The sequence below is a fragment of the Xenopus laevis genome, chromosome 4L, assembly GCF_017654675.1.
Source record: "Xenopus laevis strain J_2021 chromosome 4L, Xenopus_laevis_v10.1, whole genome shotgun sequence".
NCBI lineage: Eukaryota > Metazoa > Chordata > Amphibia > Anura > Pipidae > Xenopus > Xenopus laevis.
In genome coordinates this window covers 6,606,694-6,678,782 of record NC_054377.1, presented here as the reverse complement: position 1 = coordinate 6,678,782, position 72,089 = coordinate 6,606,694, and the positions used below count along the sequence as shown (strand labels likewise).

Sequence of the window (72,089 nt, the reverse complement as noted above, 5' to 3'; positions counted from 1 at the left end):
AAAACAATTTATCTGGGGCTCTGGAGCATGTACAAACGCGCAGGCTTTTTTATTTTCTGCCTCGAAATGAGAACGCGGATTGTGCTCAAATGAGGTAATAGTCAGAATTGCTAAGTATCATGGTCCCTTCGCTTACAGTCAAACAGGTGCAATTATTTCCACACCAATAATGTATCTCATTCTGATTACACATATCACTTAGCTGCTCATCGTACAGAAAGATCATTTAGAAATGCATCATGTACGCTTCCCTGACTCCGACATTCAGGCTGCAATATGCAAAGCGCTTTTACACATGAATAAATACACGGGGACAGTTTTTAGGGGCCAGACAGGGCAGTGGAATTTAAGCTTTTAAATAAGAAAAATGGACCAGACAACTGTAAATGATAAGGATATTAGAAGTCACTGAGGGGTTGTTCTGTGACCATATAAAGGCACAAGGCTGCAGGCTGAGTTATACAGGGAACTCTGAGTATCACTCATGTATTATAAGGGATAATGTACCCCCTACTGTAAATGATAAGGATATTAGAAGTCACTGAGGGGTTGTTCTGTGACCATATAAAGGCACAAGGCTGCAGGCTGAGTTATACAGGGAACTCTGAGTATCACTCATGTATTATAAGGGATAATTTACCCCCTACTGTAAATGATAAGGATATTAGAAGTCACTGAGGGGTTGTTCTGTGACCATATAAAGGCACAAGGCTGCAGGCTGAGTTATACAGGGAACTCTGAGTATCACTCATGTATTATAAGGGATAATGAACCCCCTACTGTAAATGATAAGGATATTAGAAGTCACTGAGGGGTTGTTCTGTGACCATATAAAGGCACAAGGCTGCAGGCTGAGTTATACAGGGAACTCTGAGTATCACTCATGTATTATAAGGGATAATGTACCCCCTACTGTAAATGATAAGGATATTAGAAGTCACTGAGGGGTTGTTCTGTGACCATATAAAGGCACAAGGCTGCAGGCTGAGTTATACAGGGAACTCTGAGTATCACTCATGTATTATAAGGGATAATGTACCCCATATTGTAAATGATAATGATTTCCATTATATAAAAGAAATAGAAATTATATATATATATATATATATATATATATATATATATATATATATATATATATATATATATATATATACAGTACAGCGTTTGGTCCCTTTAAACAAGCAGCACAATGTTTTCCCATTTTTTTCCCCAGAAACACTGTTTTCCGTAGGTTGCGTGGCAGGAATATTACTCACAGCGCTGAATACGCAGTTGCCTAAGTAGTGTTATTATAAACCATAATCCTTTTAATAAAAAAAGAGCACTCTGTGTTGAATACTTAAACAGCTCGGCTTAAGCCTCTTTTATTTACAGCTTTGAAAGAAAAAAACACAATTTAGTTTCTCTGTGGGATTTTGTAATTTGCAGGTTCCTGGCTAAGTATAGATTATATAAGAATATCTTGCACAGCCTCATGTGCCCTTAAAAGTTCCTCCTATGGGATTCCAGGAGGTACAGATTGTCTACTTGCCCTTAGCAGAGGAATGAACCGACAATGAATTGGCATGCCAAGGGTTAATACAGAACTCATTTTCTGGAGTGATCTGGTACATGTGGGGTAAGTCCAATGATCATTATCCTTTTCTATAGTGAATTTACTGCCATGTCTGGGATAATACAGTGCTCCATATTCATTTGTCATAGTAATCTTACTTGCATGTCTGGGGTTAATATAAGTATACATTACTGCTGTGATCTTTTACAGTAGGATTAATGCAATTCTCATTATCCATTTTCTGGCATATCCATTTCTACAGTGAGTATACAGGCATGTCTGGGGTTAACGCACTGCTCATTAGCCTTTTCCCAGAATGATCTTGCTGTCATGTCTGGGTTTAATACATTGCTCAATTCCCATTTCTCCAATGCTTTTACAGGCATGTCTGGGGTTAATGCATTGCTCATTTGCCATTTTGCAGAATGGTTTTGCTGGCATGCCTGGGGTTAATGTAGTGCTCATTTTTCATTTCTACAGTGATTTTACTGGCATGTCTGGGGTAAATGCAGCGCCGATTCGTACCTTAGTGCCGCCTGAGGCGGCTCCTGCAATGCCGCCCCCCCTCGCCGACTTACCTGTCGGGAGGGGAGGCAGGAACACTAATGCGGAGAGCGCAATTGCGCTCTCTCGCATTCGTAAAGCCGAATTTCCGGTTTAAAAACCGGAAATTCGGCTCTTAAAGGTGCAGGAGCGGCTTTTTGCCGCCCCTGGAAACCGCTCCGGCGTTGCCGCCTGAGGCGAGCGTCTCAGCTCGCCTCATTGGCGGCGCGCCCCTGGGTAAATGCACTGCTCATTTGCCATTTTTCAGAATGGTTTTGCTGGCATGTCTGGGATTAATGTAGTGCTCACTATCCATTTCAACAGTGATTTATTGGCATGTCTGGGGTAAATGCACTGCTCATTATCCATTTTCCAGAATGATCTTGCTGGCATGTCTGGAGTTAATGCTGTGCTCACTATACATTTCTACAGTGATTTTACTGGCATGTCTGGGGTTAATGCACTGCTCATTTGCCATTTTTCAGAATGGTTTTCTGGCATGTCTGGGGTTAATGTAGTGCTCATTATCCATTTCTAAAGTGATTATTTTTGGCATGTCTGCAGTTAATGCACTGCTCACTATCTGTTTTCCAGAATGATCTTGCTGGTATGTCTGGCGTTAATGCAGTGCCCACTATCAATTCTACAGTGATTTTCCTGGCATGTCTGAGGGTAATGCACTGCTCATTATCCATTTTCCAGAATGATCTTGCTGGCATGTCTGGAGTTAATGCTGTGCTCACTTTACATTTCTACAGTGATTTTACAGGCATGTCTGGGGTTAATGCACTGCTCATTTGCCATTTCGCAGAATGGTTTTGCTGGCATGTCTTGGGTTAATGTAGTGCTCATTATCCATTTCTATAGTAAATTTTATTGGCATGTCTGCGGTTAATGCACTGCTCATTATCCGTTTTTCAGAATGATCTTGCTGGCATGTCTGGGGTTAATGTAGTGTTCATTATCCATTTCTACAGTAATTTTACTGGCATGTCTGGGGTTAATGCACTGCTCATTATCCATTTTCAGAATGATCTTGCTGGCATGTCTGGAGTTAATGCAGTGCCCACTATACATTTCTACAGTGATTTTACTGGCATGTCTGGGGTTAATGCACTGCTCATTTGCCATTTTTCAGAATGTTTTTTCTGGCATGTCTGGGGTTAATGTAGTGCTCATTATCCATTTCTAAAGTGATTATTTTTGGCATGTCTGGGGTCAATGCACTGCTCACTATCTGTTTTCCAAAATGATCTTGCTGGCATGTCTGGCGTTAATGCAGTGCTCATTATCAATTTCTACAGTGATTTTACTGGCATGTCTGGGGTTAATGCACTGCTCATTTGCCATTTTTCAGAATGGTTTTGCTGGCATGTCTGGGGTTAATGTAGTGCTCACTATCCATTTCAACAGTGATTTTATTGGCATGCCTGGAGTAAATGCACTGCTCATTATCCATTTTCCAGAATGATCTTGCTGACATGTCTGGAGTTAATGTAGTGCTCACTATACATTTCTACAGTGATTTTACTGGCATGTCTGGGGTTAATGCACTGCTCATTTGCCATTTTTCAGAATGGTTTTTCTGGCATGTCTGGAGTTAATGTAGTGTTCATTATCCATTTCTATAGTAAATTTTATTGGCATGTCTGAGGTTAATGCACTGCTCATTATGCATTTTCCAGAATGATCTTGCTGGCATGTCTATGGTTAACACAGCGCTCACTATCCATTTCTACACAATAACCTTACTGGCATATCTGGGGTTGATTAAACGCTCTGAATCTGTTTTCTGAAGCTATTATTACTGTAGAACAAATCAGTTCTTTCCATTGGCTGCTCTATCAATATATATATATATATATAACGACCAGCCGACCTGACAGGCCTGTGATCCCGAATACAGACCACGAATATTCGCAAACATATGTGTGAGCTTCAGAAATCCTGAGACTCTATTGATTATCATCATCTCGTTTGGAGGTTGAAACATTCCTAAAATTATATTAAACCCTTAAAAGCGGCAGCCCTGCCAGCACTGCTTGTTGAAAATGCTTATATATATATATGTATATATATATATATATATATATATATATATATATATATATATATATATATATATACTGTATATATTCTCAGAAACGACTGTGTGGGATCTTCCATGTGGGATTATTCAGCAGTAATAATAGCAGACACTTTCCAATCATTCTGTGGCCAATAAACACAACTGCCGGCTCCTTCCCCTGCTACATCTGTGACTTAGTGCAACTGTCAGATGCCCTGATAACTCTCTCCGTGGGGTTAGAGCACATCTCTCGCTACTGTTTATTCGCTTAAAATCAATTGTTCCTTTGATATAAAAATCACGACGGTCGTTTTTCATGCTCCAATCCCCCGTGCCGCTGAAATTCTTATAAACTTCCGCCGCGGTCTGCGGTTATTCTGCGAATTTCTTGCTTGATTTTTCATAAGACATGTTGCATTTTATGAGCGCTTGATTAAACCAATACCGGAATAAAATTAAAATGTGGGCAGATTTATGCTGGCCGGCAACAGTTAAAGATGTATTTAAAATTGGGGCATAAATACAGGGCAATTTTTTTTTCCAAGGCAGAAATATAAGTGAAAAACGAATGCTTCAGATGAAAATATGCCCTTTATGCTAATTGTCCTTGAAAATAACCTGTGAACGTTTATATTTTACATTTGTATTTATCAAATTGAAAGATTAATAGTTGAATATATAACTATTTGCCTCTTCACCCCCATAACTTCCCCCATAACTTTCTGTTATAGTGTTCCTGATGCAGGATTATATCCTAAATCCTCCGCATACAGTTTGGTGCTGTTTGCTCATTGTCTGTTTTGTGGAGTATTCTTTTTTGGCATGACTGGGGTTAATGCAGTGCTCATTATCCATTCTGTCCAACTAATTGGCATGTCTGGCGCTAACGAAGTGGCAATTAACCATTTTCTGCAGTGATCACATTGGCATATATTGGGTTAATGCAGTGGTAATTAACCATTTTCTGCAGTGATCTTATGTTCATATGTGGGGTTAATGCAATGTTCAATATTCATTTTCTAGAGTAATCTTACTAGCACATATAGAGTTAATGCAGTGCTCATTATCCATTTTCTAGAGTGATCTTACTAGCACATATAGCGTTAATGCAGTGCTCATTATCCATTTTCTAGAGTGATCTTACTAGCACATATAGAGTTAATGCAGTGCTCATTATCCATTTTCTAGAATGATCTTACTAGCACATATAGAGTTAATGCAGTGCTCATTATCCATTTTCTAGAGTGATCTTACTAGCACATATAGAGTTAATGCAGTGGTCATTATCCATTTTCTAGAGTGATCTTACTAGCACATATAGAGTTAATGCAGTGCTCATTATCCATTTTCTAGAGTGATCTTACTAGCACATATAGAGTTAATGCAGTGCTCATTATCCATTTTCTAGAGTGATCTTACTGGCACATATAGCGTTAATGCAGTGCTCATTATCCATTTTCTAGAGTGATCTTACTAGCACATATAGAGTTAATGCAGTGCTCATTATCTATTTTCTAGCGATCTTACTGGCACATATTGGGTTAAAGGACCAGTAAATAATTTAAAAAAAATTTGTTTGTATAGATTGAAAAAAAAAACACCAACACAAATTGAACTTTAAAATCGCAAAGTCTTTATTAAGAAATAACTTACCGATTCTCCGCTTGCGCCCCTCTTCAGAAAGCGATCGGGCGATCCATTGTGCGTCACGCGATGGATCGCCGCCGTGTCGCCTTTTCTGAAGAGGAGCGTGAGCGGAGTTTCGATAAGTTATTTCTTAATAAAGAATTAAAGTTTAATTTGTGTTGGTGTTTTTTTTAAAAAAAAATGATGCTACTGGTCCTTTATTGCAGTGCTCATTATCCATTTTCTAGAGTGATCTTACTGGCACATATGGGGTTAATTCATGAATCCATTTTCTGCAGTGGCTTTACTAGTATGTCTGCATGCACACTATCAATTCTCTGCAGTAATCATTCTGGCTTGTCTGTGGTTTATGCAGTGCAAATTATCAATTTTCTTCAGTGATCTTACTTTAATATGTAGGGTTAATGCAGTGCTCATAACCCATTTTCTGCAGAATATCTACTGGCCTTTTTCATGCAAGGCTCACTATCCATGTTCTGCAGTGATTTTACTGGCATATCAGTGGGTAAGTGCAGTGTTTATGATCCACTTTCTTTTCAGCACATCTGTGGTTAATGTAGTGCTCATTATCCAGTTTCTGCAGTGATCTCGCAGGCATGTCTGGGGTTAATGCAGCATTCAATGTCTATCTTCTGCAGTATGCTTATGGGAATTTCTAGGGTTCAGGTCGTTATTTCCCTCTTCACCCTCCAACCTTTTATTATAGTGTTCCTGGCAGCTTCAGTCCTGTGAAAGTTTCCATTGTTGTTAGGTAGTGATGGACGAATCTTTACCGCAAAATTCACAAAAACGGGGAAAAATCAGTGAAACGCACGGGCGTCCGATTAATTTTGACGCACATCAATTTTTATGTGAGCGACTATTCTGATGCATCAATTTTTTTTTAAACACGGGGGATTTTTCACCAGCGAATTGATGCCGCAGTTTCACGAATTAATTTGCCTGTGCCGAAAAGCGGAAATTCACAGCGAATTCGTGTTTGGCGAATTTATTAACCCATCACTACTGTTAGGCCCTCTATACTTTGTTGCCTACATTATTACATGACAGTTTCCCTGTCTCCGACAGTCAAGTAAAGCTCCGTCCATGTCGCTGTAAATCTGCGGTAAAGACCGTCTCTCGCAGACAAGGTCCCCTGACCGGACGCTCTCGCTTTTTAGCCCGTGCCCATCAGACGAGACCTACAAAACGCTTTATGTAAATCTCTTCTCGCCCAACCCTGACCCAGGCCGAGCCGTGAAAATGGAAATATTTTTTCGTTTTTTGCTGAAGTCTTGAAAAAGACTGAACAAGTCACACCGGCCCCTCGGTGTTAAATATGTATGGCGGCGTTCAACACGAGGTTAACGTATTCCTCTATCTGTCATTCGCTGGACGTCTCTTCTGACCTCCTTCCACCTCTCGCACTGAGCTCGGTGTTGGGAATGAAAATGCGAGAGTCAGACGAGGAACGTTACTCTTTTTACCAGAATATCACAGATAAATACAAATAGATTCACTGAAAACCAATATTGTACCGTAACCTGAAGGGAGGCAAATATTTATTCAATACCAAAGATTCTTGTCTTGTGTTTGTTCCACTTCTCTTGCCCAATGCTGGGCTACATGTGTGTTTACTTATTCACCTTCTTCCCTCCAACTCATTATGCCTATACTAGTCATGGGCGATTGTCCCGTATCGCTTCGCCGAGAAATTCACGAAAATCGGGAAAAAATAACAAAACGCAAAAAATGTGCGCAACTCAAAATGCTTTAAAGTCGATAATTTTGACGTGCGACAATTTTGAAGAGTCGCAGTGAATTTTCCCACAATGAATTATACACGGCAGTTCCGCTAAAACACTCGCTGTCGGCAGAATCCAGAAATTCATTATGCCTATACTAGTGATGGGCGATTCTGTTCCGTATCGCTTCGCCGAGAAAATCACGAAAATCGGGAAAAAATAACGAAACACAAAAAATGTGCGCAACTCAAAATGCATTAAATTCAATGGGCGTTCGGATAATTTTGACCTGCGACAATTTTGAAGAGTCGTAATGAATTTTCACAGCAGTTCCACTAAAACACTCGCTGTCGGCAGAATCCAGAAATTCATTATGCCTATACTAGTGATGGGCGATTCTGTCCCGTATCGCTTCGCCGAGAAATTCATGAAAATCGGGAAAAAATAACGAAATGCAAAAAATTTGCGCAACTCAAAATGCATTAAAGTCAATGGGCATTCGGATAATTTTGACGTGCGAGAATTTTGAAGAGTCGCAGCGAATTTTCCCACAGTGAATTTTCACGGCAGTTCCGCTAAAACACTCGCTGTCGGCAGAATCCAGAAATTCATTATGCCTATACTAGTGATGGGCGATTCTGTCCCGTATCGCTTCGCCGAGAAATTTACGAAAATCGGGAAAAAATAATAAAAACGCAAAAATTTGCACAACTCAAAATGCATTAAATTCAATGGGCGTTCGGATAATTTTGACCTGCGACAATTTTGAAGAGTCGCAGTGAATTTTCCCACAGTGAATTATACACGGCAATTCCGCTAAAACACTCGCTGTCGGCAGAATCCAGAAATTCATTATGCCTATACTAGTGATGGGCGATTCTGTCCCGTATCGCTTCGCCGAGAAATTCCTGAAAATCGGGAAAAAATAACGAAATGCAAAAAATTTGCGCAACTCAAAATGCATTAAAGTCAATGGGCATTCGGATAATTTTGACGTGCGAGAATTTTGAAGAGTCGCAGTGAATTTTCCCACAATGAATTATACACGGCAGTTCCGCTAAAACACTCGCTGTCGGCAGAATCCAGAAATTCATTATGCCTATACTAGTGATGGGCGATTCTGTCCCGTATCGCTTCGCAGAGAAATTCCCGAAAATCTGGAAAAAATATCAAAAGGCTAAAACCTTGCGCAACTCAAAATGCATTAAAGTCAATGGGCGTTCGGATAATTTTGACCTGCGACAATTTTGAAGAGACGCAGTGAACTTTCCCACAGTGAATTTTCACGGCAGTTCTGCTAAAACACTCGCTGTCGGCAGAATCCAGAAATTCATTATGCCTATACTAGTGATGGGCGATTCTGTCCAGTATCGCTTCGCCGAGAAATTCACGAAAATCTGGAAAAAATAACGAAACGCAAAAAATTTGCGCATACTCAAAATGCATTAAGTTCAATCGGCGTTCGGATAATTTTGACGTGCGACAATTTTGAAGAGTCGCAGTGAATTTTCCCACACTGAATTTTCACGGCAGTTCCGCTAAAACACTCGCTGTCGGCAGAATCCAGAAATTCGCAGCGAATCCATGCCTGGCGAATAAATTTGCCCATCACTAGTCTATACCACTTACTTTACTGGACTGGGGATCCAGGGCCCACAAGGGCTTTCACCTTAGGGGCCCCCACATTCTCTCAAGGGCCCCCAAGTAGTAGATGAAGCTGCAATTCTCCTCTCCTTTAACTTCTGGCATTAGCGGCCACAAAGGTGCCTGAAGCATGTTGAGCAAACACCATTTTCGTAAAGGTGCAGGTCTGAGTTGGCGGGTCCCATGAGCACCAGGTCCTGCCAATTTTTTTCCCAGGGAAGTCCTACCCTGCATACATGGGCTGATAAAAGAGCGAGATGGCAACTTATTAAGCTGTGCATGGAGTCAGAGATACACTTGGTCGGCTCCGGTCCCCATTTCTGTGTTTTTTATGTGTTAACAGTTTTGCTAATGAAGATGAATTGCGACAACTTTTCCCCAGCAAACGCGGAAGCGTGGAAATTCGCTGCAAATCTATGCCTGGTGAATTTATTCGCCCTTCACTGATATCTGGACAAGAATGTTTTAAAATCCTACTGGATGAGGAACTCATCGGATCTCCATAGGTCCCACATGATGATCCAATAGTTGGACCTCACCAAACAACCAGATCTGGAGTATGGCCGTAATTATTGTATTTGCTCCACTCACTTTAGAAAAAATGTGAGAAAGGTTTCTAATTTTATTCCTAAGCAGAAGAACATCAGCCTCTTTCTTTCTCCTGACAACTTCCTTGACTACTTGCTGGTCAGACTGGTGGGAAACTGACCAGCAGGTGGCGCTGTTGTAACAAAATTCATTCATATCAACAGTACATGTATCCCTTAATATCTTGGAATAAAAAGAAAATAAATAATAATTTTACATTTCAAAAGTGCTTAGAATACCCCCTCATCAATTTTACATTCACTTATTTTTAAGGTTTACTTATCCTTTAAGGGCAGGGACACACATTGATATTCGGGGAGATTAGTCGCCCAGCGACAAATCTCCTCTTCAGGGCGACTAATCTCCCCAAACTACCTCTCACCGGCTAGAATGTAAATTGCCAGTGGGATGGCAATTGTGCACTTCGTTTTCCAAAGTAGCCTCACGAGAAAACTTCGGGCGACTTTGGAAAACAAAGCGATCCGAGATTCTAGCTGGCGGGAGGCAGTTTGGGGAGATTTGTCGCCCTGAAGAGGAGATTTGTTGCTGGGCGACTAATCTCCCTGAATCTGAGCGCGTGTCTCTGCCCTTACTAGTACAGAACAGTGCCAGGCAAAGAACAGGGGACCAGGCTTGGAAAGATAATTGAAACTGTTGGAATTTGGAATACTCCTCTGTATTAAAAAATAGCTGTTTACTCCATCTCCTCTCTCATTTCTCTGATGCTTTACCAACGTCTCCAGCTGCTCAGAGTCCAGGCCTCCGTGCCAGGCGAGGTTGCTTTAAATACCAGTCTCTGTGCCCTACCAGCCAACGTCGCTTTCATGGGAACTGTGATAATAAACGTTGTTTGTTTGTGCCGAAACTAAAGGGAAAAGGGTAGGGATCAGGCCGACTTCCGAGCGGTGGAAAGTGTTGGGAGGGTGACACAGGGGTGCGGGGAGGGCGGGATTATTGAAACAGCTGCCAGAACTGACAGTTAGAAATACAGGCTAATGGCTCGGAGGGCACTTGTTCTCTAGTTGACATTATCCTCAACTGTCGGAAATCCATCTGGGGAAATGAATATGCTCTGACTTAAAAAAGTTTTATCTGCGGACTGACCTCCCCCCGCCTTATGCAAATCACCTGTATTGCACAGGGGCCCCCAGCTTTGTATAGGACCCCCCCCCCAAAAAAAATCAACCTTTATCTTATTAGATCAAATGCTAAAGCCTTAGACACTGTAACTTCCCAATATACACTTAGGGGGGTCATTTAAGTTCAAGTTGTTTTTTTACCCGAAAAAAAAACGAACATTTTTAGAAATAATAAAAAAAAACCTTGAATTTTTTTTACAGGTATGGGATCTGTTATACAGAATGCTCTGGACCTGGGGTTTTCCGGATAACAGATCTTTCCGTAATTTGGATCTTCATACCTTAAGTCTACTAGAAAATCATATAAACATTAAATAAACCCAATAGGCTGGTTTTGCCTCCAATAAGGATTAATTATATCTTAGTTGGGATCAAGTACAAGTTACTGTTTTATTATTATACAGAAAAAGGAATTTTTTTTTTTTTTAAAAAAAAATTGGATTATTTGGATAAAATTTAGTCTATGGGAGATGGCCTTTCCATAATTCGGAGTTTTCTGGATAATGAGTTTCTGGATAACAGATCCCATACCTGTATCTTAGTTTGGATCAAGTACAAGCTACTGTTTTATTCTCACACAGAAAAAGGAAATCATTCTTAAACATTTGGATTATTTAGATAAAATGGAGTCTATGGGAGACGGCCTTTCCGTAATTCAGAGCTTTCTGGATAATGGGTTTTTTGATAACATATCCCATACCTGTATCTTAGTTGGGATAAAGTACAAGCTACTGTTTTATTATAACTGAAAAAAGGAAATTATTAAAAATGGAGTCTATGGCAGACAGCCTTTCCTTAATAGGGACCTTTCTGAATAATAGGTTTCTAGATAACGGATCCCATACCTGTACCCAGAAAATAATCAGAAAATACCCCAGCTAAAACCTAGCAAGATCACGTAAAAGTCAATGGTCCCTTAAACCATATTAAGATGTTTGTAGCCTTCATGATGTTCGAGTTTTTATTTATTTATTTATTTTTGCTGGATTTCGCTTAAAAACTCGATTAATTTGAGCAATTCAAGTATTTTTAAACTGGATTGATTCAAATTTTTGTTTTGTTAACCCCCGAATTCACTGATTTGAGTTTTTTCCATTCGGGTTTTTTTGAAAACATTCGAGTCGTGAGTTCATTCGAGGTATTAAAAAACCTCACCAAGCTCTTAAATTCCACCTTTGATAAATAACCCTCTGTTATACCATTTCTCTTGTTTTCTTTAAAGCTGTGTGTAAATGCAGTTGCTGTTGAGAGCAGAGTCTGACTGTCCCTTTCTTTTCTCTGCTTCTGACTCGTGAAACAATGTAGCGGAAGTCGGTTCTCCTCCGGGTTTGTTCATCAACTGGCTTGTGCTACATTTGTTCAGGAGTCAAAACCAGTAGTGCAGTGGTTAAAAGAGTGCAGTTGAAAATCAGGCCCCCCTGGAATTATGGGGAGGCAGCAGATGCATATGGCTAGGATACACCTGGTGCAATTCCAGAATTGGGAAGATACCATCCCATTAGGGATGGGCGAATTTTTTCGCCTCGTTTCGCCGGAAAAATGACGCCCATAGACTCGTATGGCAGCGTGCATCAAAAAAAAAAGACGCGCGTCAAAACAGTTTCGCAGCGCAACAAATTTTTTTTGACGCCCATAGACTTTAATGGGCGTCTGCGACATTTTGCCGGCGGCGAATTTTTGGCGAAGCGAAACGGGTCAAATTCGCCCATCCCTGCATCCCATGTTTCCTGGAAATAAAGGGGTGGTTTGCCTTTCATTTAAATTGTATTATGTCATTGACTAGGCTAATTGTAAGCAACTTTTCAATTGGTCTTCATAATTTATTTTTTTATAGTTTTTTTTTTTTAAATTATTTGCCTTCTTCTTCTGACTCTTTCCAGTTTTCAAATGGGGGTCACTGACCCCATCTAAAAAAACAAACGCTCTGTAAGGCTACACATATATTGGTATAGCTGCTTTTTATTCTTCATATTTCCACTCAGGCCTCTCCTATTCCTATTCCAGTCTCTTACTCAAATCAATGCGTGGTTGCTAGGGTCATTTGGATCCTAGCAACCAGATGACTGAAATTACAAACTGGAGAGCCGCTGATTTAAAAAACTAAATAACTCAGAAAAACACAAATGATAAAAAATAAAAGCCAATTGCAAATTGTCTCAGAATGTCCCTCTCTACATCATATTAATGGTTTAAAGGTGAACAACCCCTTTAAAACAGTGGAAATCAGTTTAGAATGACAGCTCTTGGGCACAGTGAGCTGAAGAAGACTCCGAGTGTCCGTCCCATTGACTCATGCAAAAATAGCAAAACACAAGACCAATTAGCAATTAAGTGGATGAGCAGGTAACGGTTAAACCATTTAATTCATTAGGAACTTAAACTCTCTTCAAAGTGTCGGTTCCTCCATCAAGAACAAAGGCCTCCAAGTTGTAAATTCTGCTTTTTATTTACTGGGCGCTCGCAACCAATTCTCCCCTTTGTGTCTTTCTGCTGATTCACCCGGTGGATTTTAGTGAAAGTGTCAGTCAGGCGTTTGGGGGAAATTTCGGGTTATTTGAGGCAGTTGATTTGCTGTTTATCTTCTCGCTCTGCTTGTCGAATATGGAGCAAATTGCTGGGTCTTCTCTCTAACTGCCAGCCTTTCATAAATGCCAGATACAGCCAGCAACCTGCAGACTTAATGGGAAGGATTTTATGGTATACACAGGGCTTAAAGGGCTGGCTTGGTACAGCGGATCCATTCCTATAGGGAAACTCTGCAAAGCAACTTGTTTCTGGCTGCTTGGAGCTTGGGGGAAAGTTCATCAGTAGGACATTGATACGGCTCAGGGCTTTCATCAGAAATCACAGGGCACCATACAACAAAATTATCTGGGCCCCACCCACCACCACAGGCCCTGCCCCAGACAGAACAGACCCCCACACCACAGTAAAGTCACACAAACATCTGGCGCTAAAACATGAACAAGAAAAACTCATCGGTGGCCAGGGGTCCCGCCTACAAGCTATAAAAAAAACTATTGGTGGTCAGGGGCCCACCATAAAAGTTTAAAAAAAACTTCACTGGTGGCCAGCCCCCCCCCTACAAGTTTTTACACCTGCTGTACGTTTAGAAAATACCTGCCCGATTTTCAGAAGTCTGAAAACCGGACAAGACCTGCTTCTCAGGCGCTGTAGCCAATCACAGGCTGCCGCGTCACAGATCCGCCACTTTAAGTCACAGGCCCACCCCCATTACATCACAGAACCGCCCCTTCACATCACTGGCCCCGCCTCTGATGTCATAGGTACTGCCCCCTGTCTGGATTCCGAGTGTGGGAAAGGTAGCAACCGTAGCGGGTACAGGGTTGGACTGGGCCGATGGGACACTGTGAAAAAAAAGGGTGACCCTCATGGGCCCCTCTGGTCCAGACCCACTCCCCACATTAAAATATCGCCACTGTCCCCGATCTCCCTTCCTGGCCCCGTGTCCCTGAGAAGAAAAAGATTAGTGCGGGGCCCAGGGGTGCAAATGGATGAAGTCCCTGAGTTGGCTGCCCCAATGGTCCTATACACCCCAGTCCGACCCTGCTTAGAATGCAGATATGTTTTCTGGGATTCTCTTTGGTGGAGCTGAGGGTTTGGCCAGGGCGTGTAAAGGCAAAAAAATAAAACCCAATTTATACTTTCTTTAATGAAAAAGAAACCTATCTCCAATATACTTTAATTAAAAAATGTGTACCGTTTTTATAAGAAACCTGACTGTATGCAGTGAAATTTTTCCTTCATTTACTGCTGTGGATAGGAATTGTCAGACGGTCCCTAACTGCTCTGCAGGGAAACAATCATACTTATGAACAGCAGGGGGAGCCCCCGCCTTACTTCCCAGCCATGCAGAACTCAAGCAGCTTTGTTTGTTTCCCTGTAGAGCAGTTGGTGACTGTGTAGAGATTTACTGTATATTGGATTTTATTTTTGCCTTTACATCCCCTTTACTGTTTCCAACTCCAGCTGCAGGGACAAAGATCATGGAGTCAGATTTAAACAGATAAACTGGGATTCTATTTGGAGGATTATTTTGCTGCAGCCACTGGTTCTGCAGAGTTGGAGAAAGTTTATATTAAACAATACAAAAACTATAAAATCCACATTAGATCACATGACAACACAGGACCCAGTGCAGTCTGTATATTCTGATTATTAATCAGTCTTGCTGTATCGGCTTCTGGCAGATATTATTTGACTTGTGCTGTTTTGATCATTTATGACGATCCCTAAGCAGCCCAGATCACACTGAGCATGTGCACAGTCTTGGTCTTGCAAAGATGTATAACAAAGTTACAAGATGGTGACCCCCTGTGGCCAACTTTGAAAGCATAAATCATTTGTTTGATTAGGCTTGTGGTGCAGTAAGTTCATGTTTATGTTTAGTATACAAAATACAGCATTTCTAGCCTTATTCTATTTTAGATATTACTTCCCCTTTAATGGGTGTGACCGGGTGTAACTGGGTGTGTCCAGGATATTTATTTCCAGTTAAACTCCTGCTTTGAGACTGTCCCCCCTAAATCAGAAGCATTAGTATCAACCCTAGGGATGGGAGAATTTGACCTGTTTCATTTCGCCATATATTTGGCGCCGGAAAAATGTCGCCGATGCCCATTAAAGTCTATGGGCATCAAATAAAATTTTCTTGAGCGGTGAAATTTTTTGACGCGCATCTTTCTTTTTTTTGATGCACGACGCTATACAAGTCTATGGGCGTCATTTTTTCGGTGAAACAAGGCGAAAAAATTCGCCCATCCCTAATCAACCCCACTTGCCCCTACGTAAGTGAAACAAACCTCTTCATCAAATGAAATTCATCTATAATCATTCCTATAGCCATTGCCGTGACAGTTTCCTTCTTCTTAGTTGTACTTTCAAGTATGTAGAAATCCGACCCGTTCCCATGGTCAGGCCCTGGAGCGTTGAGTGAAATCAGCAGAAAATGTGGGAAGGATTTATATATATATTTATGGCGGCCTGTAGATGGCGCTGTTGCACAAAACACACTGAAAGAGTCATATCACAAATGCAGTTGGACCTCTCTGTGCTGCTGTAATGACTGCGCTGAACCAGGTTGATGAAATGATATAAAATGAGAACACACATAAAGCAAGAGAAAAAAAATATATCACTGAGAAAGTTTCTTCTGCTCCTTTGATTTCTATCTTAACTTCATCTTCCAAAATTCTACCTTTAGCGAAATTCTCATCTCTACTTTTCTGACGGATGGGGTTAAATCCCCCATGGGTGCCCCCCCTAAATCTCATCCCTCAAATGCAGTTGCTAGGCATCCCTACTATGAGCAAGTGCCCCAATAGGCACGAAACGCGTTAGGTCTTCACCTGTATTGTCCTAATAAATGTATTTAAACTTTTAAACCACTTTTTGGTTTGCTTTTTGAAAAAACTAATTTTTTTTTCTATTGGTATCCCTACTAGGGTTACAAATCCATGGTACTAACTTATCTGGGAGGGTATATATATATATATTTCTCGCTCGTAGTGATGCGTCACTTGAACCAGCATTCACCAATAATAAAGGCAACAGCCGGGTGCTAACCACAATATATAAAACAAAATAATTCTTCGTAAGCACTCACGGCATGTAGAATACGCTGTCGTCAACCGCTTCCAAGTGGAGCGAAACGCATCAATGTCTTTGATGATCTAATAAGTCAAGTATACAAAATAATTATTTTGCTTTATATATATATATATATATATATATATATATATATATATATATATATATATATATATATATATATATATAAAACACAAAAGCCATGAATATCCTGTAAATTATATCCTTATAAACGGTGAGTTCTGATGTCATCAGTTATAAACGGTGAGTTCTGATGTCATTTCTGTCACATGACTCACATACTTGTGTATTATAACAAATAAAGTAGCCCCAGTTGCAAAATATGAGGATATTAGAAGTCACCTCGGAGTTCCATGACCTGTATAAAAACACTCGGCCTTCGGCCTCGTACTTTTATATGGTCATGAAACTCCTCGTTAACTTATAATATCATTATAATATTATCATTATATTATTCTGTGCATCCCTAATTGATATATATATATATAGATATTTAGGGGCACATTTACTTAGGGTCGAATATCGAGGGTTAATTAACCCTCGATATTCGACTGTCGAAGTAAAATCCTTCAACTTCGAATATCGAAGTCGAAGGATTTACCGCATTTTCTTCGTTCTTACAATCGAACGTTTTGAAGGTTTTTAATCCATCGATGGAATGATTTTCCTTCTATCAAAAAAAGCTAGGAAAGCCTATGGGGACCTTCCCCATAGGCTAACATTGATGCTCAGTAGGTTTTAGGTGGGGAAGTAGGCAGTCAAAGTTTTTTTTTAAAGAGACAGTACTTCAACCATCGAATAGTCGAACGATTTTTAGTCGAAGTCGTAGTCAAAGGTCGAAGTAGCCAATTAGATGGTCAAAGTAGCCAAAAAAATACTTTGAAATTCACAGTATTTTTTATTCTGTTCCTTCACTCGAGCTAAGTAAATGTGCCCCATAGTGTCTTAATGATGTAGCTTGTTTTATGTCCCCCTTAAGTACCCCGCACTAATATTGCCAAACTGCAACCCTTTCTGTAACAGGAATTTGCTTATGGAAAGTTTACATTCCCTTTAAAACAAAGGCAAGCTTTCCAGCACCCCCTGGTGTTCAAAGTAGGAATTACAAACTTAATTACATATGCAAAAGGATCCTCCAATGAAAATCCTACCTTCCCTGTGCACGCCTACATTCCTGTTCTTTGTTCATGTGACCACATGGGGCATCAGTCGTATTTCGTCTAGTTTACAGTCTCTAAAACGGCACCTTATCCGCTTTTTATACTTTTTAAATTGCAATATACAGTCCGTAAATAAGAATTACACCCTTTATCTCACAAAGTGAGACGGCAAGATGACAGAGGTCTCAGAGGTCTCATTTAGTGATGGGTTAATCTGTCCAGTTTCACTTTGCCGAAAAATTCACGAAACAGCGAAAAAACAGACAATTTTTATACGTTTTGTCCAAATGCGTTAAAATCAATGGACGCCAGAATAAATTTGATGCACATCAATTTTTATGTGCGTGACAAAATTGACGCACGTCTTTTTTGTCGTGGCAGATTTTTTGTTTTTTTGCCGTAGTTTCGTGAATTTATTTGCTGCGGATCCATGCCTGGGGGATTTATTCACCAATCACTTGTTGTCGCATTACTAAGCGCTATATGTATTGTACAATCTTTTAATGTGCAAGACTGATGATTTTGTAGATTTTAGGGAAGATTTATGTCTCCTTTGCCTTCTTTCTTTGCTGTCTGAGTAGCAGTGGGCAGGGTTCAGCCCACAGGCAAAAAGTAGATGACTATTCAGCTTTTCTACCCTTTAATGGCGTAGCAACTGCACATATTACCAGGAGTAGTAAAAGGAGACCGACCTAAATGAAATAATTACAGTGCCGGAAACGATTAGCGGCCCAACCTGTAACCTATATGCGAATTTTTCCGCATTAGACAATCCGCGTGAATTCCTCGCACACAAAGCGCCAGTCGGAGAGGTGAGGGAGGAAGGTAACCTTCACAATAGCCCAGCTCCTTCCTCTTTGCTTTATGATATGATTCCGCATTCTCTCCATCTCTCCCATCACACTGTGTCACAGAATGTGTTGGCTCAGTATGAATAAGTAATGGTGCTAATTTTGTGATTAACATAATAACCATGTTCGAATGTACCCGTCTATTTACTATGGAAACAAGAGTTTTTGACATGAGATGGCAGAGTAAACAGAAGCTGGGAAAGTGCAATAAATAAATGATACGGCAATGATTGGGAAGGCAACTTGTGCATTGCTTGTGACCTTGCCGCTAGTGATGGGCGAATTTCTCCCACGAAAAATTCACGAAAAATCCGTAAAAACCTCAATAACAATCGGCCAAGTTATTGCACCCTGCCCTGAGAGGTGAGCTCTCTCTCCTGCCTCCCTCCCTTCCCCTCCCCACCGGCGATCTCTCCAGCCTCCCTCCCCTAAACTCCAGCGCTCTCTCCTGCCTCCCTCGCTTCCCCTCCAAACCAACTCTCTCCCCTGCCTCCCTCCCCTCCAGTGCTCTCTCCTGCCCCCTCCAGCGTTCTCTCCTGCCCCCTCCACTCCGGCGCTCTCTCCCCTAACCTCCAGTGCTCTCCCCTGCCTCCCTCCCTCCGGCGATCTCTCTTGCCTCCCTCCCCTCCGGTGCTCTCTCTTGCCTCTCTCCCCTCTGGCGTTCTCTCCCTCCTCCCTCCCCTCCGGTGCTCTCTCCCTCCCCTAACCTCCAGCGCTCTCTCCTGCCCCCTCCGGCACTCTCTCCCCTAACCTCCAGCGCTCTCCCCTGTCTCCCTCCCTTCCAGAGATCACTATCTACTCCCTCCGGCTTTCTCTCCAGTTAGCATATACTGGACCCCACTGCGAAATAATTGAAGGACCCACATTTTTCTTAAGCATATAGGGAAAAAGTCAGTGCTCCCTGTACCTACCCAGCACCCCAGAGCCTGTGATCTGTTTAAAGGGACCCTCCATCCAAAAACTAGTGAAAGAAAGTGCAATTCTGAGCAACTTTTCCTAAAACATTCGTTCAATGGTTTTGAATTTATGGGTAAACGTAATACCGGTATGGGATTCGTTATTTGTAAACCCATTATCTAGAAAGTTTCGAATTATGGGAAGACCATCTCCCATAGACACCATTTTATCCAAATAATCAAAATTTGCCAAAACTGGGGATGCACCGAATCCAGGATTCGGTTCAGGATTCGGCCAGGATTCGGCCTTTTTCAGCAGGATTCGGAGGTTCGGCGAATCCAAAATAGTGGATTCGGTGCATCCTAGTCAAAACTATTTCCTTTTTCTGTGTAATAATAAAACAGTCGCTTGTACTTAATCCCAACTAAGATATAATTAATTCTTATTGGAGGCAAAACAATCTTATTGGGTTTAAATGACATTTTAGTATACTTAAAGTATAGAAATCCAAATTACGGAAATACCCCTTATCCAGAAAACCCCAGGCCCTGACCATTCTGGATAACAGGCCCCATACCTGTGATTGCTATTGAATACAGTATCTGTTGGCCATTTATAGTCTCAGGCTCCAACTCTTGAAACGATGTTGCAGTTCCAGCTGATTAAAAGGAAAACTGATTCTTGTTACATTGTTTCACGACTCCGGCTCAGAGATCAGAAATGGCCAGGCAGACGCTGTTTTCAGTAGCAAATACATCGGCATATAACTTTAAAGCTATTGACAATGCGTCATGAATGTATATTGGGAAGTTCTTTAGAATTGCATATTCTTTCATTGTGCACAAATTATATTTCTATATTTAAATCGCCTTTAAATGAATGATTGTTAGGGTTCGTTGCCTTAAATTGCTGCCTTTTTTTGCCATGACACTAGAAATATCTTCATGCCCAAACGGGTTAAACTAATATCCAAAAAACCAGAACCCTACTCAGGGTGAGAGAGAACATTTAAGAGGCTGTTGGAAAGACAAGTGCAATCAATCATCCGCGGAATGTCCTTGGGAGACCAGAATTATTGAGTAAATATCACTGGTTTTATTGCACTCGTATTCCAGTTACTGGCCGCCCTATATCCCGCCTGACACTAAATGGCAGTCTGATAGCATCCATAACAACTTCTGCGGGGGGACTCTGGGATTTGGCTGTGACAGAACCAGAAAAAAGGAGAACTTTTAATGATGCAGCACAAGCTAATTAATCAGCTTAAACTTTAATATCCCAAAGCCAAGTCCTGATTAGGAATTTCCAAGAGCCAGTATCGTTGTGTATGTACAGCCGAAGCTCAAGTAGAGATGTAATGTATCCTATGCCCACCCTACATGAGAATTTGATTCGCTGTTGCCTTCCACAAGCAGAAATCTCAGAGCATTTACAGCCCCTAAGCAATGACAGCACAACATCACTTTGTATTGGATTTCACTCATTATCTGTCTATTCTGCAGAGCGCTACAGTCTTTCTATGCTCTTGCTCCAATTTTGGACTTAATGGTGAAAAATGAGACAAACCTACATCAGCGCCAAAATAATGTCCACGCCCGGACTGGCAATCTGTAGATCCAATAGACCAGGGGTCCCCAACCATTTTTACCCGTGAGCCACATACAAAAGTAAAAAGAGTTGGGGAGCAACCCAAGCATGACAAAGTCCCTTGATTGGCTATTTGGTAGCCCCTATTAAAATTTGCCTCCAAGCCTGGAATTTAAAAATAAGCCCCTTGTTTGAGGAAACTGAGAGCAACATCCAAGAGGTTGGAGAGCAACATGTTACTGAGCTACTGGTTGGGGATCACTGCCATAGACAGCCATTATTTATTGGGCTGGTGGGGGCTGTTTTGGCCTCTGTGTATTTAAAATGCCACTAGGACTATTTTAAGTCCCAGTTCAGACCTGATGGATTCTCCCAAATATTATTAGCATATGCATAGGCCATGCACTGAAATGGCCAGGCCACATCCAGTTGCACCAGACATATCCCTGACCATGTCCTTTTGGGCTTCATAGAAAGATATTTCTATGGACACCATGTTTACTACAAGAATTAGAGCTCTCTGGAATACTACTGTTGTACTGTATTACTATTGTATATCTCAGTAGTGAACCTTACTAGGTGGGAGGGGGTAGTCACTAACCTAGAGCAGTAGTTCTAAAACTGTGGTCGCTGTCCTTATCTGGGGAGGGGGGCTTGAAGGTCGAGAAGTGGCTAAATCCCTGTTTGCTTTTATAGATATACCTGAAATTCCAGCTTGATAGCCATTTAGTGTGAGATTTTGGTAAAAATATTTTCTGTCCCAGATATTCTTAGAACTATGGAAGAAATACAGAATACATTGTTTTTTTTACTGTATATATGCATATTAAATAAAACCAGTTGGGTATAGCTGGAACTGAACCCATATGCTGGATAATACTGGTAGATGGTTCCATGAACAGTTTGCTGAAGAGCCAAGGTAAAGGGGATGGAAGAAGACAAGGGTAGAGTCCAATAAACAGGCCAAGGTCCAACAAAAAAGCCAGATGTCCAAACCTTGAAAGACAATAGAGACAAAGGAACAAAGCAGGAACTTGGGAACCAGGCAAGGAACCCAATAAGCATCACAGGAGCTCTTTAAATGAACATCATGCCAGATCACAGTTAAACAGGCACTAGTGGTAGCAAAGAGGCAGGCTTGTATAGATCTCAACATCTGACCTTAAACTTAGTAGGGTGAAGAGAGAATGAAGAGAATTCTTGTTATATGTGCAACTTTCAACACTTGGTTTCAAAAGCCAGATAACGACACAGCAAATGGCTCCAATGTGGATCCTTACACTGTAACCTTATTGTGAGTTAAGGTGGGCCTTGACCAAAGGTTGAACCTCTAAGGGGAGAACACTGAGCTTGGCACAGAACTCAATACAATACATTGGACCACTGCTTGATGTCCAAGAGATCATTGGTCAGTAGGCAAAATGTGTTCTGTATTGTTCCAATGTGAGATTCTCTACATTTAATTCATCTAAGCCTAGATATGGTGGGCCTTTTCCTTTCACGGAGCTTCAGCAAAAATGCATATTAGAGACAATAGCTGCCAAAATCCGGAGGAGAAAAATACAATTACCAATATAGTTGAGGCTACCATGAAAAGCCATTTTACTGCAGTCTCTGTGATCGTTTTGAAGGAAAATGGCGTTTGAAGCGTCGTAGAGACACATTAGTATTTAGTCAACGGAATCTGCAATTAGAGATGATGACAATATGATTTATACTAATTGAGATTAAGTCAGACAATATGGGACAATTAGCAGTCATTCCAAGCACTATATTAATACTCATTGTACACTGCTCTGTAAACATCTCTATAGAAATTAAAAAGTAATTAGCAGTATTTTACTCATTTAATTCAGTATAATTAGGATCTTTTACAGTTGAGCTTTCAGAAGCAGATGCTCGGCTGGGCTGAAGGTCATCGGACTAAAAGCTTTTCAGTCAGAGAGAGAGAGAGAGAGAACATGGAGCCGGTAATCCCGAGAGATTTAAACATAGGGAAGCGGCAGTCAGATAAAATGGCTATTGGCTCCTCAAACTTCTGTCTTGGCCTGCCCATGAAAATGAATTGGAGATTTGCCATGACGGTTAAAGCTTTACCTTCAATGAAAAAATTACAGGAGATACAAAGGAAAAGGAGCTAAACTAGAGGGCGAGTTTCTGAAGTCTGCTAATTTTGGTGGGTAACAATATGGGAAAACGTGGCAAACGATACTGAAGGTTTCAAAAACCCATTTGTGGGTCGTTACTGGTATTGGGTATAAAGGGAAGAATTGGCATAGTAAGCTCCAGCCAAGGTTTTGCCTAAGTAGACATACACAAAACACTAGTTTCAGAATAAGACACCGTTGTGAGCAGTGGCATAACTAGATATTACTGGGTCCCACAGCAAATTATTTTTTAAAGCCCCCAAAATATCTAGAGGTTGACCAGTTTTATTGAAATTGTAGGGCCTCGTGGGGCCGCTATACCTCCTGGGACCCCCTGCAGCTGCAGGGTCTGCTTCCTTTATAGTAATGCCCCTGGTTGTGAGCTTTGGCACATCTAGGCCTAAAATTGTGGTTCTACTATGGAATAAACTGTGGACTGTAGATGGAGATGGTCAACAGCTAAAATAGAAAGCTCCAGGCAAAGTAAGGGTCACGATCGGCACCCAGAATCCAGAACCAATGCTAGGCTCCCTGTCCTCGGTTTTTGCTTCCGCCTTTCACCTCGGCTAATCGGATGCTGCCAGGTATTAATAAGAGAGGAGCCAATCGAGGGTTCTGGATGAGACAAAGTCTTTGGGCAGAAGATTACAGTTAAAGGAGCAGGCGTGAGTGTAGTCAAACAGGCCGGGTCGGTGCCGGCAGAATTCAAGTGAAGTCAGGCAGGCAAGGGTCAAAACCGGAGAATCAATCAGAATGGTCAGACAGGCACGGGTCAGATAAGAGAGTTCAGAATAGTCGGATAACAAGCAAGGGTCAGGATCACAGAAGTTAGAGTAGTCAGGCAGGCAGGGGTCAAAACAGGAATCAGATAATCAGAATAGTTCAGTAATAGCACCAGGAACTCACAGAAAATGAACCTATAACAGGCAAACATTAGAGTTACAAAGCCCCTTTAACACTGTTTGAATTTGGTGCCATTGCGCGCTGACGTCATCACTCCAGCTCCAATGCGCCTATAAATAAAGGAGAAACCCGCACAGAAGAGGATTGGAGGCAGCTTGGCGGGCGTTCCCGCCATGAACCCGGTGGGCGTCCCCGCTGGCCATCTAGATCACCAGGGTGGTCTCTCACAGTAAGGTTTTACCTGTTTGATCTAACTAAATAGATATAAACAATGGTTTCAGAATAAGACACAGTTATGAGCATTGGCATTTCTAGACATAAAAAGTGGTTTTACTATGAAATAAACTGGGGACTGTAGACAGTTAAAATAGTAAGCTCCAGGCAAAGTAAGGCATTACCTGTTTGATCTAACCAAATGTTACCCACAGAGATAAACTAAACAGTGCAAGCATTAGACACAGCTGCAAGCATTGCCACTTCTAGATATAAAAGAATGTTTCTGCTATAGAATAAACTGTGGACTGTAGATGGAGATGGTCAACAGCTAAAATGATAAGCTACAGGCAAAGCAAGGTTTTACCTGTTTGATCTAAGTAGATATAAACAAAACAATGGTTTCAGAATAAGACACAGTTGCGAGCTTTGGCATTTCTAGACATAAAAAGTGGTTCTTCTATGGAATAAACTGTGGACTGTAGATGGAGGTGGTCAACGGCTAAAATAGTAAGCTCCAGGCAACGTAAGGTTTTACCTGTTTGAACTAAAAAAATGTTACCCACAGAGATAAAGAAAACAGTGGTTTTAGAATTAGACACAACTGCAAGCTTTGGCACGTCTAGATATAAAAGAATGGTTCTACTATAGAATAAATTGTGGACCGTAGATGGGAGAAGGCATTTTTGGTCAACAGCTCAAATCCATATAAATCAGGTTTACCTGTTTGATCTAATCTTACCTGTGTTTCGCCAAAGTCAAAACTCAAACACTGAATCATGATGCTAGATGATTTAACATTATGTAGGTTACTTTTGACAATTATTTGAAAGACAACATTTTAATTACTACCTATTCTAAAATAGGCCATACTCACTCAAGCTTAGTGAGCAACTTAAGGCAGCAAGAGGGTCGTTTACTGATACCCCAAACAAAAGTGAAAAAGGACTATGGGATATTTACTGTATGTATTTGCCTGTATTTACTGCCTGCCATAAGGTAGCTGGTAAGTATAGGAGGATAATGCCTCCCTCTGTCCATCCTTTATGAATACAGTGCTGCAGAATTCAAGCAACACTGTATTCATGCTGCTGCAATTCTATGCACAGGCCTGGGCACAAAGTGCAAAAAACATGGTGGATTATGCTCTTTGCTCCGTTGTAAGTGACGCCTATTACACCCTTAAGTGGCCCCTTAGTTGTCAAATAAATGGGGGTCAATTACAAACAGCAAGTGCAATTGTGGCCAGCCATATAGTCATGGTGGTTGCAATTGGACTTAATAAAATTACCTCTTAAATGCACAAGGGCAGTGGACACTGAAAAAGGAGCCACCAAAATAAGAAAGGGGGGAAAACACTAAAGGCATGGGTCTTCACTGGCATAAATCTGCTCTACCTCTAGTTTGGGGTATGGTTGTACTTTAAGCCACATTTTGGTGCTTTATGCAAGAAATAGAACAGCAGCCTTATACATGGAGGCACTGGGTCCTTTAACATGCTGAGAGCATAACCACAATTCACTGAAAGGGAAGGAGAGAAGAACAATATAGGCCATATTCTTTACTGGTACCTAAAGAAAGGCACAAAGAAATAAACAAGGGGAAGTTTACACGTGGCTGACATTTATACGTGAGCAAAAAATGAAAACCCATCCAGCCAGCTTGGCGTGCCCTGACTAAAACGAACCCAGCAAGTGGGATGAGATGAGGGAAGGGAGGATTAGGAGAGAAAGCTCCAAGTACATTAATTCACTAAAGTTCAAGAGAGAAGCATTGTTGAGAGAAAGAGACATGTTAGTACAAGAGTTTATTGATTGATCCGAGAGCAGCAAACTTACCGGCCATGTGCCGAATTCTGTGGATAAGGACCAAGGGACTGATTATTGTCCTACTTCCAGTCTCAACCCGACGCATTTCTAATATGGGGCTACTATTTATCCAAATGGATTTTATTTATCAGTAAATTTCCTGGCACATTTTAAACCCACTCTTCAACACCTGAAAAATGTGGAAACAAAAATAAACCTTGGTAAAAAATACTGGTAAACGGTTTCAAAATACTGGACTAAAAAAAATGAATAAATAGGGGCAAAAAGTCATGGAAACATCTTTCAATGGCCTGTATGCTGCAAACTGCAGAAACAAGCATAACTTAGAACGTCTTCTACAAGGTTTTTGGTACCCATAATGCTTTCCCATGTTATTAAGGTAGCAGCTGGGCCAAATTACCTTGGTCCCTGGGTGCCAAAGAGTAGAATGGGGCCCCAATGGAAAGAAAAATGACCCGTGGACTCATGACCATGCCCCATTATGCTGAAACCCTTGCAACCTGCCAATGGTGCTTTTATGTCTATTGGGCCCCTCTACCACAGGGCCCCTGACTGCAGTACCTCCAATGGTGACCCTGGGTCTCTGAATGATGTCCCACCTGACTTATTCAAACACCAAAATGTAACTGTATCTGTAATATTGTTGTATGGATTGACTTAAAACCCACAGCTTGGATGGGGTTGGGCACCTTTCCTCCAGTCAAACTACTGATAGGTTGCCCCTACACTCTTGTTGTCACCTCCACTCTTGTTGTCTCCTCCCAGACATAGTCACCAGAAGATCTGAGGCTATGACATCATCAGGATCAGACCCAAACCCCTCAATCCCTCAGTTTTGGGATTAGATTCTTAACCTGTACATCAAGATCCTAACCAACACAACATTAGTGCTTAGAAATGCTTTTTCAGTACTAGGAAGTTTGATAAGTGCCCTCTTTTTAGGCCCAAATAAAAAAAATATTGTATTTTGAAGTCAACATATCTTCATTGTTCTTCTGCCAGATCTCTACCTTCTCATTCTTCCAAACATCATTAATTGATACACTGCGTACCAGTGAAAGCAAAACCGTAGCCAAAGAACAATGTGCTCCCACACAGAAGTCTTCTGTTGTAACATTCTCAGATTTTATTTATTGCTTCCATGCCTGAATACATTGTCTTTGATTCAATCTAATTGGAAAGAACAGATATGAGTTCTAAAAGCACGGCAAGTTTCATAATTCCACCCAATTTCTAGTGATATTTTGCATGTGACCCACAGTTGGTAAATTTTGTCACATTGGCCAATTTTGTTCCAAAAAGAGAAGTTTCCTATAAAAATCAATAGAAGTCATAACCTTGACAACAGTCTGTCCTAGGGAACGGGGGGGGGGGGGGGGGTTATTCTACACTATGGCTGATAATCTCTGTAGACCTCTGTTTTGCATGATGCAACCTTCACTAAATTTAAATTGCACCTACTCTACCATAAGCCAATGGATGCAATCTCTGGATGCCATTGATTACTGTCATTCTGGATGCTCAGATATCTCTGGTTATGGCTATGAAGGTTTCTATTCACCTAGGGAATGATCTACAGTAGGAGTCAGTTAAAATGATCAGGGGAAGGGGTGGATGATAATCCTCATTCCTAGCAGTCATAAGTCTAAATAGCTGGAGAAACCCTTTCACCTCTTATCTCAGTGGCTTCTTTGGTTCCTCCTGTATGGAGGAGAATACCCCAAAAAGTTTGAGATCTGGATAAGGCCTTGGAATGAATGCATGAACAAAATCACTAATGGATGACTATCTTTTAGGGGGTTTATGACTCATGGTCTTATGATTATACCTTTGTTTTCCCAAATTCCCATAAATGCCAGACACAAGCCAAATCTTTAGAGGGATAATAGTGTCAAAGAGGTTGGGTATGCAGCTGATATATTTATTACCATGCGTTTTACTGAAAATATCTTTACCTTGAAGAAGTAATATAGTTAGTTACTGGGTGGCTGAAAACCTGGCCTTCTATACTACGACACCCTCTATCTATTTCCGAGTTTGTCCTTAGACCCATAAATCAGGAGCCACAAGTTTTTTTTCAAACCATAACCATGGACAACAAATTTAGGAGCATTTGAGACAGTAAGTTAGAAATTGACGCTGAGGAAAAATGGATGGGGGTTGAGCAGGTTCTGGGTGGACTCAACTCAATGCATTGACACAGGGCAAATAAGGTCTTGAGTTGTATTAAAAGGGGCAGAGAGTCACGGGAGGAGGGGGTCATTCTTCCACTGTATAGAGCACTGGTAAGGCCCCATCTAGAATATGCCGTACAGTTTTGGTCTCCATCTCTCAAACAGGACATTATTGTATTAGAGAGGGTACAGAGAAGGGCAACTAAGCTGGTAAAAGGTATGGGGAAATGTATGGGGAAATGCTATGAGTAAAGACTGGCCAAATTGGAGATGTTCACACTGGAGAAGAGACACTTAAGGGGAGGTATGATAAATGTATAAATATATAAGGGGATCATATAATAATAATCTCTCTAATGCTTTATTTACCAGTAACACGGGGTCACCCATTCCGATTAGAAGAAAAGAGGTTCTGCCTAAATATTCGGGTTTGTTACAGTGAGAGCTGTGAGGATGTGGAATTGTCTCCCTGAATCAGTGGTACAGGCTGATACATTAGATAGGTATAAGAAGGGGTTGGATGGTGTTTAGCAAGTGAGGGAATACAGGGATATGGGAGATAGCTCATAGTACAAGTTGATCCAGGGACTGGTCCCATTGCCATTTTGGAGTCAGGAAGGAATTTTTTCCCCCTCTGAGGCAAATTGGAGAGACTTCAGTTGGGTTTTTTGCCTTCCTCTGGATCAACTCAACTGGCAGTTAAACAGGTTAAAATAGAGTTGAAAGGTTGAACTTGATGGACGTGTGTCTTTTTTCAACATAACTTACTATGCTACTATGTTACAGTTGCCATTGTATAACTTTATAATGCATTGTTCAAGGTTCAATCTTTAAATTCATATGAGTGTATCATCCTAGGGGCTTACTCCCATATATTATAGCAGAGTCCTCAAGTTGAGATCAATGTGACCACAAACTTAGTAGAAACCATCCCGGTGTCCTTCAACTGTTACATGACCATTTAAGTTCCAGTTTCTTCTCTATCAGCCCTGGTACTGCCGGTAGTTTGAGCTCAAAATCTGCTCGAATGCTGCAGAATGTTCAGCAGGAATCCGGCAGGCGGAAGAAGGCTATTGAAAGTGATTGACTACATTTCTCTCTTTATTACAGCCCCGGGGATGAAGGATCACATCATCGGCTGAAGGATGCGCTACATTGCTTAGTTGTTTTTGTCTGTCCTATTGATTAAAGCAGTAGGGGCCCCCCTCTTAGCTGTACCTTCCACTCAGCCTAACATCGATGGAATAATAACTCGCGGGGCGCAAGGCTGGAAAGGCTTATCAAGCGAAATGAACGCAAACAAATGGCGGAGAAATTACCACCTTGTCTCCCGACGTTTTCTGAGAAACGGCAACAGAAATGGCTTTTTACAGTACTCCCGCGAATTGGGCTGATCAAAAGCCCAGAGAGACTGATTTATTAAAGGAGAGGAAGGGCTGCATTTTCTCTTCTCTTGTGGCACTTCTTTTATTTTGGTTCCTAATGAGCGATGATAGTGCGGGGGTTGTTTCACATTTATATCCAATATATATATATAGCTTTATTTTACACAAACAGTATATATATATATATATATATATATATATATATATATATATATATATATATTTCTCTCTTCAAGCTGCCCACCATGGATAGTGCAACTTAAGTCTAGTAACAAACAGTTGCCTCTATATTCCTGCCCTCTCAAAGCAGCTGCAGGGACTGTTGCCTCCATTGTTGAACCCCTGCCCTTTTTCATCTGTTTCCAGGGTATATCAGGGGGCAGGTCTGGACTGAGCTTCAAACAGGCCCTGAAATTTTAAGTGCACCCGTGCCCAAACAATCTCAATAAATAGTAACTGCCTATGGAATCTTATAGCAGCCCATCTGGCCAGCATCACGTTGGAGGGTCTGATGCCCACTGGCTTCCATTACAGCCCCCCCATATCTGCTTCAGCTGCAATCCCCCTCAGGACCCTCTGCCCCAGCCTCAACCCCCCTCCAGGCCCTCCGTTTCAGCCTCAACCCTCCGCCCCAGCCTCAACCCCCAGCCTCAACCCCCCCTCCAGGCCCTCCGCCCCAGCCTCACCCCTTCTCCAGGCCCTCCTTTCAGTCTCAGCCCTCTGTTCCAGCCTCAACCCCCCACCCCTGCCCCAACCTCAACCCCCCTCCAGGCCCTCAGTTTCAGCCTCAACCCTCCGCCCCAACCTCAACCCCCCGCCTCAACCCCCCTCCAGGCCCTTCCCTCCAGCCTCAACCCTCCTCCCCAGCCTCAACCCTCTGCCCCAGCCTCAACCTCCCTCCAGGCACTCCGCCCCAGCCTCAACCCTCCTCTGGACCACCTGCCCCAGCCTCAACCTCCCCTCCAGGCCCTCCACCCTAGCCTCAACCTCCCCTCCAGGCCCTCCTCCCCAGCCTCAACCCCCCTCCAGGCCCTCAGTCTCAACTCCCCTCTAGGGCCCCCACTCCAGCCACAACCCCCCTCCCCCCATGACTGTTCTCTAGTTGTGGCTTAAATGAGACAGGGGGAGATCAGAGGCAGGGCTTGGTCTCAGAAGGGTGTTGGCCTGGGTAGGCAGGGTCCAAGAGGGCCAGGCCCACTGGATTTGGTGGCACACCAGGCCCACTGGTGTGCCACCGGCCCAGTCCCACCCTGTCTCTGGCATTTGCCATAATCTACAGGTTACCAATCAGGGTTTAGGAGGGGTCTGTATATATGTCACAGAGCTGCTGGCTGTTAGAAGTGGCCATAAAAGATGTTTTACAGGGAGATAACCCTTCCATAAAACTCTTCCACTCCACCCCATAATAGTTGGGTAGAAGAATCAATGTCTAACATACGGCGGTTACAATAAAATCAGAATGCAGGGCACTATGGAGCCCTATCCCTATCTGCTGTTGCTCCCTAACTTGTGTGTCTATAAATTAGGGAACAGATAGGGGGTACCACGTGGGCCTCCCTCCACCCACCCCTCATGAATACAGCACTGCAGAACTCAGGCAGCATTGTATTCATGGAGAAGAAAGCACGGTAGGGCACAAAATGTGCCCATGTTTGCACTTTGCTCTGTGATTTACATACCTGTACCTAAGTGCCAAAAAAGTGCAGGTACAGTTACCCCCATGCAACCAGTCACAGCTTTGCTTTCATTTTATAACTTGTAATAGACTGTTCCGGCTTGGTTGCTACTGGCAACTGCACTTGTGCAATTTATCACCTATGTTGATAGGCTCTGTAAGTAAATGAAGCCCTCTTTAAAGCAGATCCACATCGCTGTGCGGTCAGTTGCAGTTGGTTATTTATTAGGATATTTAGGTGTCCTTGGTGCCCTGATAGTCTCTCCCTTCCCAGTTATGCACTGGAGGGGCCAAGAAGTCTTCCATTACCGACAGGAACATTTAGTTCCTCAGTTCCGCAGTGAAGGATAATTTATAGTTCCCCCCCCATGTCACTAAACCCAGCACGCAAACAACACTTTATTGCTGCGAATAGTTGCACGGCGCAGAACAGCAAAAAGCCTCACCTGCTGCATGGCCTGTAACCATGGCAACCATGCGGGAGCAAGACTGACTCATCACAGATAATTACCCATCTCACTGCCAGACCACTCACAGTGACTTCCCTATATAGAATGAACCCCTTGTTAACCACGTCAAGCCCGACGCTTTATATGGCTGCAGAGGGCTGGGGGATTAACCCCTCTCGTTGCTGTCTTCATGTCATAAACTGGTCCTTAATACAGATCCGCACACAGCCATCCTCTCACCCCCTCCCTCCTTTATTTTTAATTTCTTCCTTTGTTTAATATGGAAAGAATGTGCAATACAGGGAAACCAGGAGGAGGGAGATTAAATCCAACCTGCATACTTCCAAATATCGTTAGACTACAACTCCCAGTATCCCCAAAAGCCCTTTTGATTAGATATCAGGGATGATCTTAAAGGAGAAGGAAAGCTATGGAGACATTTTATTGCCAATAGATTAGCTGCAATAGAGCAAGCTAGAATGCCATATTTATTCTGTAGAATGTTTTACCATACCTGAGTAAAAAGCCCTAGAAGCTCTCTGTTTAGGATAGCAGCTGTCATATTAGCTTGGTGTGACAACACTTCCTGCCTGAGTCTCTCCCTGCTCACTCATAGCTCTGGGTTTAGATTACAGCAGAGAAGGGGTGGGAAGAGGAGCAAACTGAGCATGCTCACACCCGGGGCAAAGAGGTTTAAGGTGAAAACAGTAAATCTGATACAGAAGCCCATGAGTACACAATAGAAGGAAAGAAATGTTGTGTTTCTTTTGACAGAGGACTCAGAGCAGCATTACTTTGAGGGTTTACGAGTATATTTAGGTGGACCTTTCTGATAAGGCTTACTTAGTTTTAACCTTTCCTTCTCCTTTAATGAGTGCATGCAATCTTTGCTGGGCAAAGTCCTATTTGCACCCTGTCCCCAGGCCCGGATATGTGGTGAGGCCACCAAGGATGGGCCTAGGGCGGCAGGATAGCCACATTGGCTTGGAAACATTGGGTATGCGCAGGAGATACAATAGTTTTTTTTAAAATTTCCCATGCTCCAATCCTCATTGCTCTGGTCTAGATGAAAATTTGAGTGAATAAAAGGGAGGGGACGGGGGGCGACGAACGACAGCTGGCCTAGGGGTGACTGCTTTGTAAATCAGGCCCTGCCCATCCCCCTGCCCCCAAAACCAGTTGCAACACTCAGTTACCTCCTCTGAACACTGGCAACTCCCCCTTTCCCACCCTCCACCTGATCATGGACCCCATGCCCATGGCTGGACTGAACCGGTTGGACACCAGAAAAACCTGGTGGCCCCAGCCATCGCCAACCTAGACCCAACAACCCTTTTCTCCTGTGCCCTACCTCCCCCAATCATGGCAAAAGTAATTTAAAGGTGCCCACGAGGGAAGGGTCTGGCTGTGGATGAGCAGGTAGGCGGTGTGGGGGCCCCAGGGGTAGCAGTACCAGTGGGCCTCACATACCCCATTCCAACCCTGGACATGCCTGTCTTTACCTTACCCTTCTTGAACCCAACTTGGACCCTTCTCCAAGTTAGGACGCCAACCTAGGCATCTGTCTATTCTACTACCCTGGCCTTGCATGCTAGTGTGCTGGAAGAATGTTGCATTGTGGTTAAAAACATGGTCCTTTGCCTCCAAATTAACTCATAAATAAACATTTACAAGAGGGGGCATAGGCGATGACCACAAATCAGAGGAATTATTTTCTGCATTCATTGTTGATATCCACCTTTGTGGGTACAGACCTCCAGGGCGAACGGAGGCATTGGAACCTCTACAACCCAACAGTAAGATACCTGACGCCACACTAGTAATGAATGAGGCCCTTCTGGCTGCCGCCCAGTCTCCTGCCTGCCGTTCCTGCTGCAGCTGATTAAGGTAGAAGTCACATCTGTTTAGCATTGCCCAAGGGAGGCCCAGAAGGATTGTATTTCAAGAGGGATAATCAGCTGAGCACTGTAACCATTGAAGAGCATTTGCATAAATTATTTGCTAATTAGCAGATTTAATTGCTTTCCGACACAAATAATTACTCCGGGGTGGTGTGCACTCCAATCTGAATATGTCCCATTAAACCATTAAGCGCTGGGTAGGGGGCTTCAGCCAAAACCCATTTTATGCTTTGAAAATTCGCTCTATGGTGTGATTAGCAGATGTCTTGGACAATGGTAAGAACTGTAGTTGAGCATCATTTTGGGCAAGAAAGAGCTTAACAACAGGATAACCTTAGTCTTTCAATTTATTGCCTCCTTAGAAAATGTATTTTGCTGAGCTGGTGTTCTCCGCCAAGACTTATAACCAGAAGGATTGTAAAAAAATAAATAGAATCAAATGTTCTTTTCCTGCTCAAACCTTCTCAATAGGCAGTTGAATGCTGACGTAATTATTATGAACTCCTTGCCTTAAAAATCAACCAATCAGATGACCTCAGCCCTTCTCCTGCCAAATCCATCTAAGAAACTGTTCCGGTATGGGTTTGGAAGAATTTGGCAACATAAGAGCCTTCTTTTCTAGCAGTAGTCGAATAATAGAAAGCAGCTTCTCTGGCAAGGTCAGGCAAATGTACTCTATTGCAGAGCTAAAAATACCTTAACTACAATTAATTTTTGCAAAATTAAACTTGTTTCCTCTAAATTGGTGGTTCCCAAGGAAGTAGCAGGAAGGGCTCAGCCTGAAGGCCAGTTAGGGTGATTATTAAGGAGAATGGCTACCTGCTATCCTAGAAAAATCTTAAAAACCTAGCTTGAAGGTCAGTTACAGTGACATTTGGGGTGAATCAGTTTTTGCTGAACCTAGATATTCTTGAAACTATGACTGTATGACTGCTACACAGTTATTTTTATATATGTGTACTCACCAAAAGTTTGACCTTCAAGTGGGACCATTTGGAGCTAGAATTTATACAAGGATTCAGCTGTTGTCCATCTATACTCCATAATGGTTTTTGTTATGTTTTAGCCTGAGTTTAGTTTATCCTTAATATATGTATATGTATGACCAGACTGGGGCAATTAGGTTTAGAGCCACAACCATAGTCTATACCGGTGATCCCCAACCAGTGGCTCATGAGTAACATGTCACTCACCAACCCCTTGAAGGTTGCTCCCAGTAGCCTCAAAGCAGGTGCTTATTTTGGAATTCCAGGCTTGGAGGCAAGTTTTGGTGGCATTATAACCAAGTGTACTGGCAAATAGAGCCTCTTGTAGGCTGCCAGTCCACATACGGGCTACCAAATGGCCGATCACAGACCTGGTAATTTTTGGTACCCCCAGAAACATTGTGGATGCTTGTGTTGCTCCTTAACTCTTTTTACATTTTAATGTGGTCATGGGTAAAAAAGTTGGAAACCCCTGGTCTATGAAACCCTATGAGAAATAATTATTTAAGATACATATCCAAAGCTTTAAGCACTACTCAAGTATCTCTTTTGCTTTTTCGAACGGACAATATACCAAATTTATCATGGCTTTTGATGGATTTACAATCAATTCTGAAGTCAACCAGTAGTCAACCAAGATGACAGTGAGCTACTGGAGTTTCTGGTTTAGTGGACCAGACGTAACTGTTAAAAGAACACAGGGAGGCAAAAATGTGAGCTTTCAGGGAAAAAAAAGGCAAGTACAATGAATTCCATTTAATGCAGAAAGCAAGAAGGTGTAAAGCTACTATGAAGGTGCAGGTTTGTGGCAGTGCTGTACAAACAGGTTGGCCTAGCTACTCTTCATTAATGAGATTCAGGCTCAGGCTGTAAATCAAGCCTCTAATTGTATGATGTGATTTGCCCCTGGTTTTACAGAACCGTACAGATGATTCCGTTGGGAGCCTTTACTTCAGAGCTGTTAGATGGTTCAGTCTCAAGATGATCTTCCTGGTAACTAGCTCTTCAGCTGGATAGCATTATTGACGGAATTTGTTTGCTTCTTTACTAAGTAAGAGAAAATGCACCTTGCAAATGAGGGAATGTGTCAGGCTCTGCTGGGGGTAGATCCTGAGACCTTCTGGTTACCGTCTGCTCATCCCAACCACCGGGCCAGGAGAGCAGCAAGTTCTTATTTATACTTTGGCTGGGTCTCCGGATTAGCCATCTCACCCCAGAATCTGAATTGGTGGGTTGGGGTCAGCCAATCAGGGCTAACCCTGCCCTATATAAGGCCAGCCATCCTCACCACCATTGCCAGAGCATTGGTCTTCCTAAGCACTGTGGCATTTCTCCTAGCTGGGTTCCTGCTGTAGCCTTTTCCCTTGTCTTTTTCTTCCTTGCCTTCCCTGCCTTTGTCTGTCCCTCCAGTCCTGTTCCTGCTCCTGTTCCTGTTTTTGCTCCAGTCTTATTCCTGCTCTATACCCGCTCTGTTTTTTACTTTCAAGTCTGCTCCTGTTCTATGCCTGCTCTGTCCTGACCTCTGCTGTTCTGACTTATCACCCTCTTCATCCTGATCCTGTCCCTCCGCTTCGTGTCTAGCCTTACAACCCCTGCCTAAAGGACTCAACCTGCATCCTCTGCCTCCACAGCGCCCACTACCCAATCCTTGCCAGAATGCCACTGTTTTATTTACTAAAGAACATAAGCCCAGGGATTACAGTCCCTGAACTCTTGTTTTTCTACTACAAGTAAGGAGATCATGAGGTCAATGTGCTGTTAGGGGTAGGTGACCATGATGTAAGGTCATCAGCCTCCCCAAACCTGTGTGTTATTTTTGGCCACTTCTCATTCTTCCTAAACCGAGCCCTGTTCCACCCAGACCATGCTCCTGTTGCCCCTCTGCTCGGGTTATAAATACAGGTAACTCTCAAAAAATCAGGAAGGGTTGATAGGTCTGCCAGATGACCTGCCAGAGAGAAGGCAACCTTTTGTACACCCGTATCCCTGTTATTCACTTATGCCTTATGTGATCATTTCTGGAAGTGATGCTGCAGGCGGCCGCGTGAGGATATCCCTCTAAATGTCCACCAACAGCACAGTTCCACTTTTGACATCAACACCCACCTCCTGCACTCAGAAGGCAGTGTCACTTTAAGACTCCACAAGGTCTTCACTACTCGTAGGCCCTTATACTGTAACAACTGGTGGGTCTGGAACAACCTTGCCTAGGAAATTAATATTGGCACACAGTAAATGTTATTTAAACCAACACGCAATATAATTAATTTATTTTCTATTTAAATTGATTTGCAAGATGATGCTTCCTGCCGGGGCAGGCTATAACCGTTATTCTGAGGTGAAACAGTCACCGTGTATTGTCCAGGGAATTGGCAGAAGCAGAGTTTCTCTTATTGGCATTCCGCTGTGTGTTATTTAGCCTCATTGTCACTGTGATGTGAGGGGGCGGCAATGTGAAAATGAGAGTTTTCTGTAAAGACCCATAGGGTCTCTTTTTTATGTAAGGCTCATAAATTGTAAGAAATGCTTATTTTTATTACATTAACTGAAGGTTAATCAGCTGCTTTCTGATAGCTATCATTCTAACCACAACGTGTAATTAAAACAACTCTTTTGTATTTACCTGTTCAGGTCAACAACAATTGAACTGTTCTGTCTGCTGTCTCCCTACTATACCTGCTATTCCACAGTCCTCCCAGAGACTATTATCCCACTGTTACTATAGGCACCATCTCTCCCTACTATACCTGCTATCCCACAGTCACACTCCCTTCCCAGAGACTATTATCCACTGTTACTATAGGCACCATCTCTCCCTACTATACCTGCTATCCCACAGTCACACTCCCTTCCCAGAGACTATTATCCCACTGTTACTATAGGCACCATCTCTCCCTACTATACCTGCTTTCCCACAGTCACACTCCCTTCCCAGAGACTATTATCCCACTGTTACTATAGGCACTATCTCTCCCTACTATACCTGCTATCCCACAGTCACACTCCCTTCCCAGAGACTATTATCCACTGTTACTATAGGCACCATCTCTCCCTACTATACCTGCTATCCCACAGTCACACTCCCTTCCCAGAGACTATTATCCCACTGTTACTATAGGCACCATCTCTCCCTACTATACCTGCTATCCCACAGTCACACTCCCTTCCCAGAGACTATTATCCACTGTTACTATAGACACCATCTCTCACTACTATACCTGCTATCCCACAGTCACACTCCCTTCCCAGAGACTATTATCCACTGTTACTATAGGCACCATCTCTCCCTACTATACCTGCTATCCCACAGTCACACTCCCTTCCCAGAGACTATTATCCACTGTTACTATAGACACCATCTCTCCCTACTATACCTGCTATCCCACAGTCACACTCCCTTCCCAGAGACTATTATCCACTGTTACTATAGGCACCATCTCTCCCTACTATACCTGCTATCCCACAGTCACACTCCCTTCCCAGAGACTATTATCCCACTGTTACTATAGACACCATCTCTCCCTACTATACCTGCTATCCCACAGTCACACTCCCTTCCCAGAGACTATTATCCCACTGTTACTATAGACACCATCTCTCCCTACTATACCTGCTATCCCACAGTCACACTCCCTTCCCAGAGACTATTATCCAACTGTTACTATAGACACCATCTCTCCCTACTATACCTGCTATCCCACAGTCACACTCCCTTCCCAGAGACTATTATCCAACTGTTACTATAGACACCATCTCTCCCTACTATACCTGCTATCCCACAGTCACACTCCCTTCCCAGAGACTATTATCCACTGTTACTATAGACACCATCTCTCCCTACTATACCTGCTATCCCACAGTCACACTCCCTTCCCAGAGACTATTATCCCACTGTTACTATAGGCACCATCTCTCCCTACTATACCTGCTATCCCACAGTCACACTCCCTTCCCAGAGACTATTATCCACTGTTACTATAGGCACCATCTCTCCCTACTATACCTGCTATCCCACAGTCACACTCCCTTCCCAGAGACTATTATCCCACTGTTACTATAGACACCATCTCTCCCTACTATACCTGCTATCCCACAGTCACACTCCCTTCCCAGAGACTATTATCCACTGTTACTATAGGCACCATCTCTCCCTACTATACCTGCTATCCCACAGTCACACTCCCTTCCCAGAGACTATTATCCACTGTTACTATAGGCACCATCTCTCCCTACTATACCTGCTATCCCACAGTCACACTCACTTCCCAGAGACTATTATCCCACTGTTACTATAGACACCATCTCTCCCTACTATACCTGCTATCCCACAGTCACACTCCCTTCCCAGAGACTATTATCCACTGTTACTATAGGCACCATCTCTCCCTACTATACCTGCTATCCCACAGTCACACTCCCTTCCCAGAGACTATTATCCACTGTTACTATAGGCACCATCTCTCCCTACTATACCTGCTATCCCACAGTCACACTCCCTTCCCAGAGACTATTATCCCACTGTTACTATAGACACCATCTCTCCCTACTATACCTGCTATCCCACAGTCACACTCCCTTCCCAGAGACTATTATCCCACTGTTACTATAGACACCATCTCTCCCTACTATACCTGCTATCCCACAGTCACACTCACTTCCCAGAGACTATTATCCCACTGTTACTATAGACACCATCTCTCCCTACTATACCTGCTATCCCACAGTCACACTCCCTTCCCAGAGACTATTATCCACTGTTACTATAGGCACCATCTCTCCCTACTATACCTGCTATCCCACAGTCACACTCCCTTCCCAGAGACTATTATCCACTGTTACTATAGGCACCATCTCTCCCTACTATACCTGCTATCCCACAGTCACACTCCCTTCCCAGAGACTATTATCCACTGTTACTATAGGCACCATCTCTCCCTACTATACCTGCTATCCCACAGTCACACTCCCTTCCCAGAGACTATTATCCACTGTTACTATAGGCACCATCTCTCCCTACTATACCTGCTATCCCACAGTCACACTCCCTTCCCAGAGACTATTATCCACTGTTACTATAGACACCATCTCTCCCTACTATACCTGCTATCCCACAGTCACACTCCCTTCCCAGAGACTATTATCCCACTGTTACTATAGACACCATCTCTCCCTACTATACCTGCTATCCCACAGTCACACTCCCTTCCCAGAGACTATTATCCACTGTTACTATAGGCACCATCTCTCCCTACTATACCTGCTATCCCACAGTCACAGTAATAATCAGCATATGTATAAAAGTGTGCAGTTAATTTCACGCCATACTGTCACAGAAAATGGCATGTTATTTCATATGTGACGAACACATGTGTAAAATAAATAAATATAAACAAAAAAAAAGCTATACTTTTTCCAGATAATCCTTATACCAATGTGAAAAATCAGGGATATTTTAGTAAAAGTTTGGAGTTATGTAGTTGCCACCTCAATATGCCCTTTCATAAGCCGCTTCTGAGTAGTAAGGTTACGGGGCTGACTATATTTCTGTCTTTATTCAATATTAATAACGTCACTTTTCCCGGCCTGACCAATCAGTTTGCAATTAGTGCAGCCGAGTTGCTTGTGTTTATTGAAGGAATCCCTCGTGTCTGGCCTTATATGTCATTACACATATAGAATTTATTGTTATTTCATATTAAATGCCTATTTTTTCCCTTCAGTTTTTTGTTCCCTCCAAAATGCCACAGTGTGAATCTCCAGCAGAGTGGGAGGGGCTGGGGATGTAATGACATTGCCATAGCAACCACTGCCACAGAGGCCTGAAACAGGAAATAACTCCTCACCCACAATGCATTGCACCTTGCTGGGCTGATCTCATTGGAAGTCTCTCATGACACAGAACAGGCCTGGCTGCCATTTTGTCCCATTGCAGGTCAGTGAGTTACAGCCATGTTTTCCCTACACTATATACATATTGTAACTTTCCATCTTCCTCTTTCCAGACTTTGTCAGACTGAGTCTGTCCCCTCCTGTCAGTAATGGACACAGCCCACCTCCCCTACAGATGTTCCCTCCCAGAAATGTCAAAGGGGCGCTGCTTAGTGATGTGCGGGGCAGGGTTTTCCTGACCCGCACCCGCCCCTAACTGCCGCCCGCACCCGTGCTTCCGGGGTCCTTTTATAGACCCGCGCTGCTGATGACATCACAATGACATCACAAAAGGGGCGGGGCGAGCAGAGTCGGATGCCAGCATTTGAAGGTGGCGGGCGGGGAGAGCAGGAGAAGAGCTCAACCCGCCAGCCACCCGCGAGGAGCAGTATGAGTAGGGTTGCCACCTTTTATAAAAAAAATTTACCGGCTGCTGGGGGCGGGGCCTCAAATGGGCGGGGTGTGACGTCAATAGGGGTGGGGCATGACGGCAAAAGGGGTGGGGCCATGCAACGGAGACCCGCGGACGCTAGAAGAGGCAAAAGAAAAGGTAAGTTGCAGGGGATTGGGGGCAGGCCGAGGGCTCCTTTTGATCGTATTGCAAATTTACCGGCAGCTACATTGCCGGTAAATTTGTAATACCGGCCCCGGCCTTGGCAGGTATTTTACCGGCTAGGTACGAGGTCGACCCGAACCCGCCCGACCCGCAGGTAAATGCTGAATTCACTTCTGCCCAAATCGGCCAAACCGAATGCGAACCCTCAATATCACGAAATGACTACAGAACTGAAGAACATTTTTGGCCTTACAAGTTATCTGATCTTATATGGGAGCAGTCTCACTAATAAATGTGCTTCAATTCCATTCTTGTTAGCTGGAAGGACCTACTGATAATACTTTATTTACCCATAGGTCCTTGCAGCTGACACGAGCCGGGCACCCATCCCAATTAGAAGAAAGGAGGTTTCAGCTAAATATTGGGAAGGGGTTTGTTACAGTGAGAGCTGATCTCTCCCTGAATCAGTTTTACAGGCTCATACATTAGATAGCTTTAAAGGAGAACTAAACCCTAAAAAGTATGTGGCTAAAAATGGCATATTTTATATAGTGAATTTATTGCACGAGGCTTAAGTTTCAGCTTGTCAATAGCAGCAACGATCCAGGACTTCAAACTTGTCACAGGGGGTCACCATCTTGGAAAGTGTCTGTGACACTCACATGCTCAGTGGGCTCTGATTGGCTGTTGAGAAGCTAAGCTTAGGGCTCGTCACTAATTATCCAGCAGAAAATGAGCTTCCCTGGCTGTAATATAAGCTGATGCTACAGGTTTGCTGATTATTAAATTCTGATGCTAATTGCACTGGTTTCTGTGCTGCCATGTAGTAATTATGTGTATTAATTACTAATCAGCCTTATATTGTGACATTTCTATTCTATGTGTACTGTATATTGTGAGTGGCTCCCTAAGCTCAGTAAGTGACAGCAGCACAGAGCATGTGCAGTGAATCAGCAGAAAAGAAGATGGGGAGCTACTGGGGCATCTTTGGAGACACAGATCTTTACTGCTAAAGGGCTGTGGTTGCCTTGGGCTGGTACAGAAGCACAAAACATCATGTACAACATTTCTACCTACTTCTTTAGTTTAACTTTCCTTGTCCTTTAAGAAGGGGTTGGATGGTGTTTAGCAAGTGAGGGAATACAGGGATATGGAAGATAGCTCATAGTACAAGTTGATCATGTTGGAGTCAGGAAGGAATCCCCCCCCCTCTGAGGCAAATTGGAGAGGCTTTAAATGTGATTTTTTTTGCCTTCCTCTGGATCAACTGGCAGTTAGGCAGGTTATAAATATAAAGACTTAAACATTTGAACTTGATGGACGTCTGTCTTTTTTCAACCTAACTCACTATGTGACTATGATTACATTCAGCGTATCCAACATCATAATAAACACCAATGTCTAGCTTATTAAAATGCATTCTGGATAACAGGTCCCATACCTGTACAAGGAAATTGTCTGGAAAGCCATAGTGGAAGGTAGTGGTTTTGGTTATGAGAGAAAGAGAGAAGGGGTCACAAGCCTGTTGCAGAAAATGAATCATGGAACATATTTGTTGGGGTTGAGGGAGATATTGCATAAATAACAAATCCTGCTTTGGCAACAGGGAGCTGATCGGTCTCAACATGGCCGGAAGGGACTGTATAGCAGCTCACCCTTGAAATGTACCCACACCCTGTTGTTTTTATTTCTAAATGACACTGTTTACACTGCAAATAATTCACTCTACAATATAAAATTCCTGAACCAGCAAGTGTCATTTTGCCTGGTCATGTGCTTTCAGAAAGAGCCAGCACTTTAGGATGGAACTGCTTTCTGGCAGGTGTTGTTTCTCCTAATTGAATGTGTCTCAGTGGGACCTGGATTTTACTATTGAGTGTTGTTCTTAGATCTGCCAGACAGCTGTTATTTTGTGTTAGGGAGGGGTTATCTGTTACTTTCCCATTGTTCTGCTGATGTGCTGCTGGTAGGATTGCCACCCGGCCGGTATTATACCGGCCTAGCTAGTAAAACACCTGCCAAGGCAGGGGCCGTTATTACAAATTTACCGGCAATGTAGATCCCGGTAAATTTGTAATACCCCTAACAAAAGCCCTTGGCCGTCCCCCAATCCGCTCAAAACTTACCTTTTTGACGACTTCTGCCCATCGCACAGTGTGGCTCCGCCCCCTTTTATGTCATGGACACCCCCTTTTATGTCACGGCCACCCCCTTTTACGCCACAACCTGCCCCTTTTTACGTCACGGTCCGCCATTATGTTCCTGTCCCCACCACCAGCCGGTGGAAATTTTATTTAAAAGGTGGCAACCCTAACTGCTGGGGGTGGAGGGAGGGAAGGGGATGATATCCCTCAAATTTGCAGTATGGCAGTAAAGAGTGACTGAAGTTTATCAGAGCACAAGTCACATGACTGGGGGCTCCTGGGAAAACTGACAATATGTCTAGTCCCATATCAGATTTCAAAATTAAATTTAACAAAATCAGTTTACTCTTTTAAAAAATGGATTTCAATTGCAGAATTCTGCTGGAGCAACACTATTAAATGATGTCTTTTGAAAAATACGTGTTTTCCCATGACAGTATCCCTTTAAGAATAACCCATTCAGTACATAACACTTGTATTAACAAACTGTATTTATTTGGGGGTTTATGATTTGAACAGATTCAGCAATGTATTTATTTGTGACTCATCACCACGTGTTTCATTTCCACAGAGCTACACGAGTAAGTGATGCCATTAAATTCACAGTGTTGCTCTTTCCTACAGACAGTCCCCCAATACTAGATGCCATGGCGGCTGGAAGAAAGGCAGCGGGGAAATCTACTAAGATCATCCAAGAACAGAAATTAATGCAATCCTATGAAATTGAGCAAAAAGATCTGAGTGGATCAGAGGAAGACGCAAAAAACGGTGAGCAAACCTGTCAATACAGGGGAGATAATGTTCTTTTGTGCCTTGTGCAAGCCCTTTGCACTGACAGGTAGTGATGGGCGAATTTGTCCTGTTTCGATTCGCCACGAAATTCGAACAAAATTGCGAAACGGGTGTTAAAAAAGCATGAAACATGAATCTTGACGCCGACGTCAACTTCGACGCAAATTCACTAATTTATTCGCCGCCAATAATGTAGAAATTCTATGCAAAATCACGCCTGGCGTATAAATTCGCCCATCACTACTGACAGGCTGGAAAGAGGCAGTTTAGATATTGACCATATTGTCTACCTCTTTGGGCTTACGGTATATAGTCCCATCGACCATCCTGCAGTTGGTCTGTTTATTCTGAATCTTTCATCTGCTGGCGGGTGATGAATTGCCAGATGACCAGGGTAGAGGAGCACACAATTCTTTCTCACGTTCACTCAAAACGAATGCTGTTTGAGCAAGTCTGTAGTCAAATAGCACATTATAGGGGTTATTTATTAAAGTCCGAATGCCAAAAACTCAAAAAAATAGAATTTTTTATATATAACTAGATTTATTATACCCCGAGGATGGAAAAAGTCATAATCCGAAAATCCGGCATCTCACACCTGCCGAAGGCTGTATATAAGTCATGTTGTATACGTATGGGAGAAGTCCAGACGATATCCTGATCTGCGCTGGATTTCGTGCAATAATCCAAAGCTTTCGTGGTTTTTGGACAAAAATCCGAAAAAATCAGAGTTTTGGAGTGGAAAAAAAGAAAAATTTGTCCGTTCCGAATTTTTCACGAGTTTTTTCCTGCACAGGAAATCTTTGAAAAAATGTATTGATAAACAAGGGGAAATAACCCATGCGGATTTGGTGTTTCTGAAGATGTTGCCCATGGCAACCAATCAGCAATTAGATTTAAACAGCAACCTATAAATTAGAAAGCAAAAGCAAAGATCTGATTGGTTGCTATGGGCAATATCTCCAGAAATCTCTCCACTGACATGCCCTAAATGAGATATTTTCGGATTTTGATAAATAACCCCCTAAATGTATGTTTTGCCCACATACTATTTGGTGGCCCTCTTAGACATGAATATCCCCATTGATGTCCTTCTACTCCTAGAGAGAGAAAGTGTGTATGGTGAGAATACATGTCTTAAATAGAACTTATTGTCCAGCCTTGTTGTAATTACTTACATATTTAAAGTGGTGGTTCACCGTAAGTAAACTTTTAGGGGCACATTTACTATGGGTCGAATATCGAGGGTTAATTAACCCTCGATATTCGACCATCAAAGTTAAATCCTTCGACTTCGAATATTGAAGTCGAAGGATTTACCGCTATTCCTATGATCGAAGGAATAATCGTTCGATCGAATGATTAAATCCTTCGAATCGAATGATTCGAAGGATTTTAATCCATCGATGGAAGGATATTCCTTCGATCAGGAAATTGTTAGGAAGCCTATGGGGACCTTCCCCATAGGCTAACATTGGCCTTGGTAGGTTTTAGGTGGCGAACTAGGGGGTCAAAGAATTTTTTAAAGAGAATGGTCGAATGGTCGAATAGTCGAACGATTTTTAGTTTGATTCGAAGTCGAAGGTCGCAGTCGAAGGTCGAAGTAGCCCATTCGATGGTCGAAGTAGCCATATTCGACCATTCGAAATTCAAACTATTTTTCCTCTATTCCTTCACTCGAGCTAAGTGAATGGGCCCCTAAGAGTAAAATTAGAAGCAAATGATCTGATGAGCACCTTGAGAATTCACTGAGAATTGCAACTACTTCCATTCAACCAGATATTGATACAGTCGTTTCTCAAACACAATGTCAAAAATCCCACTCGTTTTATGAGACCCTCTTTTCTTTTACTTTTACAATAAAATGAATCGAAAGTTAGCGTTAGTGTTTGTGTGTATTTCGAGTGTGGCCCCAGAACATTTTTCTTCTTCCAATGTGGCCCAGGGAAGCCAAAATGGTTGGACACCCCGGGTTTACAGGATAAGTAAACCTTAAAAATAAGTGAATGTAAAATTGATGAAGGGGCTATTCTAAGCACTTTTGTAATGTACATTCATTATTTATTCTTTTTTAATTCCAAGATATTAAGGGATACATGTACTGTTAATATGAATGAATTTTGTTACAACAGCGCCACCTGCTGGTCAGTTTCCCACCAGTCTGACCAGCAAGTAGTCAAGGAAGTTGTCAGGAGAAAGAAAGAGGCTGATGTTCTTCTGCTTAGGAATAAAATTAGAAACCTTTCTCACATCTTTCCTAAGCAGAAGAACATCAGAGCAGCCTCTTTGATTCTTTTCCTAGGTGAGACCCCAATAATCGATAAACACGCGAAGAAAAGACCTTCATCTTTTTCAAACCAAGGAGCAGAGGATGAGCACGTGGGGTAATGGCTCTATATTTACATTGATATTTATTATGTGTTATTTATATAGCCCAGACCTATTTTCACTGTGACTTACAGACATTATACGTCATTCTCATCCTGCACCAAAGGAGCTTACAGTCTAAACACCCTATCACATACTAGAGTCAGGCCATCCATCGTGCCGTCATCTTCTGCAACATCGGGGATCAGCAGTTCTGTATTTAGGTCTGGTACCACACTACTGCACCCTCTAAAGCTTGTGAACTGCACATGCCCATGATATCACTTCAACCACATGAAGGGCCAGGTCCCAACTGTCCCGTTTTTAGAGGGACAGTCCCTCTTTTAACAGCTCAATCCGCAGTCCCTCATTTGTACTGGAAAGTCCCGTTTTTCTCTGCACTAAACAGCCAGAAAAAGAAACAATGTTTCAGACTTAATTGGCTTTTGGCAGAGAGCCCAGAACAGCCACAGCTGCAGATGAGATACTTTTGTAACAATTTTGAGATAAGCATCCAAAGCTGCCCACCAGTGCCTTTATATAAATATGGCGTGGGGAGCACGCAACTATAATATCTCCTACTGGAACCCCTTGCCCAAGAAGACCATGCACCAACATTGTCCCAATTATACATCAATCTGGGGCACAGACCGCTAAACCCATAGAAGCTTTCTTTTAAGCTGTGACGAATAAAGGACCCCAAAACATATATCTGTCTCTAACCCTAGGCCAATATCCAGGGTGGGATCCCATTCACTGTGCCACTGCCTCTCTCCCTTATTATTAGAACCCCCCTCCTAACCCTCCCTGACCCTACTCAACTACTCTCTCCATCTGTTCTATAGCCTGTCGCACTAACACTCATCTCATTAACCCCTTCCTTGCCTGCTTCCACTAACCACCCCATTGTACCTTCCATTTGCCTGCCCCACTTCCTAACCTGGTCAAGTGCTCCTAGTTAGCTTCCCGAATGCTTTGCAGATAGTGCCCGAACCAATTATTTGAAATTTGGAGAAACACACCATGGGGAGAATTTACTAAAGGGCGAAGCGACTAACACTAGCGAGAATTCGCCAGCGTGATGTCATTTCGGTACTTCGACGATTTACTACGCTGGTGTAACTTCACCAGCAAAAGAGACTGGCACTTATTCGCACTCAATTGCCAGGCGAAGTTGCGTTCTGGTGAATGGACGTAACGACGCAAATTCACTAATATGTGGATTTTACTGAACGTTACCTCTTGCGCCAGACTTGCCTTCACCTCCTCAGACCAGGCGAAGTGCAATAGAGTAGATAGGACTTCCTCAAACTTTAGTTGAAAATGTTTGTAAGTCCCAAAAAACGCTGGCGACTTTTCCTTTTTTCAGGGTAATAGGATGCAAAAGAGCGTACAAATTTTTTGGGGTAACCGGCTTCCCCCCTACATTTCCTAACATATGGCACATAAACTATACAGTGGGCTCATGTGTAGAGCAATATAACAACATTATTTTATTTTATTAAGTTTCCCTGGACTTGTGTAATGTAATGTATTTGCTGCAACATATACGTCCATTCAACTTTAACTTCCCGCCGTATGCAAATTAGCCACCGCTAGCGCAACTTCACTCTGCTTGCCGAATTAACGCCTGCGCAACTTCTCCAGCGTTCGGTGCCGTGGACGCAACTTCGCATATTACTGAATTAGCGTTGTCAGAGCGAATTTTCTCTTGCCGAAATGTTGCGCTGCCTGCAAAGCCGTCGCTGGCGAATTTTCGCCGATTAGTACATTTGCCCCCATGACTTTCCTAATCACCAATCAGCAAAGTAGACTTACAGAGTCAGAAGAAGACGGCAAATAATTAAAAAAAAAAAACTATAGAAAATAAATGAAGACCAATTGAAAAGTTGCTTAGAGTTAGCCATTCTATAGCATACTGAAAGTTAACTTAAAGCTAAACCCCCCTTTAGTTATAGAATATCTAATTCTTAGCAACTTTTCAATTTTGTATCCTTTTGGAATGATTTGCCTTCCTCTTCTGCCTCTTACTATTTTTCATATGGAAGGGCGGGGTCACCGACCCGGCAATCAAATAAGTGATTGCTCTGTAAGGTTACATTATTATTATTGTTACCTTATTATCTTTCTATTCAGGCCCTCTCCTCTTCATCTTCCATTCTCTTTTTCAAACCCCTGCCTGGTTGCTAGGGTAAACTGGATCTTAGCAACCATATAGCTGCTGAACCCAAACTCAAATTAATTCAAATGCCATAAAAAAATGAAGACTAACAGAAAATTGTCTCAGACCATCACTGTATCATACCACCCATCACAGCAATATATGATGCCCTATATTGTCAAAGTATCAGTACTTTTTTTGGGTTGCACATTTACACTTTCCATATATTTTAATTGCTAGGAATGAAGTGCAGGATATGTTGGAAAGATTTGGGGGTAAGTATATATTTTTTTTCTTATTCAAGGGCAATGTAAGGAACATTTTTAGTCAATAAAATAATAAATAAAAAAAGGGAAACTGCCATAGGTTTATAAATCATGGGGTTGTCTCATCTAATGGATGCAGCTCTATCAGCCACAATTCCCTGGCAGGGGAAAAAAGGGAAAAAAACAGAATCGTACGAATTTTTTGAATTTTCCACCCGAAAACTCAGATTCTTTGGGTGATTGCACGAAACCCAGCGCAGATCAAGATATCTTCGGGACTTCTCCCATTGGCTTATATAAAACCTCAGCAGTTCTGAGATGCCGGATTTTCCGATTTGGACTTTTTCCATCCTCGGGGGAAAATAATAAATACCACAAAAAAATCGGATTTATAAAAAAAAAAAAACCATGACTTTTTTGGGTTTTTGGCATTGGGAGTTTCATAAATAATCCCCTAAGAGTCGAAGTCCAGTTATTAAACCGGGAATTCGGCTTTTCTAGAGCAGAGAGAATGCAATTGCAGTCTCTGGGCTAGTGATGTGGCCCCCCTGGACCGCCGCCAGCTTTGTAAAGGTAAGTGCAGTTACAGTATCACCAACACTAAGGGGGTTATTTATTGATTTTCAGATTTTTGCCCGAAAACCACAAAATCTTCAGATTATTGCAGGAAAGCCAGTGCAGATCAAGATATCTTCGGGACTTCTCCCATTGACTTATATACAACCTCAGCAGTTCTGAGATGCCGGTTTTTCGGATTTGGACTTTTTCCATCCTCAGGATATAATAAATCCCGAAAAAGTTTGTGGGGTTTTTTTTCACTAAAAAAATCAGATTTTATAGTAAAAAACACGCATTTTTTTTTTTTGCAATCAGAGTTTAATAAATAATCCCCCAGCAGTTCTGAGATGCTGGATTTTCAGATTTGGACTTTTTCCATCCTCGGGGGTATATAATGAATCCCGCCATCTCAGACCTGTCGAAGGTCCTGTATAAGCCAATGGGAGAGACACATAAGTCAGTTTGAAGTTTTCGTGGTCTGTGCTGGGTTTAGCCCGAAAATCCAAATTTTCAGGGTTTTCAGGCAAAAACTTAAAAGATTAAAACATTAGAGCAATTTGAGAAAAAGACCAAAAAATTTGAGTGATTCGGATTTTTGATCAATTTTATGGGGTTTTTCCGGGATTAAATTGAGTTGTTTTTTTTATTAAAGGGGTTGTTCACCTTTAAACAACTAGTTGTTTTCAAATAGATCACCTGAAATAACGACTTTTTTCAATTACTTTCTGTTTTCTATGTGTGACCATTTTTCTAATATTAACGTGTAAAAGAGTCTTTTTTCGCCTTCTGAAGCAGCTCTGGGAGGGGGGGGGGTCGCCGACCCTGTAAACTGCCCTGTAAAATCTCTTGGTTTCATTACAGGCAGCTGTTAGAATTGATACAATAGTTGCTAATACTCCACAGATGCTGCTGAGAAATGGATCAACTAAAATTGTAAAATTGTAACAGTTTAGAGTCTGCGCCTGAATTACTGAGCTGCCAGACTCAAACATCGGAGACACCAACATTCAACTTTACACTTAGGGGCACATTTACTAAGCTCGAGTGAAGGATTCGAATATAAAAAACTTTGAATTTCGAAGTTTTTTTTGGGTACTTCGACCATTGAATAGGCTACTACGACCTTCGACTACGACTTTGATTCGAACGATTCGAACTAAGAATCATTCGACTATTCGACCATTCGATAGTCGAAGTACTGTCTCTTTAAAAAAAACTTTGACTACATACTTCCCCATCACTTTCCTAAGGTTTTTTTGATCGAAGAAAAATCGTTCGATCGTTCGATTAAAATCCTTCGAACGATTTTTACTTTGATCAATCGAACAAAGTATTTGCCCAAAATCCTTCGAATTCGAAAGACTTAACTTCGAGGGTCGAATTCGAGGGTTAATTAACCCTCGATATTCGACCCTTAGTAAATGTTCCCCTTAGATTTTGGAAAAACAGTAAAAACGAAATAATGGAAAGTAATTGAAAAAAGTCTTTATTTCTGGGGAAGAATCTGAAAACAACTGAACTGAAAAAAGTGTGGAAGGTGAACAAGCCCTTTAAAAAATAAGAAAAATTGGGCATGGCAGTTTGGAAATGCTTTTTTTAATAAAATATGAGATCAATTTTGATTTTAGTGAATAACCCTCTTTGATTGCCCCTGCCCTTGCATCCAAGTCATGTGTTAATGACCCATAAAGACCCTCTTTGCCCTCTTACGGCTCTGACTGGCATCAATATAAAAGCCAGATGTACTGACCCAGCAGCATCAGACTGTGGGAAAGATGCAGAACAGCTTATTCATGGTTTTTTTTTTAAGATAATATAATTAAAATGTGTATGGTGGTTCCACCTTGATTACAGCTGATATCAGCAAAGCTCTCCTGGCAAAAAGGAAGCGGCTGGAAACGTACACAAAGGCTTCTCTGAAAACCAGTAACATGAAGATTGAGCAGGTTTGGAAAACACAGCAAGAAGACAGGTGAGATTTGATGTTTTTTCTAAAGTGCACATTTTAACATTTATAAATATGACTGGTTCAATTAGTTATTAGTCATTTTCGGTTGCCACACTCCGCACCACTTCGCCAGGTGAAATTTCATTACTCTACACTACGATAATTCACTAAAATGCGTAGTTGCGTCTCAGCAGACGAACGCTGGCGAAGTTTCACTAGAGTTAATTCATCAGCACGAGCATTTCATGTCAAGTAAAACTTCATTAGTGCTCTTATGCTTAGGCAGGGCCGCGGCCAAGCCAACCGGGTGCCCTAGGCAACTAGGGCGCCATAAAATTGGGAAGGTCAGCAAAAACGGGAAATGTAAGGGGAGGGACAGGGGGAGCAGAAGAGAGGGACAGAGGGGAGGGACAAAGGAGTGGGGAGGGACAGAGGGGAAGGAGTGACAGAGGGGAGGGACAGAGGAGTGGGGAGGGGAGGGACAGAGGGGAGAGGAGTGACAAAGGAGAGGGACAGAGGGGAGGGCCAGAGTGGAGGGGAGGGACAGAGGAATGGGGAGGGGAGGGACAGAGGGGATTGACAGAGGGGAGCGACAGAGGGGAGAGGAATGACAGAGGGGTGGGACAGAGGAGTGGGGAGGGACAGAGGAGTGGGGGGGAGAAACACAGTGGAGGGGAGGGACAGAGGAGTGGGGAGGGACAGAGGGGAGTGACAGAGGGGAGGGACAGAGGAGTGGGGAGGAGAGACAGAGTGGAGGGACAGAGGAGTGGGGAGGGGAGGGACAGAGGGGACTGACAGAGGAGTGGGGAGGGGAGTGACAGAGGGGAGGGACAGAGGAATGGGCAGGGGAGGGACAGAGTGGAGGGAAGTGACAGAGGGGAGGGCCACTTGAAGTGGCCACTTATTATTACTAGTGATGGGCAATTTTCTCCTGTTTCACTTCGCTGAAAAATTTGCAAGTTTCCTGAAAAATTCACAAAAAAATTGTGCAGCTCGAAATTTTTGCAATTTCTAATGTGGGTCCAAAATTATTCGCCACAAAAATTAAACGTTGACATTTGCTGCAAATTCAAGCCCATTCGCCCATTCATTCGCCCATCACTAATTATTACAAATGTCTAAGGAAGCAAAATACAGACAAAAAAGATCCTCTAATGTCTTAGACTTGAACCCACCTTAAAACAAATGTTCCATGCCCCTCAAATTGGTGACGAAAAAATGTTAACACAAAAATCTTTAAGAGTTAGAACTTTTGAAGGCAATCCCGCTTCAAAATTTTAAAAACACCAGCATTTTTTTTAGAACTTTTAAGACTTTTCGGCATACAGGATATGATGTCACTGTGAGCACCCAATGTCAGTTACAATTTTATTTCACTGACAGTTTCCCCTTTAAGCACTGTATCAAAATCTTAAACTTAAAGGGGGGGTCCACCTTTAAGTAAACGTTTAGTATGTAATAGAATGGCCAATTGTAAGCAACCTTTCCATTAGTTTTCATCATTCATTTTTTATCGTTTTATAATTATTTGCCTTTTTCTTCTGACTCTTTCCAGCTTTCAAATGGGCGTTGCTGACCCCATCTAATGACCCCATCTAAAAAAAAAAAACCAAATGTTCTGTAAGGCTACACATTTAGGGGCACATTTACTAAGCTCAAGTGAAGGATTCGAATATAAAATACTTCCAATTTCGAAGAATTTTTTTGGGTACTTCGACCATCGAATAGGCTACTTCGATCTTCGACTACGAGTTCGACTTCGAATCAAACTAAAAATCGTTCGACTATTCAACCATTCGATAATCGAAGTACTGTCTCTTTAAAAAAAACTTTGACTACCTACTTCGCCACTTTAAACCTACCGAGCACCAATGTTAGCCTATGAGGACCTTCCCCATAAGCTTTCTAAGCTTTTTTGAACGAAGGAAAATACTTCCATCGATGGATTAAAATCCTTAGAATCGTTCCATTCGAAGGATTTAATCGTTCGATCGAACGATTTTTCCTTCGATCGTTCGATCCAAGTATTTGCGGTAAATCCTTCGACTTTGAATATCGAAGTCGATGGATTTAACGCAAATACTTCAATCTTCGATGGTCGAATATCGAGGGTTAATTAACCCTCGATATTCGACCCTTAGTAAATGTGCCCCATATTGTTTCTACTTTTTACTATTCCTCTTTCTATTCAGGCCTCTCCTATTCATATTCCAGTCTCTTATTTATTACCTGATTGTTTATAATGCAAATTGAAGAGCTGCTGAATACAAAAGCCGAATAACGAAAAAACCTTAAACAATAAAAAATGAAAACCAATTGCAAATTGTCTCAGAATATCCCTCTCTACATCATACTAACAGTTAACTTAAAGCTGGACAACCCCTTTAAATCTTTATTGCAGGCAGAAGCTGAGCAACGAGTACTCTCAGCAGTTCCTGGATTTGTTCCAGCAATGGGAAGTTGATGTTCAAAAAGCAGAGGAGCAAGAGGAAAAGTTAACGGTCAGTATCTTATGGTCAGAATAATGTGCTTTTTCTGTGTATTGTGGCTGTGTGTGTGTGACCAGGCTAAACTGCTTGACTTGTGCCCAGGACCCCAGTGTACCTGTGCAACTCCCTGCAACTCCTGGTACCTGGTGTAGTTCAGTGCAGCAAAGGATCCAATCACAGAGATGATTCTTGCAGCAAAATAACTTGTTTATGTACAAAGAACAGTTGCAATGAAGGCATTCACAGGCACTTTGATGTCAATCAGTAACAGGATCCCTTCTTTAGCAGGTGAAGTTATAAACACCTCCTGGGGCAAAAATCCTCCTAGAGAGTAAAGCTTCATACCCAGGAATAATCAGCTTGGGGTCTTGGGTCTTGGCACCCTCACTGGTCCTCACCTCACCTACTGAATCCCTGAGCTGGTGATGTACTCACCATGGGTCCTAACCCCACTACTTCTCCTCTACCCTGAGCCTCGCTATTGCTCCTAGAGCAACTATAACCAGAACTTGCTATCGTTAACTAATTCTAACTACTTGTTTCACCGGAAGCCCTGGACCTACAACACCTCACAGTGAGGTAAGGTCCCAGGAAAGATCTTGAACACATGGGGCTAAACCCCTTTATACTGTTAAAGGGATACTGTCATGGGAAATTTTTTTTTTATCAAAATGAATCAGTTAATAGTGCTGCTCCAGCAGAATTCTGCACTGAAATCCATTTCTCAAAAGAGCAAACAGATTTTTTTATATTCAATTTTGAAATCTGAGATGGGGCTAGACATATTGTCAATTTCCCAGCTGCCCCAAGTCATGTGACTTGTGCTCTGATAAACTTCAATCACTCTTTACTGCTGTACTGCAAGTTGGAGTGATATCACCCCCTCCTTCCCCCCTCCCCCCAGCAGCCAAACAAAAGAACAATGGGAAGGTAACCAGATAGCAGCTCCCTAACACAAGATAACAGCTGCCTGGTAGATCTAAGACCAACACTCAATAGTAAAAACCCATGTCTCGCTGACACATTCAGTTACATTGAGAAGGAAAAACAGCAGCCTGCCAGAAAGCATTTCTCTCCTAAAGTGCAGGCACAAGTCGCATGACCAGGGGCAGCTGGGAAATTGACAAAATGTCTAGCCCCATGTCAGATTTCAAAATTGAATATAAAAAAATCTGTTTGCTCTTTTGAGAAATAGATTTCAGTGTATAATTCTGCTGGAGTAGCACTATTAACTGATGCGTTTTGAAAAAAACATGTTTTCCGATGACATTATCCCTTTAAGCAGTGCCACCTAGTGGGCAAACCCTGCCTAGAGTAATCCCATTGGACCCAGGAAGGGAGACATAGCTGCCCAGGTATACTAAAGGACCACCTAGTTGTCCAAATACTAAGGGGGAACTGCCTGAGTAAAATACACCCAATTCTCAGGGTCCCTAAAATAAGTTTATTTATGTTTGGTAAAATTTTGCATCCTCCCCAATACTATATTGATTCTTGTTTAAATGAACTTTGAATCATTAAGTCCAGCCCACTTTTAAAGCCATATTTGATATATTCCAATCCTTGTTAAGCATGGCGTATGATTCAAGAGACAACTATGGTCCAGTCTCGTACCTTGCACCCAGCTGAAAAGTTGCTTAAAATTAGCCATTCTATACCATACTAAAAGTTGACTTAAAGTGGAAGCACCCCTTTAAAGGAAAACTACACCTCCAAAATGAATACTTATGCAACAGATAGTTTATATCAAATTAAGCGGCATTTGAAAGAATCTGGTGTGTATATTTAAGTAAATATTGCCTTTTTATCTCTTACTTGAACCACCATTTTGTGATGGTCTGTGTGCTGCCTCAGAGATCACCTGACTACAATACTACAACTCTAAAGGGGCCGATTCACTAACTTCGAGTGAAGGATTCGAATTAAAAAACTTCGAATTTCGAAGTGTTTTTTGGGCTACTTCGACCTTCGACTTCGACTTCGAATCGAAGGATTCAAACTAAAAATTGTTCGACTATTCGACTATTCGATAGTCGAAGTACTGTCTCTTTAAGAACAAACTTCGACCCCCTAGTTCGCCATCTAAAACCTACCGAACTCAATGTTAGCCTATGGGGAAGGTCCCCATTGGCTTTCCTAAGTTTTTTTGGTCGAAGGATAATCCTCGTTGGATTAAAATCCTTTGAATCTTTCGATTCGAAGGATTTAATCGTTCGATCGAAGGATTATTCCTTCGATCGAACGATCGAACTATTTGCGCTAAAATCCTTCGACTTCGATATTCGAAGTCGAAGGATTTTAATTCCCAGTCGAATATCGAGGGTTAATTAACCCTCGATATTCGACCCTTGGTGAATCGGCCCCCAACTGTAACAGGAAGAAGTGTGGAAGCAAAAGACAGAGCTCTGTCTGTTAATTGGCTCATGTGACCTAACATGCTTGGTTGGTTTGTGTGCACCGTGAATCGTATGATCCCAGGGGGCGGCCCTTATTTTTTAAAATGGCAATTTTCTATTTAGGATTACCCAATGGCACCTACTACTAAAAAAGTATATTATTATGAAAACGGTTTATTTACATGAAGCAGGGTTTTACACGTGAGCTGTTTTATGCAATGTTGTTATAGAGACCTACATCGTTTGGGGGTATAGTTTTTCTTTAAGTCGGGGTGAAGGGTAGCAGATCAGCAGCAGACATTCCGCTCCCCGTACTTCTTCACAGAGCCTTCAGCTGTAGTAAATTCTAACAAAAAGAAATAATGTAGACGGCAAAGGTGCACAGAAGAGCACTCAGAGCAATTTTACACGTGGGAGGTTTATGTCCCCTTTAACAATGGTTGGTCATCGGGCGTCGGGCTTAAAGGTACCGTATTTGAAGGCACCTTTCAAAGCCGGCGTTTGTTCTTGAGCTCTTTTCTCTGTACAATAGAACATGTTCCGTCAGCAGCAGAAACTGTTTCAACAAGCAAGAATAGTTCAGAGCCAGCGACTCAAGACAATCAAGCAGCTCCACGAACAGTTTTTAAAGGTATGTCACTTTCTTTGTATTCATCGAAAATGCAGGCTTATTGAGCAGGAATAATGAGTTATCACAGAAAAAAATCAATTCCCGTATTTCAAGACGTAGAGAACAGCACCACACTCTCACTATATGGTGAGGTTTATAGAATTGACAGTAAGGGGCTGATTCATTAAGGGTCGAATATCGAGGGTTAATTAACCCTCGATATTCGACTAGGAATTGAAATCCTTCGACTTCGAATATCGAAGTCGAAGGATTTAGCGCAAATACTGCGATCGTACGATCGAAGGATTATTCCCTCGATCGAACGATTAAATCCTTCGAATCGATCAAAAAAACTTAGGAAAGCCTATGGGGTCCTTCCCCATAGGCTAACATTGACTTCGGTAGCTTTTAGCTGCCGAACTAGGGGGTCGAAGTTTTTTTTAAAGAGACAGTACTTAGACTATCGAATGGTCGAATAGTTGAACGATTTTTAGTTCGAAACCTTCGATTCGAAGTCTTAGTCGTAGTCGAAGGTCGAAGTAGCCCATTCGATGGTCGAAGTAGCCCAAAAAATACTTCGAAATTCGAAGTTTTTTTACTTCGAATCCTTCACTCGAATTTAGTGAATCGGCCCCTAAATGACGGGTTATGAGTGTTATAGTTTCCCTAACTTTGCCAGATTTAGATGCTTTTTTTATTAGTATGGGTCATTTTCCATGAAATTTGCTTTTTTAGAGTGTGAGTGACCTAGAAAAGACTCATGAAAACCATCTAAGTGGCGCTCAGAACGAACTCAAGAAGGAAATGGCTTTGCTGCAGAAAAAGATTATGATGGACACTGTAAGTAGAAACCCTGCGCTGCAATACATTCGCGTTCAATTATAACTGCACCCGTAGTTGTGGCCGTGTAAAAACGGACACAGCTGTCGTGCGAATTGACGGCATTCATTAAAGGGGTTGTTCACCTTTAAATTTAATTTTAGGGGATTATTTATTACAATCCGAATGTTAAAAATCTCAAAAAAAAGTATTTTTTTGCTTTTTCAGAGGAAAAAAAACCTTGACATTTTCGAGATTTAGGGGCGTGTTTACTAACATTGGAGATAAATATCTGGAGAGATTTCTGGAGATGTTGCCCATGGTAACCAATCAGCAATTAGATTTAAAGAGCCTTCTATAAGTTAGAAAACAAAAGCAAAGATCTGATTGGTTGCTATGGGCAACATCTCCAGAAATCTCTCCAGATATTTATCTCCAATGTTAGTAAACATGCCCCTTATTATACACCCGATGCTGCAAAAAAGCCAGAATCTCAAAATCAGGTCCTGTATAAGTCAGTGGGAGAGGCACCTATCTCAATTTGAAGAATCCGCAGTCTGCGCAGGGTTTAGCTCAAAAATCTGACTTTTTCTGGGTTTTCGAAAAATTCAAGCGATTCAGGAAAAAAGCCAGAAAGATTCGAGCAATTCGTGATAAAGCCTGAAAAATTAAAGCGATTCAAGTTTTCGTTCTATTTTATCGAGTTTTTCCGTGATCCGATTAGATAGAGTTTTTTATTAATAAATAAGCTAAAATCGAGCATGGGAGTTTGGTGGTTGTTTTTTTAAAATAAAATAAGAGATAAATTCGGATTTTAAAATAACCCCCTAATGTGCTGTTAGATTTGCAATCGGTTTAATTTTTATCATTTGGGGTTTTTGAGTTATTTAACTTTTTTATTCAGCAGCACTTGAGTTTGCAATATCAGCAATCCTGTTGCTAGGGTCCAAATTCCCCTAGCAACCATGCCCTGATTTGAATAAGAGACTGGAATATGAATAGGAGAGGCCTGAATAGAATGATGAGTAATAAAAAGTAACAATAACAATACATCTGTAGCCGTTCAGAGCATTTGTTTTTAGATGGGGTCAGTGACCCCCATTTGAAAGCTGGAAAGAGTCAGAAGAAGAAGGCAAATAAAAAATCAAAAATAAATACTGAAGACCAATTGAATTGGTTGGGATTGGCCACTCTACAACATACTAAAAGCTAACTGAAAGGTGAACCACCCCTTTAATAACTTGTATTCATGATAAATGACCCCTATCATGTGGTACCTTATTTCCGGTACACCCCTCCCCACTTTTTGTTCATAAATATAGTGGATGTAATAAAAAAAGGTAACTTTTATCTTTATTTTCCCTCTCAGCAACAGCAAGAGATGGCGAGTGTCCGCAAGTCTCTTCAGTCAATGTTGTTCTGATGGCTCCCTAAAGAAATCACCTGCGTCTATGCAACTTGCTGCAGCTACATTGCTCTTATCCGGAGCAGCATTCATCTCTAACTCAGACTTCTAGTTATGGTATTTTTCAGGGTTAAAAATATTTTAATTTTAACTGTGTTGTTTAAAGGGAAGCAAAACTGTTATTGTCTGCTGTTCCCTCATATACATTGCACAGACCATGCAGTCTGAATGGTTGATGAGCATTGCGTGCACGACAAAAATAGCTAATTCCTGACCTCCTCATCTATGTGCATTATCCTGAGTGGAACTATGTGCATTGGGCTGAGTGGAATTTTGCACTTGCAAAAAAATTCTAAATAAGCTGGTTGATGCCAAAAACATGAGAAACCAAGCACTGATGGGAAGGAGCATATCTGGGCAGGTGCTAGTGGAGTGTTGTTTTAAGGAAACTGTAGGGAATGTTTAATAAATCGATTTAACAAAAAGTCTGATTTATTTCACATTGGTTGTTACATATTATTTCACAAGGTATGGATTTCCACATGAGAAGGAAGGCATAGTATAGTACTTTCATCAACAGTCATTTAGGGCTTTATATGTGCCATAAAATGTATGGATCAACAGACCTGATGTTAGGGAGTGAAGACTTCATATTTGGCATCCTCTGCCCAAAATTTCTATATCGAAGCACAGTGTCAGAAAATAGAAAGGATATATTCTTTGACTCAACAGAGAGAGAGTATACAGTATATTTAGGGTTCCATGATATTTCTTTGCATGTTTATGAAATGAAAGGAAAATCTGACTGCCTAAAACTGATCCATAAAACAGCTGTTTTAGACGTGAAAGGCTCTGCTGCCTGACATTCACTTTAATAACTAGATCATTTTCCACCTGAAAAACTCTAGTACTTTTGCTCAGTGTTGTGTTTACAACAAAGACACTCAAGGTATTCAGCCAAAGATGACAGTTTTAAGTGGGTGACCCTTTGGGTGTCTAAATGGTAAAAAGGAAAGGAAAGGGACGGGGAAGGGAAGGGAAAGGAAAAGGAATGGAAGGGAAAGGGGTGGAAAAGGGAAGAGAAAGGAAAGGAAATGGAAGGGAAAGGGAAGGGGAATAGAAAGGAAAGGGAAGGTGAAGGAAAGGAATCGTAAGGGTAAAGAGAAGTGAAGGGGAACGAAAAGGAAGGGAAAGGGAATGGAAATGGAAGGAAAAGGGAAGCAAAGGGAAGGAAAAGGGAATGGAAAAGTAAGGAGAAGGAAAGGGAAGAGGAATGGAAGAGGAGGGAAAGGGAACGAAAAGGGAATGGGAAAAGTGAAGGAAAAGGAAAGGACCCCCCATAGCAATATAATTGGGGCAATTTCAGATGTTTCTCCACAAGAAAAACATTTTGAGTGAGGAGACCTCATATGTATGCAAAGCAAAAGGAATCCTGGTAATGAAACCACCATCTACCAAAATAGGGAGGTGCCACACAATAAACCACCTGCACTACCAGTTGAATGCAGCTTCCTAGATACCCATATTGGTGTATTATACATTTCTATTTCTAACCTTCCACAATGTCTGATAATATAAGAACTATCTCTCTTCACTGGACATTTCCAAAAGGGAAGATAACTTGTTGAAGGCAGACGCCTTCACAAATAAAAGTGTTATACAGGTTGAATGATCTCTAGTAGGCTTACAAGAGTTGCTTTCATTTGAAGTTTTTTAATTGACATAGTTGAGCATAGTCTTCCAGAATGTGATAAATGACCTTCTATGAAAGGAAGGCACGCTAATGAGCATCAGCTGTGATAGTTGATTGTGAACCTAACTAGATATCCTTAGTGACACTCTGAAATACACACAACTCAGGGCTATGGGCCTGCCAGACAGATTGTTGCTAAAAACAGATTAACCACCTGCGACCCAGGTCAAGAGCAGCTATTCAAAAAGCCTTCTGAGATATCTGGGATGTCCAAGGGCTTTTCTGCTGGCTGCTTCCTACAGGAGCAAACACTTGCCACATTGTCGTGTGCGCAAACTTTAGTTTCCTTCTGTCACATAATGTCAAAGTTATTCCGGAGATCATATTTTTTTCCCAGTACTTCTGCCAAATTGACACCCACTGTGTGCGTGATCTTCATTTTCTTCCTGCTTCATTTCAACTGATTGAACAATACAGAATATGTTCTTCTGATGTCTTTGAAGACACTCATCCATCTAAATAAGAGAGAAGTGTGGGATTTTTTGTCAGCTCGGGTTGAAACATTTTTTTATGACTAAGTCCTCTTACAAATTTGGATGTTCTTATCTTCTTCACACTTCCAACACGGTGACGGAACCCACCACTCGATTTACACAGAAACAAGCCGAAGATTTTAATATAATAGGAACTCACTGGCTGAACAAACTGGAGAACAAAAGAGATAAATATTATAAAAGCAGCAGTATTGAACAAAATAGGGAAAAGGCCATAGTCAAGAGAGAATTAAAGAGCAGCCAAAAGGAGAGCATAAGAAAGAAATGTAACTTTGGATGGCCAACCAATACCAGAAAGTACTGCAGCAGAGCAGAAACCTCTTCTAGATTCTACTCTACCTCCCAGTGGAAAAACCCAAACCTGACCAAACTTACAGTCATATTATCTAGGATGCATCCAGGACCTCTGCACGCAGTGGGGAAAAATCTGATCCAAATAGGACCTCTGTGCAGTGGTTGCAATCTGTATTCAAGTATGGGATCCATTATCAGGAAACCCATTATCCAAAGGAAGACCGTCTCTCATAGACACCATTTTATCCAATCAATCCACATTTCTAAAAATGATTTCCTTTTTCTCTGTATTAATAAAACAGTAGCTTGTACTTGATCCCAACTAATTAATCCGTATTGGAGGCAAAACCAGCCTATTGGGTTCATTTCAAGTTTACATACTTTTCTAGTAGACTTAAAGGAGAATTCTACCCCCCATATTATAAAACTCACTAGCCCCTACCCTACATAGTCCCCTATCCCTACTTCCGCCCGCACAGTTGATGACTCCAGTAATTGCCCCATATCCTGTGATTACCCCTCGTTGCAGAGTAAGCGCAGCTGCGCTCACGGGCACCATCTTAGTCTCTTCGGTATTCTTCTGAAAGTAAGCGCCGTATCAGCGCATGTGTTGTCGAAGCAATCTTCCGGTTCCGGACAACTGCGCATGTGCCGAAAGTGACGGAAATAGCTGAAGGGAAGGAAGAAGACCCGAAGATTACCAAAGAGAAGAGGATGGCGCCGTGATTGTAACATTCCGATTTTAATTAATAAGATCCATAGACACATTCTTAACTCAAAAGGCCATGGGGCAAATTCACTAAGATTCGTAACTTCGCCGCACTTCGCCGCACTTCGCCACACTTCGCCAGGCGTAGTTTCGCCAGTGCTTCGCAAATTCACTAAAATCCGAAGTTGCGCTCAGGGGTAGCGTAAGGTTGCGAAGTTGCGCTAGTGTTGATTCACTAAGTGAAGCGAAGTTACGCTAGCGAAGGCTAATTTGCATACGCCGCCAAATTCAAATTTCAATGGAGGAATACGTATCAGCACTACAAATGCCTAGAAAAGCTTCAAAACATCAAATAAAATTTTTATTTTGCCCTACACATGTGCCCACTGTATAGGTAAGTTGCCATGAGTCAGGAGATGTAGGGGGAAGGAGGGGAGCCCCAAAAAAATTTTCAATCTTTTTCAGCCTATCACCCATAATGTAGAAAACACGCCAGCGTTTTTTGGGACTTAGAAAAAATTTGGACTTTTTTTGAAGCCATCCCTATCTACTCTATTGCGCTTCGCCTGGTCTGAGGTGGCGAAGGAAGTCTAGCGTAAAAGGTAGCGTTCAGTACACTGCGCACGTTAGTGAATTTGCGTAGTTACGTCGCTAGCGAAACTTCGCCAGGCGTAAGGGTGCGAAGTAACACTAGCGAAACTACGCCAGCGTTCGTTAGTGAATTTGCGCAGTAACGAAAATGCGCGCTTCGGCGCTTAGTGAATTTGCCCCCATGTGTCATGAACGGAGAGAGATGAATTATGTGTCCGAGCAGCAAATAAAAGGAAGATATTATTGCTTATGTATATTATAATTTATACCTTGCCTCTCCTTGATCTGGCATCCCCATATATGTAGATTTGTAAATAATTTAAAAATAATAAAAATAAAATAATAAAAATAAAAAGCTAGCATGGATGAAAAGTAAATTGAAAATAGAAACAAACAAAATTACCTACAGAATATTAAATATTTATTTAAAAACAATTAAATAAAAAAAGATTTAATTCTGAAAATGTCATTAATATGAATAACGTAGCTCTACAAAGTTCATTTTAGAATTTCTTTTTTAAATTTTCAAATCTATCAATCAATCTTCTTAATTAATAGATTTCTTCCAGTATCCTATTCCAGTAATCTATGAAACGAATCCTCTCTAATGTTAATAACTGGATTTTTATGAAAAGGGGTGTTGATTTTTCAGAACATGACTTTGAATAATTCCTTTAAAGAAATCATTACCTGCGGCGGAATATATATGCGGATTAGGGATTCCCCTTCGTTGTTCAAATACAAATACAAATTGCATTTGCATATGTAATTAAAATAAACGAGTTCATTTAGATGAGTAGTTAAATTGAGCTTTACTATAGGGAAGGTTTGACGGATGCAATTTTAACATTTTCGGATTACGGTTAGAATGAATTTTGACGGATTCTTTTAAAGGTTATAAAATCCACATATGTAATATAAAAGGTTGTTAGGTATCTGGTGGGGGCTCTTGACTGATGTGTTGATTTTGTTTTGTGTCAAAAATTGTTCCCCAAGCCTGGGGGTCCCTAAAATTATTTTATGATGGGGCCCTTTGCACCACTGCGTAGATAAAAAATTAATTTTGAAACAAATTTTAAATACATGCTACATCAATTAATTTAAATACATTTTTAAAACAAATAAATCACACTATTTAGCCAGACACAATTCAAGAGGGCAAATACAAAAAGTCCTCTGCACTCAACCCATTATCAATATATTTAAAGGGATACTGTCATGGGAAAACATTTTTTTTTCAAAATGAATCAGTTAATAGTGCTGCTCCAGCAGAATTCTGCACTGAAATCCATTTCTCAAAAGAGCAAACAGGATTTTTTATATTCAATTTTGAAATCTGACATGGGGCTAGACATATTGTCAGTTTCCCAGGTGCCCCTGGTCATGTGACTTGTGCTCTGATAAACTTCAATCACTCTTTACTGCTGTGCTGAAAGTTGGAGTGATATCACCCCTCCCTTTCCCCCCCAGCAGCCTAACAACAGAACAATGGGAAGGTAACCAGATAGCAGCTCCCTAACACAAGATAACAGCTGCCTGGTAGATCTAAGAACAACACTCAATAGTAAAAACCCATGTCCCACTGGGACACATTCAGTTACATTGAGAAGGAAAAACAGCAGCCTGCCAGAAAGCATTTCTCTCCTGAAGTGCAGGCACAAGTCACATGACTGGGGGCAGCTGCGAATTTGACAAAATGTCTTGCACCATGTCAGATTTCAAAATTGAATATAAAAAAATCTGTTTGCTCTTTTGAGAAATGGATTTCAGTGCAGAATTCTGCTGGAGCAGCACTATTAGCTGATTCATTTTGAATTTTTTTTTTTTTCCCATGACAGTATCCCTTTAAGACATTGAGACGTTTTGTTTAAATGTCAGGAGACCCAAGTGGTGGCCAATAAAATGGCAACTATGTTTGGGAGTTTTAACCTTGAAAGCAAGTGAGTTGCAAGTAAAACTTAGTCAATGTGTTAAATGTATAATGAAGCAATAACATTATAGAATTCTTAATGAATCAGAGGAAAGTTGAGTGTAGGACTGGCCAGACCAAGGATGACTTCGACGTAGTTGGACAGCTTATTTTTGTTTAAAGGTGAGGGCATTTTTAGTAGCTCAAGGCACAAAATGTCTCAGTGTCTTTAATATATTGATAATGGGTTGAGTGCAGAGGACCTTTTGTATTTGTCTGTACGAATTTTGTGGTCACGACCTGATTGCTCCCATGCTTAATGGTTACAAATTATAGGTGAGCACAACTTTTCCTTGTTTGTTACAATTCAAGAGGGGCCTTTTTTGCTAGTAGACCCAACTTCACACTGCCATATTGAATAGTGATGGGCGAATTTGTCTCATTTTGCTGCCGAATGTCCAGCAAATTCATGAAACGGTGAAAAATTCGCATAGAAGTCAATGGGCATCAAAATTACGTCAATTTCAACATCTGCGGCAATTTTTATCCGTGTGCCTAATTTGTCCAAATGCATTAAAGTCAATGGGCATCTGAATAATTTTGACGTGCGACAATTTTTATGCATGCAACTATTCTGACGCGTGCCCAAATTTTTTTGATGCAGAGAATTTTCTCTGCAATTTCGCAAATTTATTCACCAGCGGAAATTCGTCATAAATTCGCGCCTGGTGAATTTATTCGCCCATCACTAATATCGAATCCATTTTTTAAAAGGCAACAGTTCCCCTGTAATGTTGGGAAAATGTAGAACAGTGAAGTAGAGTTGATGGCCATGTTTAACTATGTTTTGTCATCTATGGTCTACAAGTAGACATATACATGAAGATCTTCTTGATTGGAAAGGGCACCAAATGAGCGGATCTTTGTCCAGTATGCCCACATTGAGCTTGTAGATTTTGGCCTAAGTATCGGATCATAGTACTATAGGTTGTACTATAGGTGCCTATGTAGACCTTTGGGAGAGGACTGCATTAACGAACCGATGATGCCTTAAAAGGATTTTGAAACCTGTCCGTTAGATACATGGCTGATTTTAGGCCAGATATCTATCAGATAAACCATTGGAAAGAGCCCATGCATGGGTAGAGAAGCTGCCGACTCTGATTGGAGGAACTGAATCGCAGCTTAAATCTAGTCATGTATGGCCACCTTTAGAATCCCTGGTGGTGACTGTAATGTATTCATGCTTCTGATCGATAATTACCACTGTGTAAAATGGGGACTGCTTACTTTTACTAGGGATGAACCAAATCCACTATTTTGAATTCAGCCAAACCCCGAATCCTTCCTAAAAGATTCGCCGAACCCCGAATCCTTCACAAAAGATTCGGCCGAATACTGAATCGAAGCTGAATCCTAATTTGCAGATTAACAGTGGAAAGTGAAAAACATCTTTTACTTCCTTCTTTTGTGGCTAAAAGTCACGCGATTTCCTTCCCTTCTTCTAATTTGCATATGCAATTTAGGATTTGGATTCGGTCGCCCATGCAGAAGGATTCAGCCGAATCCTGCTGAAAACGGCAGAATTCTGGCCAAATCCTGAACCGAATCCTGGATTCAGTGCATCCCTAAAGGTGGCCATACACGGGCCGATAAAAGCTGCCGACAGACAGAGTCGGCAGCTTATTGGCTCGTGTATGGGGCCCCCCGACGGGCTTCCTTGATCGAGATCTGACCGAAAGTCGGCCAGATCTCGATCGGATGGGACAAAAAATGTGTATAAATACAAATCACCCACATTGGCTGGCTAAGGCTGCAGAACTAAGGAATATTTTATACAATAATGTAATCAGGTTAGATCATTGTATCTTTGCAGTGCAATCAAATCCTTTCATCAACTCATGGAATCTCACATATCTTTCAAATCAGCATTTCTTCCAATATTTTTGGCTCTGTCACATTTTCAACCCAATCTACGTTTAAGGAGCCATTGATTTAAAAGTTACTGAAAATTGAAGGATTGACTCATTTAACTTCTAATTTGTAGACCCATTATGAAAGGCAAAAGAACAAAAGCAAGAAGAGATTTTATCATTACACACTGAAAATGGAAAGACATTCTGGAACAGCTTAAAGAAATATCAATATGAGCAATAGGTAGGCCCACACATATAAAGTCCCTTAGACGTATTGATTACTAAATTTGTTGGGGTCACTGAAGGACTTCAACTGAAAACTCATGATGGAATTCTACATTTACAATTATTATTCTACTCTCAAGCCCCATAATTGGAAGACTACAGTAAACCAGCACATATCAAGACTGTGTATGTTGCTAGAGGATCCCAAGCCCAAGATAATAAAATCTAGATGTGATGTGATATGAATGACCCTGATTACCAATTTCAATCTTGTATAAGTAGATACCTTGGGTGTAAATTTGTATCCCTATACAGAGTCTGCACACGTGTAATTATACTGATATAATTATTTTGCCGTAGTGTCATTATAAACCCTAATCTAGACTATAAAATGTTGGGATATATACAACCTGCTTTTGATTAAGGTATCTACTCTTTTTGACTTCTATGCCTTGCTTCTTGCCTCCCCTCCACCTCCCTTTTGGTTACAGAGAAGTTGAAAGGAATGGAAAATATGGAATGATGCAGAGGAGCTCAAGATATAGGAGGGGAAGAATAAGATATGAAAATGAGTAGTAGAGTGGAGATACAGAGAAGTAAGAAATAGTGAACATTGGAGATAACATATAATAGGGAGCAACAGGAAAATAAGAGAGAAGAGTAAAAGTAAGAGAGAAGAGCAAAGGAGAGAAAGGAATTGAGGAGAAAACTGGATTATGAGGAACAAAGTAGAGGTGATGAAGATATAGAAGGGGGAAGAATAGTATATGAAAAAGAATAGTAGAGTGGAGATATGGAGAACTAAGAAATATTGAAAACTAAATATAATAGAAACTAGGAAACTAGAGGAAAATGAGAATAAAAACTTGGATGAAATAAAAGGAATGTTAGAAATACACATGGATAAAACTGAATGAAGAAAACAGAGAAAGGGAGAAGAGCAAAGAAGGAGAGAAAGGAGAATGAGGAGAAAACTGGAAAATGAGGAACAAAATAGAGGCGATGAAGATATAGGAGGGGAATATGATATGAAAAGGAGTGGTAGAGTGGAGATACAGAGAAATGAGAAATAGTGGAAATTGAATATAGCAGAAACAATGAAACTACAGGAAAATAGGAAGAAAAACTTGGAAGAAAAAAAGAATGTTAGAAAAACACATTGGAAGTAAACCGAATAAAGAAGACAAAGAGAGGGAGAAGAACAAAGAAGGAGAACACACATGAATGACGCAAACCCCCCTACCCTCTGTACGTACCTTAAATTTTTCATTTGTGGCCGCGATCGGGGGAAGCCAGGGGAGAATGCCTTTAGTTGCAGATGAGGAGCTGATCTGGGTCCTTCAAGTTTTTACCAGTGTCCTGCCGGCCCAGTCCAACCCTGGAGAGGGTAGCAGAGACAGAAGGACTGGAACAATCAGGGCAGTGAAACACACTAAGATTCCAGGAAGATTAGTTGCCCAGCAACAAATCGCCTCTTTTTTCGGGTGACTAATCTCCGCGAAATGCCTTACCACTGGCTAGAATGTAGGGATGGCACTCGGAATGTTTTGTTTTCTGAAGTCGCTTTAAGTTGAAACGAATCGCTCCGAATGCCATCCCGCTGGTGTTTTACATTCTAGCCGGTGAAAAGGCAGTTCGGGGAGATTAGTCACCCAAAGAAGAGATTTGTCGCTGGACAACTAATCTCCCCGAATCTTAGCGTGTCACTGCCTTTAAGCTATGAGGAAAGACTGTCAAACTTGCAGTTGTTTTTCTGGATAAAAGTCGCTTGGGAAGGGGCATGATGACTCCATTCCATCCTATATTACTGTTACTTTCAAACACGAGATACAAATAGTACGAGGTAAAAGCTCATCTACCCATTGAAAAGGCATGTAAAACGAGAGGGTGAGCAATGCACGTTTCAACTTCCTCTGCATGCGGAAAATTACAGCAAGTTGTTTAACAAGCAAAATTGGTTCTGTCAAAGTAAGTTAGTGCTTACTGAATAGCTTTCTCTCGTGTCATAGGGCTGTTTTATGTGGCCAGCCTTGTGACACTAAAAATATCATCCCTGCTGAAGCTCCACTCGGCACAGCCATGTGCTTCCTTCCTTGACAGGCCGCTCTGGAATGATCCACATTTAAATAGACACGAGAATAGATTACCTATGGAGTCACATCCAAGATCAAACTTTACACCAAGCAAGGAAATGATAAATGAAAATACCCATGGAGCAAAGCAGGTTCTCATACAGATCAGGTTACTACATAAAACATCTTACTCTAGTGAGACTGCACTCCAAGAATCTTATTCATTCCAAATAAGTGATCAGTTTCAAATGAGAACCTTCCACCACTTTTGTAACTGTCCCAGAATTGCCTCCTACCGGGCTGGCATTCGGGATTTTTTATCTAATAAATTCTTACATAGTAAATTAGGTTGAAAAAAGACACAGGTCCATCAAGTTTAACCTTTTAACCCATTTTAACCTGCCTAACTGCCAGTTGATCCAGAGGAAGGCAAAAACAGAATTTTAGAAGAGGTTTGAGCCATGTGGGCTCTATTATCTCTCATAAGATCCCAATGCATCTTGTTGAGGTTGCTATACTTATAATTGGAAAGCACCAGACATATCTTGCCCTATGGAGCTGATCATCAATGCTCTTATTCTTTCAAACTTACTCTTCGCAGCAGAGGTTACCTAGACAAATTTGGTAAAATTTGGTTGAAGAGCTAACCCCAATAGAAGCAACATCCCTTTCACACTATCAATATTAGGCCTTCCTTCCTTCCTTCCTTCCTTCCTTCCTTCCTTCCTTCCTTCCTTCCTTCCTTCCTTCCTTCCTTCCTTCCGTCCTTCCTTCCTTCCTTCCTTCCTTCCTTCCTTCCTTCCCTCCCTCCCTCCCTCCTTTCTTTCCTTCCTATCAATTCCTTCCCCCTGTCAATTCCTCCCTCCCTCCCTTCCTTCCTTCCTTCCTTCCTTCCTTCCTTCCTTCCTTCCTTCCTTCCTTCCTTCCTTCCTTCCTTCCTTCCTTTCTTCCTTCCTTCCATCCATCCCTCCTTTCTTTCCTTCCTATCAATTCCTTCTTCCCTGTCAATCCCTTCCTTCCTTCCTTCATTCCTTCCTTCCTTCCTTCCTTCCTTCCTTCCTTCCTTCCTTCCTCCTTCCTCCCTTCTTCATCCATCCCTCCCTCCTTTCTTTCCTTCCTATCAAGTCCTTCCTCCCTGTCAATCCCTCCCTCCCTTCCTCCCTCCCTTCCTTCCTTCCTTCCTTCCTTCCTTCCTTCCTTCCCTCCTTCCTTCCTCCATCCATCCCTATTTTCTTTCCTTCCTATCAATTCCTTCCTACCTTCCTTCCTTCCTTTCTTCTTCCATCCATCCCTCCTTTCTTTCCTTCCTATCAATTCCTTCCTCCCTGTCAATCCCTTCCTTCCTTCATCTTCCTTCCTTCCTTCCTTCCTTGCGTCATTCCTTCCTCCCTTCTTCATCCATCCATCCCTCCCTCCTTTCTTTGCTTCCTATCAATTCCTTCCTCCCTGTCAAGCCCTCCCTCCCTCCCTCCCTCCCTCCCTTCCTTTCCTTCCTTCCTTCCTTCCTTCCTTCCTTCCTTCCTTCCTTCCTTCCTTCCTTCCTTCCTTCCTTCCTTCCTTCCTTCCTTCCTTCTTCCCACCCTCTCTCCCTCCCTCCCTTCCTTCCTTCCTCTCCTCTCCCTCTTTTATTTCCTTCCTATCAATTCCTTCCTCCCTCTCTCTGTTACTTCCTTCTTACCTCCCTCCTTCATTCCTTCCCTATTCCCATTTAATACCCCCCTTTTTTTTCTTTTTACAAAATACAGGATTGTACATAACATACAATTGCAATAGAAATGTAATTTTAATTATATTGTCTTTTTAAACTTGCCTGCCATAGTGAGTGCTCTGCATCTTCCACGTAATAACTAACCAGCTTCAATAATGGTAAGAAAATGAATAGGTCCAATAAAATTCTCACCAGAACCATTCAGTGTGAAGAAAAAAAAGAAAGCAAATGACAGCTGCAGCCAAGTAACCTAGTCCCCTGATCAATATGAGACAGGGAGAGCCCTAATAGCTCTGCTAGGCTTCAATATGACTAGGATTAGAGCAATAAAGATGTAAATGACTAACAGATGGAGAACAAATGTGATGTTTAAAAGAGCGCCAGATTAAAGGAGAGAAGCACTGATAGGCACCAAGAAAGTGTTACCGTTATTGTAAAGATGATACATGCATGAGATATATTACATGGAAATAGTGGTGGCCGATTCTGACCCGTTTTGCTTCTCTGAAAATTCGCAAAATTCTGCAAAATATTTCACTCATCGCTACATGAAAATAATTAATCCAGAAAGCTCAGAAATTTGGTAATGCCATTGTCCACATTTAAACAAAGTCCTATTTAAACAAACAATGCTTATGTCTATAGTGATTTCCTTTTCTCCCCTGTTATAATAAGAAAGATCATTGTAGCTGATGGTAACTAAGCTGCATAAATCTATTCTGATGATAAAACCATCCTATTGGGTTTAAGAAAAGGCCTTAAATAGCCTTAAGGAATGGTGATCCAAATTCCGGAAAGACCCCTTATCCAAAAGCATAGTTATATGGAAGCTATTGGCTTTCTTGACGCTGGATAGAGATTATGATGTAGCCATTGCTGTCAAGTAGTAAGATCACCTGAAGAAGTCATAAAACTAATCAATAAAGCGATTGATAATGAGTGACGGCCAAACCTACTACTGTTGATGTGTATAGACCAGAAGGATGAAGCAATGCACATGTACCCAAATTGAGTTGCTGCCCCCCTTTCTTCAGGAAAGTAGAAGCTGGTGGGCCCAGGTTCATGTTTCTTCCTAATAGTCCAGCCAGAAGCTTAATTAGGTTGAGATTTGGGTTTCCATATATCTGTAACCTAAATGTTAGACCTCAAAAGTGGCTAGACTGCAAACGTCCAATAAATGGTTCTTGTCCAGGAGCCAGAATCTGGATCTTACGGCCATCTTACTTACCAGCCGGTGGAGAACTCAGTGTCAGCACAGGGGGAGCTAAGGTAGGCAATTA

At 41.8% G+C, this 72,089-nt stretch overlaps 1 protein-coding gene across 2 annotated transcripts; it reads left to right on the top strand.

The window, feature by feature from the left end:
• The first annotated feature begins 40,510 nt into the window (after positions 1 to 40,510).
• sycp3.L (synaptonemal complex protein 3 L homeolog) lies at positions 40,511 to 59,623 on the top strand. 2 transcript variants are annotated; one of them, XM_018256350.2, is made up of 9 exons: positions 40,512 to 40,631; positions 43,952 to 44,095; positions 46,422 to 46,503; positions 48,888 to 48,922; positions 51,326 to 51,443; positions 53,821 to 53,920; positions 56,837 to 56,935; positions 57,650 to 57,754; positions 59,103 to 59,623. In XM_018256350.2, the coding sequence occupies exons 2-9, from the start codon at positions 43,975 to 43,977 to the stop codon at positions 59,154 to 59,156; spliced, it is 714 nt and encodes a 237-aa protein (XP_018111839.1). In that variant the 5' UTR covers positions 40,512 to 40,631; positions 43,952 to 43,974; the 3' UTR covers positions 59,157 to 59,623. The 2 variants fall into 2 exon arrangements, with proteins under 2 accessions (XP_018111840.1, XP_018111839.1); XM_018256351.2 differs by lacking the exons at positions 46,422 to 46,503; positions 48,888 to 48,922 and having other exon boundaries at positions 40,511 to 40,631.
• The last annotated feature ends 12,466 nt before the right edge of the window (positions 59,624 to 72,089 follow it).

Excerpts from the sequence above, each read along its gene's own strand:
- sycp3.L (XM_018256350.2), top strand. The coding sequence starts at position 43,975 with ATGGCGGCTGGAAGAAAGGCAGCGGGGAAATCTACTAAGATCATCCAA. Across the intron at positions 44,096-46,421 it reads AGAGGAAGACGCAAAAAACG|GTGAGACCCCAATAATCGAT; the intron begins GTGAGCAAACCT and ends TTCTTTTCCTAG. Across the intron at positions 48,923-51,325 it reads TATGTTGGAAAGATTTGGGG|CTGATATCAGCAAAGCTCTC; the intron begins GTAAGTATATAT and ends CCTTGATTACAG.